This window comes from Hippopotamus amphibius, chromosome 2, assembly GCF_030028045.1.
Source record: "Hippopotamus amphibius kiboko isolate mHipAmp2 chromosome 2, mHipAmp2.hap2, whole genome shotgun sequence".
NCBI classification, from domain to species: Eukaryota; Metazoa; Chordata; class Mammalia; order Artiodactyla; family Hippopotamidae; genus Hippopotamus; species Hippopotamus amphibius.
Genome location: NC_080187.1, coordinates 229,819,504 through 229,891,592, shown reverse-complemented (window position 1 = coordinate 229,891,592; position 72,089 = coordinate 229,819,504). Strand labels below are relative to the sequence as shown.

The 72,089-nt window shown below is 44.6% G+C and overlaps 2 protein-coding genes across 4 annotated transcripts in view; both read right to left on the bottom strand.

Annotated features, from left to right (window-relative positions):
• The window catches only part of PTGER2 (prostaglandin E receptor 2), a 13,145-nt gene extending 4,011 nt beyond the window's left edge, over positions 1–9,134 (bottom strand). Inside the window, exons 1-2 of one of the 2 annotated variants that reach the window (XM_057724208.1) lie at positions 8,238–9,134; positions 6,488–7,843 (exon numbers count right to left, since the gene is read on the bottom strand). In XM_057724208.1, coding sequence (XP_057580191.1) covers positions 7,709–7,843; positions 8,238–9,062 — 960 coding nt within the window. In that variant the 5' untranslated portion in view covers positions 9,063–9,134 and the 3' untranslated portion in view covers positions 6,488–7,708. Of the gene's footprint in view, positions 1–6,487; positions 7,844–8,237 lie in introns of those variants that run through there. The other variant, XM_057724207.1, reaches the window with a different exon arrangement.
• A 35,323-nt stretch (positions 9,135–44,457) lies between these two features.
• Positions 44,458–53,828, bottom strand: PTGDR (prostaglandin D2 receptor). 2 transcript variants are annotated; one of them, XM_057724288.1, is made up of 3 exons: positions 52,721–53,828; positions 50,157–50,224; positions 46,379–46,509 (listed from the first exon to the last, which is right to left on the bottom strand). In XM_057724288.1, the coding sequence occupies exons 1-2, from the start codon at positions 53,549–53,551 to the stop codon at positions 50,183–50,185; spliced, it is 873 nt and encodes a 290-aa protein (XP_057580271.1). In that variant the 5' UTR covers positions 53,552–53,828; the 3' UTR covers positions 46,379–46,509; positions 50,157–50,182. The 2 variants fall into 2 exon arrangements, with proteins under 2 accessions (XP_057580270.1, XP_057580271.1); XM_057724287.1 differs by lacking the exon at positions 50,157–50,224 and having other exon boundaries at positions 44,458–46,509.
• Positions 53,829–72,089: the final 18,261 nt, after the last annotated feature.

Sequence of the window (72,089 nt, the reverse complement as noted above, 5' to 3'; positions counted from 1 at the left end):
TGCGGTCACTGGGAGGATGACGGGAAGTCATCTGGGTTGGCTACCGAAAGCGGTGCTCACATAGTAAGTAAGTGCCCCACAGCATCACTCCTTATTATCCTCATGTTACCAGTGACAAAACCGCGGTGCAGAGAAGGTAAGGGACTTGCTCAAGTTCCCGGGGCTGGTGAGTGGCCGACTCAGGACACAAATTCCAAGTCTCTGGACACCAGAACAGCAGCATTCCCTGTGTGCCACGTCCAGGTTGCCTGTGTTAGACCAAAGGTCTTCAGAGCAAAGTCTGAAACGCTGGAAAAATGACACATCTTTACATGCTGGCCCGTGTTCTCAAAGTGGTTCACCAGCTCTCATCTGATTTCTTAGATATTTAGGGCGCAACACAACTTTTTGGTCCGATTGCAGAGAATGGACAAGTACACGCTTGATAGAGACCAAACATTTCCACATAGCTTATAGCCAAGACAGAAATGTGTAAATCTCACCCAGGCATTTGAAGCCAGTTCTTCATAGAGCTCCTGGGACTTTCTTACCAATGGCAGCTGGTGAATTAGAGAGCCATTCCTTCTTTCCTCCACTCCCCCTTGCCAGAAGGAGGAATGGTTTGTATCCTTTCCCCCTGGTACTTACCCTGCAGGCATCTGGCCACTGGATATACAAAGCAAACTGCAGGGAGGGAGAAGTGCAGTCATCTTCGGGTTGCTTATATTAGGACGATATCGGGAAGGTTTGGCAGCCATAGGTGTTTATGCCAGAGAGTCTTGGCTTAAGGGAATGGAGAAGAGTCTTGGCAGATGAGTGAAGGAAAAAAAAGAGAACTGCTGGATGTCCCTGAGCACACAGAGCAGAGGAAAGCTAGGTGCGGATATGCAACGGAACAACACTTTTCTTAGCTAAACTATCTTGGATGCGAAATTTACAGTACTTATATGGTGTATTTAAGGAGCGACTTTGGAGTTTAGGAATTCAGGGTAACAATGTACGTCAACCCAACTGGTTAAAATATGTTAGTCACTACACATACGCAACTGAGCGTTCTGCTGTAGAAAAAGTCTGTAGCTGAGTTTAGATCTAATTTTGCCAAAGAATGTAATACTGGATTGTCCAGTGGGCCGTGTAGAGAGGGTTCAGCAAAAATGAGTCAGGTTTTCAGTGGAGAATGACCCAAACCATAGTTCCTGATCTCTTTAGAGTGTGACACACCAGTGAGAAGTGAAAAATGATTTTAGAGGATGAAGCAATTCTGTACTGTTTCCTTTCCTGTTCATTCACTATGCTGAGTAATTTTTAGAAATGCTTAAAATTTGCATTTTAGGAGGCAGGCAGTATGTTGTAGAAGAGAATTTCCTCTTTTACTCTTGGAAAACAGACATGCTTCAGAGACCCCTGAATTTCCTAGTGTACGTTTTGTCTTCTCCTACCTCTCCATTTTTTTTTCCCCTTTGGTTCTTGGCTCTTGCCTAGGATTCACCATTTTTGGTCTTGTGGACCCCGGGTTTTTTTCTTTTTAATGTAAATGATACATAGCATAAAATTTACCATTTTAACCATTTTCAAATGTCATCACATTGTTGTGCAACTATATTGTTTGTATTTTTATTTTCTATCTATTATGATGTTTTGACATCATAAAAACTTTCTGGCTGGGCAGAGATCTCCCATTCCAGGGCTGGCCAATCCTTAGAGGTAGCCAAGGGCTCACCCAGGAGCAACTGTTTGATATGCAAACTAACCAATCCAGGGCTCCTCTCTCGGGCTCTGCACCCCAGGAGGCAGTATTCCTCTGCTTCAATCATTCCAGGGCCTGGTACCAGGCAACGAGGGGCTACTTATATAGCTTAGAGCCTGCTGAAATGCTTCCGAATAGCCAGTCCTAAACCGGTTACCCCACCCTGCCTCAGAAACTCTGGCAAAGGCCACGGCCCAGGCTCTCCCAAGCTCCGGCCCCTTCTGCCTCCTGACTTGCCCTGGTACTTCCCCATGTGGCCCTGCATGACACGCTGTGCTTCCTGTTTCTCAGACCCGTGAATGTGATAAACTGTGCTTCCCAGAGCATCTCCTGTCTCCTCCTGTGGCCTCACGAGACTGACCATCACATAAAAGAACAGGGAAAGGCAACCATCCCCACCACCCATCTCCAGAGCTTTTCTCATCCTCCTAAACTGAAACTTTGTGTTCATTAAACACTAACTCCTCATTCCCCTCTCCCGCCCGTGGATCCTGGATTTTAATTAAAGGTGGACACAATGAGTGGAAGTCAATTAATAAAGTTTCACTGATATTCCGGACTTCAGCTTCAGAGGCTGGGAGAATTTATACACGTTTTTGCACCTACTACTAATAAATTTGCTATTAGAAAAATACCAAGGACCAATGTAATTAGTGAATTACAGCCTAGTGAATTTTAATGCCTCAGGGCAGACTCTATAGGCTTTGCTAAGGGTCCAGCGCTTGTTGTGACGGCTGCAAAGTGGCACAGGTGAAAATTCGTATTCTTTTAATGAGTCTTCCATAGAATCCTCACAGCCTCCGTGGAAAACGTCACCTTTGCACCGACCTGGCACTGTTTCAGTTGCTTTTCCACCTTTACTGCAACTACATAGTGGTCACATTTAGAGAACATGAGAAATTTATTTGGCTGTGCGCTGAAATCACCTGAGGATCACTAAAAATACTCTGATGGGAAAAAATTAAAAAATAAATGAAAATACACTAATGGCTTGCCCCCTGAGACGGATTGGGTCTGAGCTGTAACACAGGTGTCAGAGCTTTTAAAGCCCCCCAGGTGATTCTAACATGAAGGCAAAGTTGAGAGCCACGGCTTTAGACCCTTACCCAACACCTGAAATAGTTTAAAATTATTCATTTATCATACTTAAAAGCAAAAGACCCACTCAGGCCAATTAAACAAATGACGCGGAGCTTCCAGAATTCAGTTCCTCGTCCTTAGTATACAATGATTTTCTTTGGAAACTGAATCCGATGGAAAGAGCAGCTAATCTGTCCTGAATACCTGTGTGCCAGGCGTGGTCCTAAGCAGTCTGTGTCTCGTTGTGTTTCATCTTTACACAAATCTGTAAAATGTTATCACTCCCATTTTAGTCAAGAGGAGAGCAAGGCGCAGACAATTAGTTACCTTGCCCCAAATCACACCGCAGGTAAGCAGGGAAGCCACGCAGTCACAGTGGTGGGACCCAGACTTCCCTCTCAGCCACTCCACACCCTGCCGTCATCTGCATAGAACGTCTGCGATGGAAAGTCGCACGTGAAATTCACCACGGGCCGATCACGGGTTCGTAGGAGACTTTTTTTCAAATGTGTCGCAAAGATTTATGGGCATTACGGCTCCTGTTTATAGATTTTAAAACCATGGCTATATCTAAGTAGCTACTGGGCTTTCTTCGGGGCTTTTCTTTTCTCTGCGCTTTCCACAGCTAAATGGCAGGCCGTGACGACCGCCGTGACCAAGGGTGTAGACACAACGCGCCACTTCTCTTTAGGGAAAAGGACAACAGTTCTTGCTGTCTACATTTTTAAAACTCAGTGTAATTATGTCATTATTCACAACCACCATTTCATAATATCAAATGGCAAAGGAAAAGGTGTCAAGTGAAAACACTCATATAGAACTCTCTCTTAAAAAGTAAGGTGTGTTAAAACGCTTTCAACAATCCCCAAACACATTACTGATGATACAGGAATGATCCAGGGCCTTCCAGGAGCACATGGATATTAATTCAAAATATCGCCAGGCAGAGTTCACAGTGCTTATGCACAGAGATTTCTGAATTTCTCTTTCATCACTACTAGAATTGTGATATTGTGCATGTATGTAATCGACAAATTTCAAATCAGTTTTACAACCCCCATTCATGTTACATTTTACATAAAGAGTACCAGGAATGAATGGGAAACTCTGGTACTGTTTACTTGAGTTTGTTGTGTATTCTGAAGATCAGATTTCCACTAATCAGATTTACCTAGAGATTATAGCCCTAAAGAATTTCTAAAGATGAAGACATTTTTAGCATGAGTCAATGGTTCACTCTTGAAATTTTAGAACTGAATAAAATGCGGAAGCACTTTATCCTAATGGCATGTGGAGAACAGTTTAAAATGACCAGAGGCTATTCACAATTATTAGTAAAGCAGTGAGAAAGTGGTTAGATATGGGTTGTAAATTAAGAGACAAACAGTATTTGAGTCAAGAATGGAGGTCTGATATATTTCTTGAGACCTATTTCATTTCAGGAAGAAAGTTTCTATTTGTCTCTGTGAAATGATAACAACATCTGATTAATATGAGGAATTTGTTAATTTATAGACCATTCCTTTAGTGAATAAACAGTTTGGAATATGTTGTTGGTCCCGTGGCATAATTTTATATTGGATAGCCAAAATAATGCTTTTTTAAAAAATCAGTTAAGATATGTTCTGTACCAACAGAAAATTTCATGTGAGGGGTAATTTCTTTTTTTTGTTGTTGTCAGTTTTTGGATTGCATTTTATTGCCATGATTATTTCTTAATTTAGACCAGCATTTACACTAGCCGATCTTCTAGACTCTCAGACTCAGCATTTTAATGCATAGGCCTGTGCAGGAGAAAAAAGAAACTGTACCTTTGGCCCCAGCTCAGGCCCCTTGATCTGATATGGAGAAAAAGGTCTTTGCCATTGTATTTTTAAAGCTAAAAGTTGAAATTCCGGATATTTATAACCTCTTCACAATTGTCTTATAAATCTTGGATTAATCTTCTCATATGCTACCTCTGAAATGAGTACTTTCTTTCCAAGACTATTGTGGTTAAAAGCATAGGCTCTGTGCTTAAACTGCCTGGCTTTGAATCCTGGCTCCAACACTCACTAGCTGTGGGACCCAGGATAAGTTATTTGCCCCATTTATAAAATGGGAATAAAAATGCTACCTATTTGACAGATGGTTGTGAAGATAATGGGTTAATGTATGTAGAAATTAGCACTCAAAAGTGTTAGCCGTTTTGATGTTGATAATAATAACATTTGAAGTTGAACCTGACTTCATTACAGTGTGCTGGGCATTTTACGTTTTGAATTTTACTTAAACTTTGGAAGTCCTAGGCTGGCATCTTTGGAGGAAGCAGTAATTGTAACTCGCCCACACCTTTGGACCATGACTGACGTTAATAGTTCAGGCTTCCTCAATTCCGCACTCCCCTCTTCTCATTCCGGGAGTGCTGAGTCGGCTGGCGTCCCACTGGGTACACAGCTGTCCCACTTTAAGGGCCACAGAAAGCAGCTCTGTTATCCCAAGGAAGAAAGAGGCAGAGACACGGAGGATCGCTAGTATTTTCTGGGACACAGGAAGAAAATTAGTTGGACTAGCTCATAAATAATTATTTTACATTGATTACATTTTGCATTGATAATATTTTGAATATACTGGGTTAAATAAAATATATAAATTAATAATGAGTTTTATCTGTTTCTTTTTACTTTTTGTTATGTGGCTACTAGAAAATTGGAAATTCCTATATGGGTCACGCATTTGTGGTCACACTGTATTTCTATTGGGCTATGTGTGCTCTCTTAGAAGAACAGGAGAATTCCTGAAGGCAACCAGAAGCCTTTGCCTTTTCTACCAGAGCCCTGGTTAGGATATGTGGAAACGATTCCTGCCTCGGGTGGGAGATTGGTGTAGGCCATTTCTCACGGCAATTTTAGTGTGGGCCAAGTAGAACAAAAGGACATGGGGGAAATCACACCCCAGGGACACATGCCAAACATTCTGAAAAGCAGAGTGTAATGCGCCATTCAGTAGCCTTGAGTTTTGAATTGTCAGATAAGCCTTCCAAGAAATAACTTAATTCTGGATAGTGTAGCATTTCATAACACAAAGTGCCATGTAAATGAAAGAGACTAAAAAGTACCAATACTCTATCGATAAAATTAGTCAATGGTCAATGTAAATTTCCTCATTAAGAGACGACCTGATACTTCCCATTTAAGGTACAGTTCAAATATCTGTGTTGCGCCTACTGGGTTATCTGCAGTTCACCCGGAAAACCTGTCATGTTGGCCCCCGAAGCAAGAAGTCAGCATGGCTAACTGTCTAGATTATAGTCACACTAGGCATTTGTCCTGCTCTTTGAGTATCTTTGCCATGCATACATGCAGAAGAGACCTTAGATAATACTTGCTGGTACTGTCGATGCCAAGGAATGGCTTGAAGGAGCTAAAGCCCCTCATAATCTTTATCTGCCCCCGCAAAGCCATGAACACAGCTCAAATGAAAACACAGATTCAAAGCAAACTTCCTACGCCCCCACCCCTTCGAAGCGGACTTGCAGCGCTTCCATTTGGCAACTCAGGAGGTGCCCCTGGCTTAACAGTAAATAAAAAGAGAGTGAGTGTGAGTGTTTGTGTATCTGAAAAGTCAACATATGGCAATGATGGAATTCTCATGATAAAAGGCAAATTGACTTGAAAACGGGAACTTGTTTGAAATCACGGCCTTTATTTAAAAAAATACACTTTATGCAGTGGCTCAGTCCTGATCAAAAAGGAGACCTTTTCCTCCTGCTCTCCTCCTCAAAGGGAAGAGACAGCAGTCCTTTTCACAAGCGTGTGGTCACCTCTGAGCCTGTTCCCAAGCTATTTAAGTAGCTGGGGTTGGAGGGCAGTTTTATATGTACACACTCACAAATGATACGGAAAACTCTAAGGACTGACATCCTCATTTCAGTCCAAACAGGTACCCCCGGTTCAGAAATAGTTTATGTCTCCCAAGTTAAATGCTAAGTTGTTTAGTGGAACTTGAAATGCTCTCTCTCACAGACAGATGTTCTGCATCCTAGTCCCGACCCCCAAAAGTTAACTTAGCCCCTACTGCAGTTCTACCAGTAAAACAAAACCAACTTGGGGGAGCCATGTTGGGTCCCACCTCGTCGCATTCCTGTTGCAAGCTCTCCGGCTCAGGGTGAACGGGAGACGCAGCCTCCCACCGTCCTACTCAATTTTATAAAAGGGCATCTTTTACATACTCCATCTCATTCCTCTCAAAGCGTAACTTTATTGATTCAGACCAGCTTCTACCCTGATAAGAGGATGGAGCAGAAGTGTGAGGACAGTGGAGACCAGGGAGGAGAAAACACAGGTAACAAAGGGAGTTCATGGCGGGGGGGGTCATATCCAGGCTTTTAGGGTCCTGTGTCCTTTCCCACCCCTAAGGATGAGTTTATGAAGATAATCAAAAGCAGTGATGGAGGAGGGAAGCAGGATAAAGTTACTTCTTCAGCGTCTACAGGTCACACCTGCCAATGACAGGCATCGTCTGTCTCTTTCTTTTCTCCAGGACTGTGGCAGGTGAGAATCACTGCCAACTGTCTATTCCCCGCAGGGTCAGTCTTGTGCTCCTGAAGGTTAGGAAGCAGAGCTGCTAAAGCTCTAAGTTCTCATTTCTCTGTAAGAGGCCAGCATATGCTGGGATACACCCCAGGCGCTGCTACCCACGTTACACTTCAGGCGGCTCAGACTCACAGCATCGGGGAACGAACGGCTCAGGTCGCCCCCAACCAGGCAGCATCCAGCCCAGAACCTAGGCAGGGGGTTTCTCCAAGCAGCCAGCCTTCCCTCTAACTATCATTAGAAAAATATTATGAATCTTCATGGCAACAAAGACTTATACTCCCAGTATGTCATTTGGGTAACCTATAAACTAGGCTTTGTTGAACTTTTAAGACAGCGACCGCTCTGGACTTCTGCCACACGGACCCTTCTCGCTTGGGACGGTTCTCAATGGCAGCGGCAATGCTACGGGTTGGGCATCCCATTTTGCTCTGGGAGACACAGAGGGCAGAGCCTGGCGCGCCTGGGGGAAGACGGGAGGGAAAGGACAGCTCGGGGAACGCAGGCTGTAACTGCCCGCCATCCAAAGGCGGAAGGGGCCGCTTCTTCCTCAGGTACGAAGCCAGACCGGCCTTGCCCAGAGGCTGCGGGTTCCCGGGGGCTGGGCGGAGGGCCGAGGCTGGCTCTCAGGGCGCTGCGCTGCTGTGTGAGCCACGCCAGCACAGAGACGCCCGTCTGATGGGGTCAGGGAAGGAGGAGGCGCGGCAAAGGTAAGCAAAGGAGCGGGCAAGTCTACAGACCTTTTTTTACAAGTTGCAGAAATCTGCGTGGTGATGGAAAGTGCGGGAGGAAGAGTGCGGGAGGGGGAGGGGGCTGCCCGGAGCTCGGCTGCGGAGGCGAAGAAGCCAGGGACTCACCGTGAAAGGCAAGGAGCAGACGGCGAAGGTGATGGTCATGATGGCCAGGAGAATGAGGTGGTCCGTCTCCTCCGCCATGGACACCCTCTCGCCTCTCCGGGGGCCGCCGCCCAGGGAGGGTCCACAGCGGCTCCTGCGGGCCCGGCGCTGCATGCGGGCCAGGCTGAGGATGACGCTGAAGTTGCAGGCGAGCACGGCCACGATCAGCAGCAGCAGCAGGGAGGCGTAGAGCCGCAGGTAGGCGGTCTGCTCGTGCCCGATGAAGCACCACGTGCCCGGGCAGTACTGCGCGTAGCGCTGGCGGCCCAGCAGCGGCACGGAGCAGAGCAGCAGGGAGGCCGCGTAGACGGCGGGCAGCACGGCCAGGCCCCCGCGGCGCGTGAGCCGGCGCTGGTAGAAGTAGGGGTGCCCGAGCGCCAGGCAGCGCTCCAGGGCCATGGCGAAGAGCATCAGCATGGTGGCCAGGCTGAAGAAGGTCATGGAGAAGGCGAAGTAGGTGCACGCGCGCCTCTGCGGCGCCAGGGCCACCAGCGTCTGGTTCCGCGCGTAGGACGCCAGCACCACGGGGCTGATGAGGCAGGTCCCGAGCAGGTCGGTGAACACCAGCTCCGTCACCAGCACGTGGAACAGCGAGATGGGGCTCCCGCGGCGCGCGCCGCGCCCCGGCTCCCCGCGCCAGCGGCGCGCCAGCAGCGCCAGCGCCGCCAGGTTCCCCAGCACCCCGGCCGAGAACATCGCGGCGCTGATGGCCGGGCTCTCGCCCGCCGACAGCCGCTGCTGCGCGTCGCAGGCCTCCAGCCGCGAGTCGCTGGAGGTGTTGCCCATGGCGCGGCGCCGGCGGGAGCGGCCGCCCTGCTCTCCGCGGGCCGCCACCTGGCGCGAGCGGGGTCTGCGCGCGGCGGGGCGCCGGGCGCCGCGGGCAAAGGGGAGGGACCCAAGGCCGGGGCCCGCGGCCGGCCCCCAGCGCGCGGGGGGCGGGCTCGGCGCCCGGCCGAGCGGCCCGGCATCCGTGCGGCGCTGCGGGCTCCGCGGCGGACCCGCGCCCCGGGGGCCGCCGTCCGCGGGGTCGGGGGGTGCGGGGAGGGGGCCCGGGGGGAGGGGGGTGGGGCCGGGAGGGGCCGGCCGTCCCAGGGTGGCGGCCCGCGCGCTGCCGGGAGGCGGACGCGTCACCGGGGCGGAGAGGGGCCGGCCGAGCCTCGAGGGGGCGGCGGCCCGTGCTGCACGCCCGCGGGCCGGGGAGCGCTCGGCCCCGGCGGGGGCCTGGGGGCGCGCACGGGACTCCGGGGGGCGCGCACGGGACTCCGGGGCGCGCACGGGACTCCGGGGGGGCGCGCACGGGACTCCGGGGCGCGGGCCGCGCCGCGAGCCCCGAGCAGCGGCGGAGTTAGCAGCCCGCGCGTCCCGGGGGACGTGAAAAGGAAGGCGAGCGCGGACCCCAGAGGCGGCGTCCAGGAAGGCCAGTAGGCCCTTTCCCTTCTCTTTCTTACAGCCTTCCCGGGGAGACACACCAAGAAGGCGGGACCAAAAGGAGGAGGAAGTGAGCAGCAAGCCGGTGCCTTCAAGGAACCAAACCACGCGCGCCCCAAGCTGCCCGCGGCGCTGTCGTTGAGATTCGGTTCCCAGCATTTCGCCTTTTCCTATGTCAACACCATAGCGGGTAACCGCTTGTGTAAGCAACCATTAAAAAAAAAATTTCCTTGTGATCGTGTAGAACTGTGTTTGCGGGCACAGCTGGAAACCACCACCCATTGTTCTCCACTTCAGCTCAGCCGGGAAGGAAAATGCTCAGCCAGACCTTTTTTTTCATGTCCAGTGAACCGTTCAGGACCCAACGGGAAAGACCCCTTCTTGGTAAAGCTTAATTGGTAAGTGGCCAGTTTCAGAGACTGGAGCTGACAAACACGATGTCTCACTACCCACTGTCATATACGCAGAGTCATGAAAAAGGGCTGATGTTTAAAACAAAAAACTCGGTTTGACACAACATGGGTAACCATATGCTGTAAGGCAGGCCGTGCGCACTGGGGGAAGGATCTGCAGAGGGAACTGGAGAGGCGGTGTGGGAAGGCATCCCCTGAGAGCACAGGGAAGATTGCCTGCTGAAGAGCACCCCTCCCTGCAGCCTGCTTGCATTCTGTGACTGAGCTCACGGTGATGAATTTGGCTTGGGAATTGGACTGGGGGTGGGGTTCCAACAGGGCAAGCTCACAGGGGTCTGTTTTTCTCAGGTAGGAATGTCAGTGGTGGCCGGCTGGTGTGCCTCTAGGACTCTCTCCTCCAGGCCTGTCACCCCTAGCGTGCTGGCTCTCTGTCTCCATGCTCTTCCCCACTGGTCACCAGGATCCAGCCAGAGAAACAGAACCACATCATCACAGGAGTTCTGTTGGACGGGGCTGCTTTAGATGTTACATGTGTGTTTGTTTTTTCTTTTCTTTTTTTTTAAGAACTTTTATTGAGATACAGTTAACAGACAATAAACTGCATATATTTAGAGTGTACTATTTGGTATCCCAATCTCCCAGTTCATTCCCCCCCAACCCTCCCCATTTTCTCCACTTGGTGTCCATAGGTTTGTTCTGTACATCTGTGTCTCTATTTTTGCCTTGCAAACCAGTTGATTTGTACCATTTTTCTATAGTCCGCATATATGTGTTAATATATGGTATTTGTTTTTCTCTTTCTGACTCACTTCACTCTGTATGACAGTCTCGCAGGCCATCCATGTCTCTACAAATGTCCCAGTTTCATTGCTTTTTACAGCTGAGTAATATTCCATTGTATGTATGTACCACATCTTCTTTATCCATTCATCTGTTGATGGACATTTAGGTTGCTTCCATGACCTGGCTATTGTAAATAGTGCTGCAATGAACATTGGAGTGCATGTGTCTTTTTGAATGATGGTGTTCTCTGGGTATATGCCCAGCAGTGGGATTGCTGGGTCACATGGTAACTCTATTTTTAGTTTTTCAAGGAACCTGCACTGTTCTCCATAGTGGCTGTATCAACTTACATTCCCACCAACAGTGCAAGAGCGTTCCCTTTTCTCGGAGACATTACACGTTGCTGGGAGACGGTGGGGGAGTCTATGCAAGGCTAACTTGCTGTCTCTGGTTCTAGTGTTGAACCTGAAATCACCAGAGATCAGCCAGAGGCAGTCATGATAGAGCCGGACGTGGATAAGAGCAAGGACAGACCTAGAACTTGTGGGGACACACTGGAATTCATGAACAACTGTAATCTTCAAAGACAGACTGGATCTGTGTGTGTCTCTCACTACGTCCAACTTTGATGATGCAGACGTAACGCAGGAGAAGCTGCACCCTTCATGGAGCTGTGCGTGCACCTGGCTTAAGACTCGGAGAAGCTGAAGACCTGGCCGGAGAGCTGGAGCCTGGGTGCTGCCTCAGGCCAGCAAGGGGAGCCAGCAGATCAGCTACAGTGTGCTGGAGTTCCCACCACGCCTGGAGCCCGGCACTGTCCAGAGCGTGAAAACCACGGCCGCTGCTTCACTGTTGCCTTCCAGAGCTCATGCAGCACTGAAACCATGGAGGATTCTGGAAGGTAGATCCTGCTTGGCTGAGTTGACACAGTACAGAGTCACTGCCCCATCGGTCCAGGCATCAAGTTGGCTGAATATGCTTCAGCCCAGAAATAACGTTAGAGAAATGTACTGCCTCAAGGAGACATAATCTGACGAGAACACAAAGATGTCACACACACACAGAGAAAGCAGAAGCAATGTTCATCATTGTGAGAATCTAGAACTAAATGTCCCAGCATTGAGGACTGATTTAATAAATTTTGGTACACCTATACAACACAATATACAGTCATTATAAAGGATGATGTGTGTCTGTATTTACTGATAATTGTCTCTACCGCTTGAGTTAAAACACGTATGTTATTCCATTCACATAAAATTATATGCATAAGTATTTGCACAGAGCAGCATCTAGAAGGATGTTGAGCAAAATATTAATGGTAATGTCTCTGGGTAGTACTTTATTCTGTATGCCTTTGTGTCTTGGTGGATTTTTCTACAAGTGTGTATTACCTTTATATCGGGAAATGCGACAAAGCTGCTTTTTACCTAGAAAAAAATTAATCACCGGAGGACTCTTTGCTACTTGGTGGAAGGCAGGGAGTTAAATGCTAATGTTTTCAGTTCTCTTCCAGTTCTATTCCTTGATGAGTGGGAAGGTCTTGTCTGGTTTCTGGAGACTAGAGACTGATCAAGAAGATTGGGGATGCTGTCCTTAGCGTTTTCACAGTCTTTTGTAACTGTCCTTATTTGAAGATTGGAAATCATCACACATTAGGCACCATTTCTGATAAGATGGTGCTCTGCCCCTCTTGAGGTGGTTGCTTTGGCAACAGACTCTTGGTATGTACTGGGTAGTCAGTCCTGACACTACCATCACCTGAAAGTCATAAAAGTGGTAGCAAAAAAGTCAAAGCAAAGGGTCAAAAACAAACAAACAAAAAAAGCAGTCACTAGAAACTAACTTCAAGATTTGTTCACAATATTAAGGGAAATTGTAAGTGGGCAGGTAGAGAACTTAGTAGAGAAATGGAAACTATGAAAAAGAACTAAATGGAAATTCTAGAACTAAAACTTACAGCAGCTTGCAGTTGGCAGAATAAAGATGGAACCTGAACACTAAAACCACATCTGGTCACTTTTCCTCTCACGTCATCATGACTTTTGTGCTCCCGGGAAATATGCTCACTCTTTCCACGCCACATAAGGCTTAGAGAACGCTCACTTCCTGCTGCTTGCCCTGTTTCTACCCAAGAAGTGAAGCACTGGTTTCCTATGCGCTCAGATCCCTCAAACCTCTCTGATACGTGGCGGTACAGAGCAACTTTATCTAGGAAATCCCTGTGTTCACATCTAAGCTCTCCCAGTTCTCTTGAACTTCACCCTCCCTCCTTCACAGCCGGTGGAACTACTCGGGGAGAAGTGGTGAAACGTTGCTCTTCCTTCTCTCCCCTCTGATCTGGTTTTGTCTTTTAAAAGTCGTAAGCTAAGAATTGATGCCTGTGTTCTGCTATATTGTCCCTTCTCTGAGGTAGTCAGCATAGAACACCCTAGCTACTGCTAAGACCAGGGAAAGGTCTGGAGTATCAGGAAGTACTGGGGGAAAAAAAAAACAAAAAAACAAAGAACATAAGTTAATATGTCAAATTAGTGCCTGGCTATATTTGCATTCATGAAGGCATGTGTGTGTAACTAGGGCTTGGTGGGACTTATTATATCCTCACAGGATTGTTTGAGAAACAACTTGATAAAGTCTTTGCAAAACCCTGAGTCAATAAAAAGTGCTTTACACATGGATGTGAGAGTACAACAGTTCTCTTGTCCTCAGACAGGAAATAACAGAAAGGTAAATCCACAACACTGCTTATTAGTACAACAGGTTAGATCAAATGAGTCACTCTGATAATGTGAGGAAGGCAGATTACCTGTGATTCCAATTTCCTTTTTAAGATTGATAGATGACAGAGTCTAACAAAATCTTGACATTCTCTTTTACCAGAAAGCTTTGTGTCTGAGAACAGAACCAACTGTAAGGTGGAAAAGTACATACAACACAAAAGTAAGGCTACAGTTATTCAACTTTTTTGTATAAAGTAACAACTCGTTATAGAAAGTTTGGAAAAATAAAAGAAAAAAGTGTATCCATCAAAAATGGCCACTCAATATTCTGATGTGTTTCTTTCAATTTTTCTTCTAAGCACATCTCTCTTCCCCCATAGTTGTGATATTATATGTAAACTTTTCTATACTTCTTTTTAGGAAACTTAAAAGTATAATGAATACCTTACACTGAAATATGCATTAAAGGCCTTAAAAATGTGCATGTGAAATGGCATTTCTAGAAATCTATAACCCACTTATTCACTTAACGACAATTTATTAAGGCATATATTTTCTGAGGCAGCACAACAGAGTTTTAAGAGCATGGATTCGAGAGTCAGATTGCATTGAATTCAAATTTTAGTTCTGTCTTTAGGCAAGTTACTTTACCTCTATGTGCCTCGATTTTCTCATCTGTAATATGGGGATAATAAGAGTACTCAGATCTTTACAGGCTGCCATTGAACCAAGGGCCTGACCCACAGGAAGCACTCAGTGGGGATCAACTATTTTATCATTGAGCCAGGTCCTGAATAATGTGAATATGGTCCCTCTCATGAAGTTCATAATCAGATGATAACAATCACAATAGTACAATTTATGAAGGGCTTACTATATTCCCTAAACTGTTAAAGTCTTTGTACACATTCCCTCATTACTTTTTGTATCAATTCTACAGGAAGGGTCAGAGATATCCTCATTTTCCAGATGTGCACACTGAGGCTGAAAAGATAAATGCTCAGAGTTGTAAGTATAAGGAAGTTCCTTTCATTATTTGTATGTTTGCTTTAGAAACTAGCCTAAATATGAAGTAAAAGAGAGTTATATAAATACATTAAGTGTATCCGTTCAATGGAATATTATGCAACTAGAACAAACTAAGCACTCGCAAGTCCCCACTATCCTCCCCCTCAGTTTCTACTTTTTCTTCTCTCCAATATCATTTCAAATCCAGGAGAAGCAGGAGGGAGAAGAGTGTTGACTTAAGAAAGAGAACAGATGGTTCATTTTTATTATGTGGGGATATATAGACATGTAGATGTGTCCTACAATTTGATTTGATATTAAATATTGTTGTCACACAGGGTGTGTTTTGTTATGGTGAGAACTGTGTTGAAGGGAAAGTCCACAGGCCATGCCGAGTTCTGTGTTTTCTCGTTTCCACAGCCCTATGGCCTTCTAACACACGTGATTTTGTTAGTTTTTGTGTTTTGCTTGTCGACTGTCTCCCTCTGATAGAATTGCAGTTCCTAGAGGGAAGGGATCTTGGTCTCTGTAACTCACGGATGCATCATCACAGGGATTAGAACTGTGCCTGGCACACAGTATAAGCGCTCCGTGAACACGTGTTGAGTGAATAAAGGCGGGAGCAGCGGGCTGAGCCAGTGCTGCTGAGGGTCTAACACAGTGTGTGCGGAAAACTGGCCAGTGACTTTTGCAGGAGGTACTCCGCTGGCGACCCTCCTAAGAGCTCTTTTGGTGGCGCGGCAGCAACAAAACTTGATTAGAGAGGAACTAGGGCAGAGAATGAGGAGAGAACTGATGATGAGAAAACACAGAAAAGAAGACCACAATATGGATGAGTTCTGGAGAACGATGAGGGTGCTGAGAAATTCAGTGGTACCCAGAAGGGTCATGGGGTTCCCTGTGTAAAGTGGGGAGGGGACAGGAAGATGGTGGAGGAGTAAGACGTGGAGATCACCTTCCTCCCCACAAATACATCAAAAATACAACGACGTGCGGAAAAGCTCCTACAGAACACCTTCCAAATGCTGGTAGGGGACCTCAGACCTCCAAAAAGGCAAGAAAATCCCCTCGTACTGGGGTAGCACAAAAGAAAAAAGGGAAAATAAGAGACAAAGGAATCCTGAGGAGACGTGCCCCTCTTGGAGGGAGCTGTGAAGGGGCAAACGCTTCCACACACTAGGAAGGCCCCTCACTGGGGCGGATGGACTGGGGGGTGGGGAGCTTCGGAGCCCCGGGAGGAGAGAGCAACAACAGGTGTGCGGAGGGCAGAGCAGAAAGACCCCCACACGGAGGGGAGGATCCATGCCAAACAGCACTCCCCCGCCGGAGCCGCTGGTCTGCTCACCTGCAGCGGTGGGTGGGGGCTGGGCGCCCAGGCTGGAGCTCTGGAGAACAGACCCCAGGGAGAGAACTGGGGCTGGCTGCGGGAAAACAGCCTGGGGGGCAGGTGCGCCACAGCTAGCTGGGAGGGCGTCTGGGGAAAAGCCTGGGCCTGATGGAGGGGCAGGAGACCTTTGTTTCAGGTGCTCAAGAGGAGCTTGCTGCTCTGCAAACTCACAGGCTGCAGAGCCGTGCCTGCTTGAGCACCACCCGCGACCTGCAGCTGCTAAATCGAAACACAGAGCCTGCCACCAACGTGGCTGCCACCACTGCTGCCAAGGGTCCTGTGTGTAAGGCAGGTCATTGGCCACACCCTCCTGGCAGCAGGTGCAGGCTGCAAATGCCAAGGGTCCCGCATGCAGGACCAACTGCCCTGGGAGAATGCACGGCACACCTCAGGCTCACGCCAACCTCTGCTGCTGCAAGCACTCCTGCAGATTCCAGTTAGACTTCCATACCCATCCTCCCGCCGACCTGAAGTTGCAAGTGAGCGCCAATCACCCTCTTTCGGCCCCTCTTGCCTGGGCGAGGAACCAAGGCAGCCCACACGCAGAAAAGGGACCAAAACTGAAACTGATCCCCAGGGACTGTAGGACCAAAGAAGATAAAGGGAAACAGCCGCAGGAGGAGCAGATTTAATACCCACAATAGGCTTGACAGACCCTGTATCTGTGGATCACCTGAATAGACAAGTGTTTCTACAAAAGAGGCTGTAGACTTGGGGGACAACTGTGGACTATGGGGGCAATTACACGCAGGAGTAATACCAGATCACAGTCTGAGCTCTCCACAGTCCTCCCTAGAAGTATTGGAGGACTTCCTGGTATGTTTGACTTGTTGCTGATTTTATGTATTTGTTAGTTTAATCCTTACTGTATATATTTGTATATGGGTTTGTTTATTGGTTTGATTACTCCCTTGTTTTCTTCTCTTTCTCTTTTCTTTGTTTTCTCTTCTTCTTCTCTTTTTGCAAGTGCAAGTGTGCACACCTCCTTGTGTGATTTTGACTGATTAGAGTTGCTTTCACCACCTGTCTTGGGGATGTGTCTGTCCTTTCCTTTTCTTCCTTTTTTTTTTCTTTTTTTCTTCTCTCTCTTTCTACCTCCTTTTTCTCCATGATGTGCAGCTTCCATGGTCTTAGTACCCCAGCCAGGGGTCAAACCTGGACCTCTGAGGCAGCAGAGCTGAGTCTAGGATCTTGGACCAGCAGAGAACTCTCGACCCCATGCAATATTAATCAGCAAGTGCTCTCCCAGAGGTCTCACTCTCAACACTAAGATTCAGCTCCAACCAAAGGCCAGCAAGCGCCAGTGCTGGATACCTCAAGTCAAACAACTAGCAAGACAAGAACATAACCCCACCCATTAGCAGACAGACTGCCTATAGTCATACTAAGCTCACAGACACACCCAAACACACCAACAGACGTGGCCCTGCACATCAGAAGGATAAGATCCAGCCCCACGCACAAGAACACAGGCACCAGTTCCCCCCCCCCTCAAAAAAAAAGCCTACACAACCCACTGGGCGAGCCTCCCAATGGAGACAGACAACAGAGTTAAGAACTACGACTCTGCAGCCTGAGAAAAGAAGACCCCAAACACAGTAAGTTAAACAAAATGAGAGAAAACAGAGAAAGATGCAGCAGATGAAGGAACATGATAAAGCCCCATAAGACCAGGCAAACAAAGACAAGATAGCCAGTCTACCTGAAAAAGAATTCAGACTAATGATAGTAAAGATGATCCAAGTTTCAGAAATAGTATGGAGGCACAGATGGAGCAAATGAAAGAAATGTTTAACAAGGAGCTGGAAGAACTAAAGAGCAAACAAATAGTGATGAACAACACAATAACCAAGCTTAAAAATACTCCAGAAGGAGTGCAGAGCAGAATAACTGAGGCAGAAGAACGGATAAGTGACCTGGAAGAGAGAATGGTGGAAATAACTGGCACAGAGCAGAATAAAGAAAAAAGAATGTAAAGAATTGAGGACAGTCTCAGAGACCTCTGGGACAACATTAAATGTACCAACATTCGAATTATTGGAGACCCAGAAGAAGAAGAGAAAAAGAAAGGATCTGAGAAAATATTTGAAGAGATTATAGTGGAAAACTTCCTTAAAATGGGAAATGAGATAGTCAATCAAGTCCAGGAAGCACAGAGAGTACCACATAGGATAAACCCAAGGAGAAACACACTGAGACATATATTAATCAAACTATCAAAAATAAAAAACAAAGAAAAAATACTAAAAGCAGCAAGGGAAAAGCAACGAACTAAGACTAACAGCTGATCTTTCAGCAGAAACTCTGCAGGCCAGAAGGGAGTGAGAGGATATATTTAAAGTGATGAAGGGGAGTAACCTACAACCAATGTTACTCTACCCAGCAAGGATCTCATTCAGATTTGAAGGAGAAATTAAAAGCTTTACAGACAAGCAAAAACTAAGAGAATTCAGCACCACCAAAACAGCTTTACAACAAACACTAAAGGAACTTCTCTAGGCAGGAAACACAAGAGAAGGAAAAGACTTACAAAAACAAACCCAAAACATTTAAGAAAATGATAGTAGGAACATACAAATCAATAATTACCTTAAATGTGAAAGGATTAAATGCTCCAACCAAGAGACACAGACTGGCTAATGGATACAAAAGCAAGACCCACATGTATGCTGTCTACAAGATCCCCACTTCAGACCTAGGGACACATACAGACTGAGAATGAGGCGATGGTAAAAGATATTCCATGCAAATGGAAATCAAAAGAAAGCTGGGGTACCAATACTCATATCAAAGAAAACAGGCTTTAAAATACAGACTATTACAAGAGACAAAGAAGGACACTACATAATGATAAAGGGCTTAATCCAAGAAGAAGATATAACAATTGTAAATATCTATGCACCCAACATAGGAGCACCCCAATACATAAGGCAAATGCTAACAGCCATAAACGGGGAAATCAACAGTAACACAATTATAGTGGGGGACTTTAACACCCCAATTAACACCAATGGACAGATCATCCAAACAGAAATTAAATAAAGAAACACAAGCTCTAAATAAGACATTAGGGCTTCCTAGGTGGCACAGTGGTTGAGAATCCTCCTGCGAATGCAGGAGACATGGGTTCGATCCCTGCTCCAGGAAGATCCCACATGCTGCGGAGCAACTAAGCCCGTGCGCCACAACTATTGAGCCTGTGCTTTAGAGCCCGTGAGCCACAACTATTGAGCCCATGTGTTGCAACTACTGAAGCCCATGTGCCTAGAGCCCGTGCTCTGCAACAAGAGACGCCATGGTAATGAGGAGCCCGCGCACCACAACGAAGAGTAGCCCCCACTCACCACAACTGAAGAAAGCCCACTCACAACAAAAAAGACCCAACACAGCCAATAAAATAAATAAATTAATTAAAATGTTAAAAAAAAAGACATTAGACCAGATGGATTTAATTGATATTTATAGGACTTTCCATCCAAAAAAAACAGAATACACTTTCTTCTCAAGTGCACATGGAACATTCTCCAGGATAGATCACATCTTGGGTCACAAATCAAGCCTTAATAAATTTAAGAAAATTGAAATCATACCAAGCATCTTTTCTGACCAAAATGCTATGAGATTAGATATCAATTACAGGAAAAAAACTGTAAAAAATACAAACACATGGAGGCTAAACAATACTCTACTAAATCACCAAGAGATCACTGAGGAAATCAAAGAGGAAATTAAAACAAATACCTAGAAACAAATAAGAATGAAAATATGACAACTCAAAACCTATGAGATGCAGCAAAAGCAGTTCTAAGAGGGAAGTTCATTGCAATACAATCCTACCTTAAGAAAGAAGAAAAATCTCAAATAAACAACATAACCCTAAATCTAAAGCAATTAGAGAAAGAGGAGCAAAAAACAAACAAACAAAAAACCCAAAGTTAGCAGAAGGAAAGAAATTATAAAGATCAGATCAGAAATAAATGAAAACGAAATCAAGGACACAATAGCAAAGATCAATAAAACTGAAAGCTGGTTCTTTGAGAAGATAAACAAAATTGATAAGCCATTAGCCAGACTCATCAGGACAAAAAGGGAGAAGACTCAAATCAACAGAATTAGAAATGAAAAAGGGGAAATAACAACTGACACTGTAGAAATACAAAGGACCATGAGAGACTACTACAAACAACTATATGCCAATAAAATGGACAACCTGGAAGAAATGGACAAATTCTCAGAAAAGTACAAACTTCCAAGACTGAACCAGGAAGAAATAGAAAATATGAACAGTCCAATCATAAGCACTGAAATTGAAACTGTGATTAAAAATATTACAACAAACAAAAGCCCAGGGCCATATGGCTTCACAGGTGAATTCTATAAAACATTTAGAGAAGAGCTAACACCTATCCTTCTCAAACTCTTCCAAAATATAGCAGAAGGAGGAACACTCCCAAACTCATTCTATGAGGCCACCATCACCCTGATACCAAAACCAGACAAAGATATCACAAAAAAAGAAAATTACAGACCAATATCACTGATGAACACAGATGCAAAAACCCTCAACAAAATACTCGCAAACAGAATCCAACAACACATTTAAAGGATCATACACCACGATCAAGTGGGGTTTATCCCTGGAATGCAAGGATTCTTCAATATATGCAAATCAATCAAAGTGATACATCATATTAACAAATTAAGGAATAAAAACCATTTCATCATCTCAATAAAGGCAAAAAAACCTTTTGACAAAATTCAACACCCATTTATGATTTAGAAAACTCTCCAGAAAATGGGCATAGAGGGAATCTACCTCGAGGGAATCTACCTCAAGGTAATAAAGGCCAGATATGACAAACCCACAGCAAACATTATTCTCAATGGTGGAAAACTGAAAGCATTTCCACTAAGATCAGGAACAAGACAAGGATGTCCACTCTGGCCACTCTTATTTAACATAGTTTTCAAAGTCCTAGCCATGGCAATCAGAAAAGAAAAAGAAATAAAAGTAATACAAATTGGAAAAGAAGTCAGACTGTCACTGTTTGCAGATGACATGATAATATACATAGAAAATCCTAAGCATACCACCAGAAAACTACTAGAGCTCATCAATGAATTTGGTAAAGTTGCAGGATAGAAAATTAATGCACAGAAATCTCTTGCATTTCTATACACTAACAATGAAAAAATCAGAAAGAGAAATTAAGGAAACAACGCCATTTACCATCACAACAAAAAGAATAAAATACCTAGGAATAAACCTACCTAATGAGGCAAAAGACCTGTATGCAGAAAACTATAAGACACTGATGAAAGAAATCAAAGATGACACAAACAGATGGAGAGATATACAATTAACAAGAACCAATATTGTGAAAATGACTTTATTACCCAAAGCAATCTACAGATTCAATAGAATCCCTATCAAATTACCAATAGCATTTTTCATAGAACTAGAACAAAAAATTATACAATTTATATGGAAACACAAAAGACCCCGAATAGCCATAGCAATCTTGAGAAGAAAAAATGGAGCTGGAGGAATCAAGCTCCCTGACTTCAGACTATACTGCTAAAGCTATAGGAATCAAGACAGTATGTTACTGGCACAAAAACAGAAATATAGATCAATGGAACAGGATAGAAAGACCAGAGATAAACCCACGTACATATGGGCACCTTATCTTTGACAAAGGAGGCAGGATATACAATGCAGAAAAGACAGCCTCTTCAATAAGTGGTGCTGGGAAAACTGAACAGCAACTTCTAAAAGAATGAATTTAGAACACTCCCTAACACCATACACAAAAATAAACTCACAATGGATCAAAGACCTAAATGTAAGGTCTGACACTATAAAACTCTTAGAGAAAACATAGGCAGAACACTCTATGACATAAATGACAGTAAGATCTTTCTTGACCCACCTCCTAGAGTAAAGGAAATTAAAACAAAAATAAACAAATGGGACCTAATGAAACTTAAAAGTTTTTGCATAGCAAAGGAAACCATAAATATGTTGACAAGACAACCCTTGGAGTGGGAGAAAATATTTGCCAATGAAGCAACAGACAAAAGATTAATCTCCAAAATGTATAAGCAGATCATGCAGCTCAATATCAGAAAAACAAACAACCCAATCCAAAAATGGGTGGAAGACCTAAACAGACATTTCTCCAAAGAAGACGTTCAGATGGCCAACAAACACATGAAAAGATGCTCAACATCACTAATCATTAGAGAAATGCAAGTCAAAGCCACAATGAGGTATCACCTCACACCAGTCAGGATGGCCATCATAAAAATATCTAGGAACAATAAATGTTGGAGAGGGTGTGGAGAAAAGGGAACCCTCCTGCACTGTTGGTGGGAATGTAAATTGATACAGCCACTATGGAAAACAGTATGGCGGGTCCTTAAAAAACTAAAAGTAGAACTACCATATGACCCAGCAATCCCACTCCTGGGCATATACCCGGAGCACACCATAATTCAAAAAGTCATATGTACCACAGTGTTCACTGCAGCACTATTTACAATAGCCAGGACATGGAAGCAACCTAAACACCCATCAACAGATGAATGGATAAAGAAGATGTGGCACATGTATACAACGGAATACTACTCAGCCATAAAAACGAATGAAATTGAGTTATTTGTAGTGAGGTGGATGGACCAAGAGTCTGTCATACAGAGCGAAGTAAGTCAGAAAGAGAAGAACAAATACCGTATGCTAACTCATATATATGGAATTAAAAAAAATGGTACTGATGAACCCAGTGACAGGGGAAGAATAAAGATGCAGATGTAGAGAACGGACTTGAGGACATGGGGTGGGGGTGGGAGTGAAGGGGAAGCTGGGACGAAGTGAGAGAGTAGCACTGACATACACACACGACCAAATGGAAAATAGATAGCTAGTGGGAAGCAGCTGCCTGACAAGGGAGATCAACCCGACGATGGGTGATACCTTAGAGGGATGGGATAGGGACGGTGGGAAGGGAGTCGCGGGAGGGAGGGGATATGGGGATATGTGTATAAATACAGCAGATTCGCTTTGTTGTACAGCAGAAACTGGCACCACAGTATAAAGCTATTATACTCCAATAAAGATCAAAGAAAAAAAATGAGCAACAGCATATAGTTGGAAATCGTCCTATAGAGAAGGAGAAAAAGATGATACAGAAGAGATAATAAGTAATTGCCAGTGCAAACACCTTGAGAGTTTTGAGAAGAGGAGGATGTCGGGCACCAGTAGGGGGTGCCACAGAGGGGAGCAGGCCTCTTTCTTCCTGGATGAGTCGGTGTATGTGGGCACAGATGCAGGTAGGTCGGCGGGATTGGTGGGGAGGATGAGCAGGCTGTCTGAGAGGGAAGGAAGAAGGGATGCCGGCGATTTCAAATAGAAATTGTGTAATCACTTCCAGGAGTGCGAGAATATGCGTTAGCTGGGAGATTGTGGCCTTTTAAATCCAAATTAAAATCAGCTGCTGTGGAAGCTGGCGTTTTTAAAGGCAGCATGCTACATGGGCATGCATAAGTAAAACCCTCATTTTATGGTGCTTTGCTTTTATTGAGCTTCACAGATACTGTGTTTTTTACAAATTGAAGGTTTGTGGCAACCCTGCATCAAGGAAGTCTACCGGCACAGTTCTTCCAGGAGCATTTGCTCTGTATGGCATTTAGGTGATGCTTTTCCATCGCTCTATGTGCTATGGTGATCTGTGATCAGGGATCTTCGCTGTTACTGTTGTAACTGTTTGGGCTTGGTCCGAACTGCTCCCATATAAGACGGTGAACTAAATGGATTAAACGTGTGCATTTGGACTGCTCCACTGACAGGCTGATACCCTCTCTCTCTCCTACTCAGGCCTCCCTATTTCCTGAGACACAGCAATATTGAGGTTAGGCCAATTAACAACAACGGCCTACAATAGCCTGTACGTGTTCAGGTGAAAGGAAGAACTGCAATTCTCTCACTTTAAATCAAAAGCTTAGGGACTTCCTAGGTGGTGCAATGGTTAAGAATCTGCCTGCTAATGCAGGGGACACGGGTTCAATCCCTGTCCCAGGAAGATCCCACATGATGCAGAGCAACTAAGTCCGTGCGCCACAACTATTGAGCCTGTGCTCTAGAGGCCAGGAGCCACAACTGCTGAGCCCACGTGCCGCAACTACTAAAGCCCATGTGCCTAGAGTCTGTGCTCTGTAACAAGAGAGGCCATGGCAATGAGGAGCCCGTGCTCGCTGCAACTAGAGAAAGCCCATGTGCAGCAATGAAGACCCAACACAGCCAATAAAATAAATAAATTAATTTAAAAAAAAAAGCTTGGTGAGAAAGACATCTTGAAAGTTGAGATAGGTTGAAAGCTCGGCCTCTTGTGCCAAATAGCCAAATTGTGAAGGAAAAGGAAAACTTGTCGAAGGAAATTAAAAGTGCTACTTCAGTGAACACATGAACAATAAGAAAGCCAAACAGCCTTATTGCTGATATGGAGAAAATTTTAGTGGTCTGAATAGAAAATCAGAACAGCCACAACATTCCCTGAAGCCAGCGCCTCACCCAGAGCAAGGCCCTGACTCTATTCCGTTCTGTGAAGGCTGAGAGAGGTGAGGAAGCTGCAGGAGAACAGTCTGAAGCTAACAGAGGTTGGTTCATGAGGTTTAAGGAAAGAAGCCGTCTCTATAACACAGAAGTGCAAGGTGAAGTGGATTTAGCTATGATCTCCTAGAAGATATAGCTAAGAGCATTAATGAAGGTGGCTACGCTAAACAGGGACTTTCAGTGTCGACAAAATAGCCTTCTGTTGAAAGAAGATGCCACCTAGGACTTTTATAGCTGGAGAGAAGTCAATGTCTGGTTTCAAAGCTTCAAATGACAGGCTGCCTCTTGTTAGGGGCTCATGCAACTGGGGACTTTAGGTTGAATTCAGTGCTCATTTACCATTCTGAAAATCCTAGGGATTTTCCTGAAGAATTTCCTTAAGAATTCTTAAGAATCTGTAAGAATTATGTACTCTGCCTGTGCTCTGTAAATGGAAAAAGGAAGCACAGATGACAGCACATCTATTTACAAGATGGTTTACTGAGTATTTTAACCCCATTGTTGAGACCAGCTGCTCACAAAAAAAAGAGACTCACTTCAAAACATGACTGCTCATTGACAATGCACCCGGTCACCTAGGAGCTCTGACGGAGGTGTTTGGAAGACGAAGGTTGTTTCCATGCCTGCTAACACATCTGTTGTGCCGCCCACAGACCAAGAGTAGTTTCGACTTTCAAGTCTTGTTATTTAAGAAATAACAACCTGTAAGACTATAGCTGCCATAGGGAGTGATTTCTCTGATGGATCTAGGCAAAGTAAATGGAAAAGTTTCTGGAAAAGGATTCACCATCTAAATGCCATTAAGAACATTCATGATTTGTGGGAAGAGGTCAAAAGATCAACATTAACAGAAGCTTGGAGGAAGTGGATTCCAACCCTCACGGATGATTTCGAGGAAGACTTCAGTGGAGGAAGTGACTGCAGGTGTGGTGGAAACAGCACAAGAACTAGAATTAGAAGTGGAGCCTGATTGTGTGACTGAACTGCTGCCGTCTCATGGTGACAGCCAAAGAGGACCTCCTGTAGAGCACAGGGACCCTGCTCAACATCACGGGACAACCTAAATGGGAGAAGAATTTGAAAAAGAATAGATACATGTATATGTATAACCGAGTCACTTTGCTCTACACCTGAAAGTAGCACATTGTTAACCAACTATACCCCAATATAAAATAAAATGTTTAAAAAAAAACTTGAATGGATCAGGATGGATGGGTAAGCAAAGAAAGTCGTTTCTTGAGACGGAATCTACTCCTGGTGAAGATGCTGTGAAGATTGTTGAAATGACAACAAAGGATTTAGAATATGACACAATCTTAGTTGGTAAAGCAGCAGCAGAGTTTGAGACAATTGACTCCAATTTTGAAAGAAGTTCTATGGTGGATAAAATGCTATCGGCATTGCAGGCTACAGAGAAATCATTTGTGAAAAGAAGCGTCAATCAATGTGGCAAGCTTTACTGTTGTCTTGCTTTAAGAAGATGCCACAGCTGCCCCTTCTCCGCAGCCACCACCCTGATCCGTCAGCAGCCTCAGCACCGAGGCGACACCCTCCACCAGCAGTTGTGTGACACGCTGAAGGCTCGCGCGATGGTTAGCATTTCTGTTAGCAATAAAGTATTTTTAAATAAAGGTATGTGCACTTTTTTAAAAGACATAACACTATTTCACACTTAACAGAGTGTAGTATAGTTTAAACATAACTTTTACATGCACCGGGACACCAAAAACATGGTGTGACTCGCTTGAATGACAGCAGGTTAGGAGGCTTTCTAACTGGTTTTCCAGCCTCTAGTCCTGTTCACCTCTATTCAGTTATTCATTTAATGGCCCGAGTGATCATTCCAAAAAGGAGATGTGATCACAATACTCCCCTGTTTATAACTGGTCAATGTTCTCCCACGGCCTTTAGATTAACGTCTAAATTCTTCAGCTTGGCATCTAAGACCCATCAGGCCCTGGCACCTGCCTATCTTCCATGAAGACAGAGACAATGGGAGAGAGAAAAGCCATAACCATTTAAAAATTGGAAAGAAAATGGACCACAACCTACTGATTGGGTAGGCCAGAGATACATACGTTTTATGGTCATGAATGATTACGTTGAAAATTAAAAGGCAGAACGTTGTTTATATTAGACAAAAACACACAGCGGTGTATATAATAAAGAGTATTGCCTACCTTAATGACCGAAAAGAACAGTAGCAAAAAAATGTTCAGCATGACTTGAGGACGGGGACAGTGCGCAGGGAGGGAGCGCTATCTGTCAATCTAAGTTCAAAACAACAGGGCGCCCAGGCACTGCCCGAAGCTGCAACAATTTGAACATAAAAAAAAAAAAAAGATTTAGTAGATTTGAATCAAACCAAATTATAAAAATTCATGTGTCTGTATAAGGAGAGAGAGAGAGAAAGCCAAAAGAGAACAAAAACAGAGATATAGATCAATGGAACAGGATAGAAAGCCCAGAGATAAACTCTGGTCAACTCATCTACGACCAAGGAGGCAAGGATATACAGCGGAGAAAAGACAGCCTCTTCAATAAGTGGTGCTGGGAAAACTGGACAGCTACATGGAAAAGAATGAAATGAGAACACTCCTTAACACCACACACAAAAATAAACTCAAAATGGATTAATGACCTAAACGTAAGACTAAATTCTTAGAGGAAAACATAGGCAGAACACTCTTTGATATAAATCACAGCACAATCTTTTTTGACCCACCTCCTAGAATAATGAAAATAAAAACAAAAATAAACAAGTGGGACCCAATTAAACTTAAAAGCTTTTGCACAGCAAAGGAAACCATCAATAAGACAAAAAGACGGCCCTCAGAAGGGGAGAAAATACTTGCAAATGAAGCAAATGACAAGGGATTAATCCCCAAAATATACAAACAGCTCATGAAGCTCAATATCAAAAAAACCCAAACAACCCAATAAAAAAAAATGGGCGGAAGACCTAAATAGATATTTCTCCAAAGAAGACATACCGATGGCCAAGAGGCACATTAAAAGATGCTCAACATCACTAATTATTAGAGAAATGCAAATCAAAACTACAATGAGGTATCACCTCACACCAGTCAGATTGGCCATCATCAAAAAATCTACAAACAATAAATGCTGGAGAGGGTGTGGAGAAAAGGGAACCCTCCTGCACTGCTGGTGGGAATGTAAATTGATACAGCTACTATGGAGGACAGTATGGAGGTTCCTTAAAAAACTAAAAATAGAACTACCATATGACCCAGCAATCCCACTACTGGGCATAGACCCTGAGAAAACCAAAATGCAAAAAGACACATGCACCCCAATGTTCATTGTAGCACTATTTACAATAGCCAGGACATGGAAGCAACCTAAATGTCCATCAACAGATGAATGGATAAAGAAGATGTAGCACATATATACAATGGAATATTACTCAGCCATGAAAATGATAGAAATTGTGCTATTTGCAGAGACATGGATGGACCTAGAGACTGTGATACAGAATGAAGTAAATCAGAAAGAGAAAAGCAAATAATGAATATTAACGCATACACGTGGAATCTAGAAAAATGGTATAGATGAACCCGTTTGCAAAGCAGAAACAGAAACACAGACATGTAGAACAAATGTATGGACACCAAGGGGGCAAAGGAAGGGTGGGATGAATTGGGAGATTGGGATTGACACATAACACTATTATGTATAAAATAGATAAATAATGAGAACCTGCTGTAGAGCACAGGGAACTCTACTCCATGCTCTGTGGTGACCTAAATGAGAAGAAAAGCCAAAAAAGAGGCGATGTATGTATACATATAGCTGATTCACTTTGCTGTACAGTAGTAACTAACAGAAGATTGTAAAGCAATTATACTCCAATAAAAATTAATTAAAAAGACTATATACTCTATAATTCAAGAAAGTCTGTATCATTTAAAAGCAGTTCTAATAATAGAAAATGAATGACATAGCTAGGGAGTATCTTCTTTATACACCTGAGGCTAAAGAAAGCACACTGGATTATCTTTGAAGCCGCTTGCAATTCTAAGATTCTTGACTATGGTGAGTTAGATGGGGTTGGTGAGGTTGTATTTTAAGTACTTCTGCTCCCTCTAGAGGAGCAATGTAAAAAAATCAGGTGTGTCAGCTTTTAAGAGTTTTGAAGTTAAATTTTGGTGTCATTTAAAAGAGAAAGAACACACTTGGAAATAGTCAGGAAAACCTAGTTTTAATTAACTATAATTTTTAAATTTAAAAGTAATAATTCTCCATCATCACCTCACTTTCATTAGATTACTGTTTGTAATTTGAAATATGTCCTTGCAGTTTAGTCTGCTGTACACTACTACACAGAAAATGTTGCATCCTGCTTTTTCTCTCTTATTGTATTTTCTATGTATTATCATCATCTGCAAAGTAAATCCAATAATTATGTCCAATTGATGGCCAGCTAGGTTGTTTCCATTTATTCAGTAACAACTACATTTAACATTTTTATTCATGTAGTAGTTCCACATTGGAGGGGTCTGTTCTTAGGACTGAATCTCAGGTGTGAAATTATTGAATCAAAGAATATGATCTTTTTTGAAATGACAGTATATGTTTCCACACCACTTCCTAAGAGGGTTGTACCAATTTACGTATTATCAGTAATGTACGAAAATACCACTTTCAGCACACCCTCTCAGCACTGGATGCTACTGTTCTGAAAAATATTTTAATAATTTAGTAGACCAAAGAATTACATCTCATTGTTTTGATTTGTACTTCTTTGGTTTTTGGTGAGGCTTAACCTTCTTCCAAGCTTATGAATTTTATTTCCTTTTTTGAGAATTCTCTGTTCATGTTCTTTCTCAATTTTTTTTTTTTTTTGGCTGTGCCTTGAGGCTTGTGGGATCTTAGTTCCCTGACCAGCAATTGAACCCGTGTCCCCTGCATTGGCAGGCCGATTCTTTACCACTGCACCACCAGGGAAGTCCCTTTTGCATGTATACTAAATCCTCACCACAATCCTCCAAGGAGGAAGGAGATTGAGTCTCAGAGAAGCTAAACAACTTACCCAAGCGCACACTGCCTTGGATGGTTAGTTTCAGCTACAACCTCAGCCTCATGTAAAGATATACTGTATCTTTATTTACATAAGATATTAACCCTTTGCAATTTTCCCCCAGACCTGTCTGCCATTTTATTTTAGTTTTTTTTTTTTTTTTTTGGACATAGAAAAGCAGCATATAAACTGTAACTGCAAATCCTTTTCAAAGCCAAACATATCTTGACTTTAATTAGGTGTCACATAATGGACACTGGAAATAATAAAAAGATAAGACATGCTTGGTTTTCTCTAAAAACAAATTAGGGCCTAGATTAATGTTTCAAATTGTTAAACAGTTTGAGAGTGATGGAAAACCATCCCGGAAGTCCAAGTTCCTAGGAGCCAGCCAAGGGTCCACCATGCAAGCAGGCCTGTCTAATGAGAGCAGTCTCAGGTCTATGTTAGCAGTTATTCCTATGTCGTATATTGACTCATCTTTCTTTCTTCCTCATCGATTTGAGATGCATTCTTTGTCCTTCATATCGTAAGATCTATATTTCGACTTGTCTTCGTTGATTTAGCTTTTTCTTTCTACATACATCACATTGTGTTAATCACCATATCTTTGTACAATTAAAACAGAATAGGGCTAATCGTCTCACAACTAATTTTTTTCAGAATTTTCTTCCCTTTTTAATTCTCCAAGTGAACTTTAGGATCCTTTTGTCAATGTATGCAAAAATTGTTCTTTTAAAGCAGGAACTCAAAGGAGTAGACATTTTGATTGGGGTTACATTAAACCTATAAATTAATTTGGACATAGTTATTTTCATATGCAGGCTTTCTAACTAGGAATGTAACTCGGAATAAACACCTGGTTATTTTTCCAAGTCTCACTTTATATTTTTAATATAATTTGCATTTTTTTGTTCATGACATCATATACCTTGTTAAGATTATTCCCAGGCATTATCTATGTTTTCTTAGCTATTGCAAACAGATTCTTTTTGGTTTGTTTTTGTATAGGTTGCTACTAGTATATAAAGCTGCAATTGATTTTTATACATTTTATATTAAGCCATATCTATAAACTTTTATTCATTTTAACAGCTTATCAGATGATTCCTTTATATTTTCTAGATACATATCAGTGTAGAATGATGCTTTTCTTTCTTCTTAGAAAATTCTGCGTGTAGAAAAGAGCTAACATAGCAGGCCTGAGCCTGCTCTCATTAGACAGGCCTGCTTGCATGGTTGGCCCTTGGCTGGCTCCTGGGAACTTGGACTTCGGGAGGGCTTTCCATTACTCTCTAAGTGATAAGGGCGGTTTAATATTTTTAGACTGTTTGTGCAAAAACATGGTTCAGAAGGAAAACAGATGAGTTTTGTTGTATACCAGGCAGAGGCTGCCTGTGTGAGCAACTCCAATGGAAGCTTCGGACACAGCGTCCCTAATGAGCGCTGCTGGTGGACACGGCTTCACAGGTGTCACCACAATTCACTGCTGGAGGAATTGAGCACCTGTGTGACTCCACTGGCAAGGACTCAAGGCAGCTTGTGCCTGGTTTTCTCTGCACTTCGCCCCATGTGCTTTCCCCACTGCTGACTGTGCTTTGTAGCCTCTCACTACATGTGAGTCTTGTGAGTCCTTCCAGAGAATCCTCAGAAATTGGTACAGTTTGTATCTCTTCTGCGAGGTATTTTTTGTCAAGCCTAGGCATCAATATAAATGGACCTGCTCTGGACCGCTCAGATGGAGAAAGGTTGGACCCCCTACCGATGTGGTTTCCTGCCATCTCCTCTCCTGTGCCCTACCCTCTGGGGCTCTGGAAAGTAGGCTAGGAAAATTACTGGTACCTAGTATCTTCCTGCAACTGTAAATATTTATCACTGGCATATCTCTGTGATCTTTAACTTTATTTGGTGTTTTTCTCCCAGTTAATTAGTTACATTTGTCTTTCCTATCTCTTCCCCTCCCCCAAAGAACCAGGTTTTGGTTTTACTTGTACTTTTTCTCATCCTTTCATTTATTTTTTTTTATCACTTTAAATCCCATTTAGCTTAGGAACTGTGTTCTTAAGTTGCAGATAATGTAATCTTTCTCCCTTTTCATATTAAAAATACTGGTTGCTATAGCTTTCCCTCTAAAATACAGGATCCTATACTTTTTTTTACATTAAACGGTTTATTTTAGTTACTTACTAAAACAATTTTAGTCATTTCATTTAAGAGATTCCCTCCCTGTTCCCATGGTTGTTTGATAGTCTGAAAACTTAAAAGAAGTCATGTTTTGAGTAATGCAGCAGACTAAACTATTTAGACTAATCCTCCAGATGAAAACAACTGAAAAATGTTGTGCAAAGATTTCAAAATCCGAAAAGCATTAAAAAAAAAAAATAGTAAGGATTTATCAGGCCAAAATCTAAATGAAAATGGGAATCTGGAGGGACAAGTAGAGCACTGATGATGCTGTTGCCTCTGAGGACGTCTGCCAGCTAAGGGGACCTGGTTGTTGTAAGTCTTCTGAGGGTACACGCATTTGGAAATTAAAGGCTTAGTTGTGGCAAAGGTGGAGACTGCAAGAGGAAACCGCCCCCCATAAGGCTAGGATCCCAAAGGGTTGTTTCCTTAGGTTAAGAATGAACCAGAAGTAAACCTGCTCTCACTCTCTAATCCTCTTCCCCAGGAGACCCATGAAAAATAAAATCCTTTGATGCTGAGCTGTGCAGAGGGAGTAGAGAAAAGAAAAACCCTATCTCCGGGAAGTTATAACCACATGCTCGAAGACACTGTGAGTCTGTAACCCCCATTTACCTTTCCTGGTTGGTCCAAAAAAGCTTTATGCTGTGAATCGGTTTCAAGTCATCCTGCACTGACTCTAGGTGCCCGGCAGATACAAAACCTCTCTGGAGGAAAGCACCGTCGTCTTAGGCATCAGAGAATCTCAGAAATATCAGCGGTTCACATACTATCAAGCTCATCAGGAAATGAGACACCAGAAGCCAGATTCAGCAGAAACACACCTACAGTGGCTTCAGGTATCCTTCATTATCTAAATTCGTATTATGAATTCCAGGAACCAAATAGATTGAATTTAACAGAATTCTCACTCTGTACAAAATTTTGCACATATCGCCCCAATTCATGAACCTAACAGACTGAGACAACAAGATGGTATAAATCAATCAGCAAATGGCAGACAACCTCATAAATGGGGAAACAACTTTAACAGACCCTTCACAGACAGAGATATCCAAAGGCCAATAAACACATGAAAACGTGCATACCGGAATATGCAAATTCACACCACAAGATGATACCACCTCCCCGTCTCAGAACCGCTGAACTGAAACAGAAAGACAGTAGGAGTGTGTGGATGGACTGGGAGTTTCCCACACGGCCGCGTAGATATAAACCAACACGCTGCATCTCAGGAGACTGCTTGCAGTTTCTACCAAAGACAAAACTCATGACCTAGCAATTACATTCACAGTTATTGCCGTAGCAGAAATGCAGGCTTATGTTCCCAAAAGATGCGTACAAGAATGCCTATTACTATCTGTAAGCGCACCAGTTAGAAATAACTCAACTGCCTCTCTACAACAGAACGGATTAATGGATTGTGATAAATCCACACTGTGGAAGACTACACACCACAACAACGAGAATAAACAAAATATAGCTCTCTGGAAAAAGCCAAGTCCATACTGTGTGATTTTTTCCTATTTAAATAAAGTTCAAAAGCAGACAAGGTTAACACGTGATATTAGTACCTTTTGTGGGTGAGGTTGGGAGCTAAAAGGGGATTTTCAGAGGCCTGAGATTCTGGTGGTATTCTGTCTCTTGATGTGGGTGCTGGTTACTTAGTGTGTTTAATTTATCTACTTATAATTTCTATATTTTTCTCTATGTATATTATAATTTAATAAAAACCAAAACCTTTATAAGGAGACATTGAAGAAGACAAAAGTAAACTGGGAGATATAACAAATTGATCAATAGATCAAGTGCAAATCCCAGTAAAAATCCTGGCAGGTGTTTTGTTTGTTTCTGGCAAGCTTATTTTAAAGTTTATTCAGAAACACAAAGCATTAAGATTAGCAGGGCTCACTTGAAAAAGAATTAAGTAGATGGATTTAGTATACCAGGTACGGGTAAAACTACAGTAACTAATACAACAGGCCAATGGAATAGTATAGAGAGACTAGAAACAGACACACAAGTTTGGAAACCTGATGTATGATGGAGAGAATATTTAATACCAATGAGGAAAGGATGAATTTTTCAATTAAAAGTTCAATTGCAGAAAATTGGTTATTTATATGGTAAAAATAAAAAATTGAATATCTACATCGCACTATACACAAAATTATAGGCAGATTAAAACTCAATAGTGAAGGCAAAACTATAAGGCTTTCATAAAATAATGTGGAAAAGTATTTCACAATTCCAGTTTAGGAAAAAATTTCTCAAACAGGACATAAAAAGCTTAACCATAAAAGAAAAGCTTAATAAATTAGATTCCAACAAATAAAAACTTCTATTCATTAAAAGTCACCATAACCTTCCTCCACAAGAGAGCAGACAGCAGTATCAAGCAGTATCAGCAGTATTTCATCTTGTGGAACTGAAAACTACAGCCACAGAAATATAGAGAAAATGAAAAAGCAGAGGACTTTGTACCAGATGAAGGGACAGGATAAAACCCCAGAAAAACAGCTAAATGAGGAGGAGATAGGCACCCTTCCAGAAAAAGAATTCAGAATAATGATGGTGAAGATGATCCAGGACTTTGAAAAAAGACTGGATGCAAAGATCGAAAAGCTTACCAAAGACCTAGAAGAATTAAAGAGCAAACAAACAGGGATATGAAACACAATAACTGAAATGAAAAATACACTAGAAGGAACCAACAGGAGATTAACTGAGGCAGAAGGGCGAATAAGTGACCTGGAAGACAGAATGGTGATAATCACTGATGCAGAAAAGAATAAAGAAAAAAGAATGAAAAGCACTGAAGACAACCTAAGAGACCTCTGGGACAATGTTAAACGCACCAACATTCGCATTATAGGGGTCCCAGAAGGAGACGAGAGAAAGGACCCAAGAAAATATTGGAAGAGATTATAGTTGAAAACTTCCCTAACATGGGAAAGGAAACAGCTACCCAAGTCCAGGAAGTGCAGAGAGTCCCAGGCAAGATAAACACAAGGAGAAACACGCCAAGACATATAGTAGTCAAACTGACAAAAATTAAAGACAGAGAAAAGTTATTAAAAGCAACAAGGGAAAAATGACAAATAACATACAAGGGAACCCCCATAAGGGTAACAGCTGATTTCTCAGCAGAAACTCTGCAAGCCAGAAGGGAGTGGCATGATATATTTAAAGTGATGACAGGGAAGAACCTACAACCAAGAATACTCTACCCAGCAAGGATCTCATTCAGATTCGACAGAGAAATCAAAAGCTTTACAGACAAGCAACAGCTAAGAGAACTCAGCACCACCAAACCAGCCTTACAACAAATGCTAAAGGAACTTCTCTAAGTGGGAAACATAAGAGAAGAAAAGGACCTACAGAAACAAAAACAAAACAATTAAGAAAATAATGGTAATAGGAACATAGCGATAATTACCTTGAATGTAAATGGACTAAATGCACCAACCAGAAGACACAGACTGACTGAATGGATACAAACACAAGACCCATATATATGCTGTCTCCAAGAGGCCCACTTCAGACCTAGGGACACATACAGACGGAAAGTGAGGGGATGGAAAAAGATATTCCACGCAAATGGAAATAAAAAGAAAGCTGGAGTAGCAATAGTCATATCAGATAAAATAGACTTTAAAATAAAAAACGTTACAAGAGACAAGAAATGACACTACATAAAGATCAAGGGATCAATCAAAAAAGAAGAGATAACAATTATAAATATATATGCACCCAATATAGGAGCACCTCAATACATAAGGCAAATGCTAACAACTATGAAAGAAGAAATGCAAGGCAGAAATAGAGACACAGATGTAGAGAACAAACACAAGGACACCAAGTGGGGAAAGCAGGGAGGGTTGGGGGGAATGAATTGGGAGATTGGGACACCGAATTGTACACTCTAAATATATGCTGTTTATTGTCTGTTAACTGTATCTCGATAAAAGTTCAAAAAAAAAAAAGTCACCATAAAGAGACTGAAAAGACAGATTACAGAATGAGAAAGTGTTTTTGCAACACACATAACTAACAAAGTAACAGAAGATGGGACAATACAAATCAATGAGGAAAGACAGACATATGCCAAACCCAGGCAAAGACTTGATGAAAGCTTCATAAAAAGAGAATTTCCAAACCGCCAATAAACACATAAAAGGTGCACAACATCATTAATAACAAGGAAAACACAGTAAAACCTCAATGAGATACCATTAAAAAGTTACCACAATGGCTAAAATAAGAAGCCCCAAAATACAAGGGGAGCAATGGGAGCTACCCCAAACAATGCTGCTGGTAGTGTAAACTGGAAAACAAGTTTTGTAATATAATAAAGTAGAAGATGCACATGCCCTACAATCCCCAAACTCCCCTCCCAGGTACATGCCTTAGATACACGCTTTTACGTGTCTGACACGATCCAGTGCATGATAAAATAGCCAAAACAGCAGATTTGTAGTAAACAAATCTGGAAACAACCTAAATGTTCATTGGCAGCACATGGTATATTCATACAATAGAATATTATTCGGCAATGGTATCACATGAACTGCAGCTACACAGACAGTGAGGTGGATCTCAAGTATAATATGTAGGGGATGCTGCCCAGATCCTCTTTTCCAGGCCAGGGCACCCAGCCCTCAGCTCCTGGGAGTATTTGCTGCTCATGGTTCACAGGTGGCCTCTGCTCTGGAACACTGCCCTTGACCTGAAGGCCACCCCCCGTACCCCTGGCCAAAGATTGCTCATGACACGAGGGACCAACTCTGCGGTGCTTTCCAGGCTCCAGGGTCCCTTGGGCATCAGGTTGAAGCTGAGACCTCATCCTCGCTTAGCTCTTGTCCCTGCCCTGTCCCTGCGTCCTTCACCACCTTTCTCCTGAGAGCAGGAGCTCCACAAATCACACACACCTGAACCCCTGTCTCTCCTCTGCATGGGGGGAATCTGATCTGAGACACGGTGCTAAGCTACGGAGACAGACACAAAAGAGTACCTGTTGTGATACATATGTAGGTGGTAAAATAAAGTGAAGATGTGGTTCTCCTAACGCCAGGAAAGTGTTCACCTCTGCTTCTGTTTCTTGACCTGCATAGCATACACGTGAATGGTCACTTTATCACTATTATCTAAACAGTATATGCACATTTTATGCACCATTTAATATGAATGATACGCACAAAAAGGTTAACATTTCCAAGTAATTGGAGAGTTTTTTTGGCTTGCACTTAAATCAAAATGTGTTTCCTAATCAGAGAAGATGAACTGCTCGATTTCTGCCTTCTTACATTAATTTCCTTTGTAGCCTAATATACCATCAAGGCTTATAACTATTTCAGGTACCATAGTTATCAACAAAGTATAGTATGGATTTGTGCATAATTTGTATGTTCATTAATTTAATAGTCATGATTGCATTAGTTACCTATGACTGCAGAAAAAACTATCCCCAAATGTAGTGACTTAAAACAACATTTTTCTCCCGGTTTCTGGGTGAGTCTGGGCACTGCTTGGCTGGGTCCTCCGGGTCTGTCTTGAGGTTGCAGCCTAGGTGCTGGGTGGGGCTGCAGCCATCTCACGGCTGGACTCGGGAGGCTCCACTGCCGAGAAGGCTCACGTGGCTGTAAGAGGATTCAGTTCCTTGCGGGCTGCACCAGGGCCTCCAGCTCTGGACGAGCTGTTGCCTCGGGCCTCCCTCAGTCTTTTTTGCCCATGTGAGCCTCTCCCAGCATGGCAGCTGGCTTCCATCACAGCCAGGAAGCAAGGCAGAAGCCACCGTCTTTCTTGTTCCCTAAGCTGGCGTGCAACATCCCAGATGTTTTTGCTGCATTCCACTCCTTAGGAGCAAGTCTCCAGGTCCAGCTCACCCTTGAGGGGAAGAGATTTCACAGGGGCATGAATCCCTGGAGACAGGACTCCCTGGCCACTTGGTTAGAAACTGCCTGTTACCATGATGTACCTCACCGGCTGGCTCCTCCTTTGCTGCGTTGGAGAACTGCTATTATCAGATAAATAAAATCCTGACTGGTACTCATCCTGGGTCGCAGTACACAGAGTTCGAACGCACAAAGCAGCTGATCACAAGCTAACATCTAACAGCCAGAGACCCTGTCTTGATCGTCCCTGGCAAAGCCCACTGGGGTCTCCAGGAAACGTAAGATGGAATCCAGGTGGTAAGGCCTAACCTCTTCTTTTGTGCTTAGTCTAGTTTCACCAGCCTGTGGGGCGCCAGCCCCAGAACTCCGCCCCCTCCCCACGGAGCCATCCCTGGAAAGAACCCCCACCACGGACCGTGCAGGAGAGCACAGCTCTCTAGAGCCGGAGCTCACACGGCTCCGTTCTTCAGTCAAAGATTAAAGCTTGCCTGTGCTTCTGAACCAAGTTCGGTCTGGTTCCGTTGGCTCCCGTGACACCAGGCAGGAGGAACCCTGTTGGGGCCTGACTTTGAGTTTGGGGCTCATGTGTGAAACACCGTTCTTTTTCTCTGCCCACACATACATAAGGCATGTCGCTTTGGAAGTCACTCAAGCCTCTTGCTGAGCTGGGTTTGAGCTGCTCTGGAGGCCCAGGGCATGTCCTTCTGGAGGTGCTTCTAAGACCCCCAGCGTAAATTACAGGACTATGTGAGAGCCTATGCTTTAAATCAGACCACCCTACGGGCTTCCTAGGTGGCGCAGTGGTTAAGAATCCGCCTGCCAATGCAGGGGACATGGGTTCCATCCCTGCTCCAGGAAGATCCCACATGCCGCAGAGCAACGAAGCCTGTGCGCCACAACTATTGAACCTGTGCTTTAGAGCCCATGAGCCACAACGATTGAGCCCATGTGCTGCAACTACTGAAGCCCATGCACCTAGAGCCCATGCTCCACAACAAGAGAAGCCACGGCAATGAGGAGCCTGCTCACCACAACGAAGAGTAGCCCCCCCTTCACCGTGACTAAAGAAAGCCCGCGCACAGCAAAAAAGACCCAACACAGCCAATAAAATAAATTAATTAATTAAAAAAAAAAAAACCAGACCACCCTAAATACACTCTGCCTATTGAATAAAAATCCATCTGAGTTTTGAATGATATGACAACAGAAATAGAAACATACAAAACAAATGTCTTTTTGTCACTTAATCCACTCTGGATTGGTGGTGGGGTGTGAAATCAAGCATGACTAGTGATTTTTCAGCTTCTGCTCCTAATGTTTTCTCCTTTGTGCTTTTATTGACATGTTGTTTGGTACAAATGAGTCAAGGCTGTAAGGTGTTCACTACTGATTGTATCTTGGAGCCACAGATGAACTTTTTAACCATTTAACCATTTAAAACTTGCCTTGAATTCTACTTTGCTTGATATTGCTGTTTGTTCCCATTTGAAGGAGAGATCTTTGGTCCCATTTTAGTTTTGGGGGGGAGGTCATTTTATTTTGGATGTGTCCATCATAACCAGTAGATCACTGCACTCTTTTTAACCTAATCGAGAAGTCTGAGTGATTTTTAAATGTGGGGGAATTAAAGAAGCCTTCCCACTTCATGATGAATTGTGTTGCGTGACACTTGCTGTTTCCATGTCCTGTTTTGTACCAACGAGAAGCTGATGTTGGCAAACTATCACCTTCATTGCTTGCCCGGGCCCGTGTCTACATACTGCATTGCCAGGCTAATCCTGAACATCAATTACCCTTGACTTGGGGCTTTGTTTTTAGATCTTTGCCCCATACTGCAGCACTTGGTAACATTTGCCCTACACTGTATCATTTTTATATTCTAATTTGTCCTGTGTTTCTGATTAGATCCTAAGAGATTTCTATGAATTAAGAATCATTATAAGGCCCTATAGGCTTGACTAAAAATATACTTTCTTGTAAGATTTGACTTGACTATGCTTTATTATTCTCACTGGTTTTCGGATTTAAGTGGCAAAAAGTAAAAAAACAAACAACAACAAAACACCAGGTTCATTTCTTCTTCTCTTCACACTTGATTTCATTTACTCTGTAACCAGAGCATGGATGGATTCATTGCAAATATTTTTCAGACCAGACTGACTCCTGAATACATGTAGTTTTTTTTTTTTAATTGGCAGATTGAAATTTTTACCTTGCTGATACCAGGTGAGATCTGATTTGTTTCAACAAGTCAGGCAATTGCGGAGAGGCAGGGAAACCTGCCCTAATCACATACCACCCTTCACCTGTAAACTCAGCTTTCCTCCACCCAGAGGCTGCACTGGGGACTCCAGGCCAGCAGTCCCAGCCTCTCTCCTGAGAAGAATTACAAGAGAAGGCGCCAGTCTCTGTGCCAATAAGACAAAGTTGTCTTTACAACTTTTAAATTGCCTAATAAAATTTTCATATTGTTAATTATGAATTTCTAGTTCCTGGATAAAACTGAAACATGTTAATTTCCACAATGTCTCTGAAAGTACGAAACATATGGAGCATGCAAATTTTCTCCTGCATTTTATTATTTTTACCTTCAGATAGCCTAAGAAAAAGTTCTTATACGCTGAAGTAAGAACATTCCTCTCAGATACAGAGGAATCTCTGACCAAGTTATAGCAGCCTCTTATTGAGTATACTTATGGTTTTGGGAAACCATGGGAGAGAGAAACTTTTATTCAATATATATTTATAATCTATTTTTGCCCTTCCACAGTTCACGCTATTATGGGAAAAGAGAAAAAAGGAAAAAAAAAAAAAAACCCAGACCCCAAATGGTGAATATCTAGTCCTCAAATATCTTGATGCCTGAAAAGGAAGATGAAACATAGAATGTATTTCTAAACATATGTAAAAAGCTCAAATTACAGAAGTTTAAAAATAGCTTTACATATTTCCATGGAGATTTTTATTCTATAGAGACCTAAAAATACATAATTCCCTCATGAAAGCTCACCTTTAGACATCATCTCTGGTAATGGCATTCTGTGATGAATGCCCTTCGGTTGGTTTTCTTTTACAAGAAACAACTGTCAGGCTGAGGCCAGTAAGCACCCGCGAGAGGATGCAGAAGCAGCACGCCTGGGGGGCATCTTTCTCTCCACAGGCCAAAGGCTCCTCACGGCCGCTAGTGCTACGAGCATGCGAACGAATGATCCCCGATGGCTGCCCGTGTGGGAACACTGCACCTGCCTTGAGAACATTACAGACAAAACGCTTTCAGGAGCAGGTGTCCGTGATTACCTACAACTGAAGAGAATCAGAGGTCAGAGGAACACTGTGCATGGAGTCTTTTGCATATTTTTTGGTCTTTTGGACAGTATTTTGTGTGTGTGTGTGTGTGTGTGTGGAGCAGCAGATCTCAGACTTGAACATGCACGAGAATCACCTTAAAGCCCAGAGATGCTGATTCAGCAGGTGTGGGGTGGGGCTGCATGTTTCTACCAAGTTCCCGGTGACGCTGACGCTGCTGGGCCAGGATCAGGCTTTGAGAGGCGCGGGCCCAGAGCACGGACGTCTTCCGTTCAATGAGCAAGAAGGCTGTGTGGCTAGTGAGTGTCCAGGATCATCCTTGCGCTTTTATTTGTGGCATCCCTCTCTCCCCTAGAGCTTCAGGAGTGCCTGGGCCAGTCAGCCTCTGCCAGACTCCTGGAGCTAAATTAACAGTCCTAATCATTGGGCCTCTGTTAACGTGGCTGGGTTCCACAGAGGACCCAGAAACTTCATTAGAATCCTAACTGCAATCTCCTGTCCAGGTATACTGGGAATGTCAGGGAAAAAAGACAAAGAATAAAGAGACTTTTTTCAAAAGTTTTCCTTTTCCTAACTTGTTGCTGAGTATATTGAAAGAGGAATAAAGGCACACCTGAGTAGTCGTATGTTGGAATCCTCTCAGCTCTACCTGCTAAAAAGCTGTGCACCTGGGACTCCCCTAGTGGTGCAGTGGTTGAGAGCCCACCTGCCAACACAGGGAACACGGGTTCGATCCCTGGTCTGGGAAGATCCCACATGCCACAGAGCAGCTGGGCCCATGCGCCACAACTACTGAGCCCTCGTGCTGCAGCCACGGAAGCCTGCACGTGTAGAGCCCGTGCTCCGTAAGAGAAGCCACCGCAGTGAGAAGCCCGCGCACTGCAATGAAGAGCAGACCCCGCTCGCCACAGCTAGAGAAAGCCCGTGTGCAGCAACGAAGACCCAACACAGCCCAAAATTAAATAAATAAATAAATAAATAAATCTCAAAAAAAAAAAAAAAAAGAAAAGAAAAGAAAAAAAGGGCTGTGCCACTTACCTCTCCCTGGCACTGCTTAAACTCAGCTCGTCCTCACCTCTTTCCCTCCCGAGCGGCAGGGCACACCTGGGCCTGCGGATTTAGCTTCTGTGCCCCCTCCCCGTAGAAAGAGCATCCCTTGGTCCGCGCGGATGCGAGCAGCCAGGCCAGGGAGCGCCCCTCTCTTCCTGAGCCGGCGCCCCGGTCCAGCGCACGGCCTGCACGACCGCACGCGGCCTCCGCCTGCCCATCCCCAGCGCACGCCACCCGCACGTCCCTCCCCAGACTCCACGCTGACGGCACCCTGGCTCCGGTCTCCGGCGAGGACCCGGGACACAGGCGCTCCACCCTCCGCCCGCACCTCACACCCCGGATGACGTGAAACGCGCCTCTTTTCCGCTGTTCCTGCCACCTCTGCTCATAATGGCCAAGCCGCTGCCACACGGAGCCACTAAGCCTGCACGCGCCACACGCCTTCACTCCCGCAGGGCTTTGCCCGTGCTGGGCCTCCAGACCCAAACGCTCTCCCTTCACGCCTTTCCTCCTTGTTTTCTCGGCCCGTGTCCATCCATTCTTTTAAAAAAGAACTTCACCTAAGAGAAATTTTGACTTATTATGTTGAAACTTGGAAAACATGAAGAATTATGGGGCGATGTCCATAAAATAGATAACGGTGGTTCACACGTTGATTCTTTGGTTTTTTTCCCCAGGTATTTTATGTGCATATTTAATTAGGCGTCATACCTTAACATAGTTTGTAGCATGCTTTTTGCACCTGGTATGACACGGTGACTTTCTTCTCAACTTTCGTAAGTTGTTTGAAAACATCTTTTTTTAATGGCTGCATACTTTTCATATGTTTGGGTCCCTGTGTGTATATTATACCTGAAGAGTGCGTTTCCCCCTTGTGTCAGTCATTTAGATGGTTTCCTTTTCACCTTTTTGCTGTTGTAAGTAACGCTAGAAAGAAGAGCTTTGCACCTAACCGTGGCAGCCCCTCTGAATGTTTTCTGGAAGGGAATTCTAGAGTGGAGCCACTGGAATGGCAGAAAAGCGCACGTGTGGGCTCCTGCCGTGCACCGCCAGGTTGCTGTCAAGGGAAGGTGGGCAATTGCAGCTCACCAGGGGAGCACGCCTGCTCCTTTCATTGAATAACAGCCTTCTTGTTATTGACAGTCCTAAGTATTTCTGCGTGTGGTCCTTGATAATTTGATTTTAATTTAGCATTTCTTTGATTAGACAGGAATTTTTCTACATTTATTAACCATACATATTTCCTTTTATGAGGTGAGTCAAAAATTAACTGCACTCCAGTTATATGAAAACGTCTGTTGGCCGCACTGTCGTATCAGCGCATTCCGTTCAAGGCGACTGTCTCCCCAGTCACTGCGGTGCAGGTGTGAACGTGTTACATCTGTTCAGTTGTAACTGCGGTGCGAGCAACCATGGATGCCCCGCGTGTGATTTGCACGAAAGAAGAGCAGCGTGCAGGGGTTCGATTTTTGTGGTCTGAGGGTGCACCTGGTGCCGTTATTTACCAAAGACTTTGTGTGCAGTATGGAGAAAGTGTTTTGTCATGAAGAAGTGTGTATGAGTGGACAGAGGTTCAAGGAAGGTCACACACGTGTCAGCCATCAAGAAGGAGCCGGATTCACTTCTGATGAAGATGTGAAGACAGTGGTGCAGGCGTGGCTTGCAGCTCAGCCTAAAACATTTTTTAATGAGGGAATATGAAAGCTTGTTGACAGATGGACAAAGTGTATTGAAAAGCAAGGAGATCGTGTTGAAAAGTGGTGTATCTGTCTTTTCTAAAAGTTAATTAAAATAAATTCTACAGCAGAGTGGGGATAATTTTTGACCCTCCCTCGTATACAGACTATTTTAGTCCTTTCTTTAGTTTTTAACTGGAGTCAAAATTCCTACTCATCTTCAATACTTGACATAAGCATCTTCTCACTGTGAAGGTCTGATAACCCCACACATCACCTCTGGTTCCGGTTTCCTCTTCTAATGGGACTGCACGTGCACATCTATCCCTGGGATTCCTGTACTCTATTGTGACCGTGTACGTACTTCTCTCCTCCACTGGACAATGGGCAACTCGTGGGCCAGAACTAAGTCTCACGTATTTTCTTCCTCAGCACCTGGCTGCCTGGCACAAGGTATGTGTCAATCAAAACTTATTTAATGATCTAATGAATACATCAATGAAAATCACTGAAGAGTTGACTTTTAATGTAACAAGGATTTCATCCAGATGATATATCTACATTCTGTGTTAAACAGAAATGAGCACTAATTCCTTGGATAAACCTACACAAACTTGTTTAAAGTCACAGCTCCGCTAATAGAACAGCCTGTAAAACCCACATCGCTAAACTGCTAGAGGATGAAAGATTGGTCGTAGCCCTTTACTCAAAACAACCAAACCAAACCAAACCAAAAAACTAAACCCTTCTATTTCATCTGAAGAAAAGTAATTTTCTTTGCAAAATATTATAAAGTTATGTTTATTGATTCATCTGGGAACTTTTCAAATGACCTTGACAATGATCATAACACTCCTTCCAAAAGAAGAGCACGAGAAAGATGCACTTCCTCTGACAGCAAAACGCACAGGCACTTCACACTAAATACACAAATGAGAGTTAAACTTGAAAACAAGGGCATTTTGCCTCACATCATACTCTGAGATTATAATTCTCGCATTCCTAATTTGGCCGTTTCACAGTGTTGCTACACACACAAAAAATACACATATATTTCCAGGTTAATACTACCTCTGAGATACACCAGGGGTGGAAACGAGGGCTGCCGCTGAGCTGGAGACACGGCAGATCCTCTGGTCTCTGATGGCTGAACGGGGGTCTCAGGCTATTCCAATGTAGCTGGCACTCCAGCTCAGAGTCCCAGTGTGTCGGGTACAAAGGGACCCCACAGATGCCAAAACCCCTCTGACGCCCCCGTGTGTTCTTTCAGCCAAGGAGAAAGTTCTTCCCTGCAAGCTGGGTCTAGTCTCTGGTTTCACAGCTGCAGCTGTATCTCCCCCACTTTCCCCTTTGGGTCATAGTGTTGCGAACCTTTGTAAACATTGTGTACAATTAAAGTGCTTGGCTGAACTCCATCTGAGCCGCACGCTGCCCCGGCTTGAAAGCATCTCTCTCAGGATCCTGAATAAAGTCCTCCCGTCTCCACCAAGGGCAGAGTGTGGCTCTAACAGGTAGATATTAAGGTCGCTGCCACGCTCTCAGCTGAGGCTGATTGAGTCCCGGGGAGCGTGTCACTGTGCTGAATGCCCGCTGTGTCACAGCCATGCGTGGTAAACATGCTCCGGGAAGTCATACATCACTGTCTTTCAAAGAACCATAAATCTCTCCCCACCAAAGAATCCATCAACATGATAGGCCTGCAACATGGAGTTCCAAAAACTGAAACAACATTCTGCAGGCCACTCCCAAACTTTCATGCCTACTGACACCCCTACCTCAACACACAAGAAACTGGATTTCAAAGGATAAAAATAATTTTTTCTTCTCTAGGTTGTAGACCATAGTTGCATCTTGCCTTGTGTTTACTTATTTATAGCTTTGCCTCTTCACACAAACCAGTGAGCGTTCTCCCAGAGGGTGGCTGGGGAAGGAACCGCCAAATGCCTGACCTAGCTATATTTTCCACCTTTCTTCTCTGAGGAGCATCTATAAGTCAGGCTATACTTGCATCAGTTGGCAAAGAAAAGAATTAAACAGGGGCAATTGTGACACAAAATAAACAAATCAGGTTTCGCTAGAAATACAGAGGCTAAGGAAATTTAAGAACACCTATCACATAATAGTAAACAGTGGTGTTTCTGCTGGATTTAAATAAAGACCCAGAGGTCTCAAGACCTCCTTAAAAAATTAGGGACACCAAGTGCAAACATTGCAACAATTACTACCATTGCATTAAGACTTTTAACATTGTTCACAATATTTGAAATTGTAGCTGCTATTACAACTCAAAATGAAAAACTCCACTGAACTGGGTCATGAATACAGAGTGACAACACATGATTCAGATCGATCAAATAGTTTTGAAAATACATTTATGTGCTTTGTTACGGGACATAGCTTTTAAGGATATAAATTGTAAGTTTTTTTTGATTATGGTTCTTTGCCAGAAAATGTGATCTATTCCTGAGCTTACCAGAGAGGTTAACACACGGTCACAAACTGGATTCCGTGTTAGCCTGGCAAGAATTGCTGTGCCAGTTTCTATACATAAGAGGCCTTATGACAATCTTGCGAAAAAACATCCGAACTACCGATGTTCTGAAAATAATGAAAAGCCAGGGGTCCACAATTGAGATCACAGAGAGAAAGCGCAAGGCTTGGAGGTCTTCAGTCTCTTCAGCAGTTCCATTCTTCTCGTAAACAGCTTGAAACGCTCCATAGTAAGCACGATACTGTTTTTAAAGAAAAACATTCAGTTAGGATAAAGAACGGTTGATGGCCGCAATAATGTCACCTGCTGCACTTAGGAAACGTTACTTTTCCGTAAGAGTAGGGCAGCTTGGCTTGGAGTAGCCATTCTGGGTAAATTTATAAGCAGCTAAGGCCACCACAGCGGATGGGTGCAAGTGACAAGCCAGGGAGGGGCAGGGCCGACCGGGAGGCTCCGTGGAGCCCCGGCTACGTCCCCGGAGCTGGTGCACCCGCGGCGAACGCGGCGGTGTAGAGGAGGAGCCCAAGTGGGACAAATCCAGTCCACCGCGTCGTCTACAAACAGGGTCCCCTCACTCGCACAGATGTTGATTCTCTGCCCTTCTTCCTCCTGCCTCCTTCCTATCCTGGATTCTGGCGTAGCCCAGAAACATCACACGTGTGAAATGTCACATGTGTGGAGACATCAATGAAACAGAACCTTTTTTTCTCTGAATTTTTTTTATTGACGTACAGCTGATTTACAATGTTTTAGGTATACAGCATATACATATACATGTATATACATGTATATGTATATATATTCTTTTTCAGATTCTTTTCCATTATAGGTTATTACAACATATTGAATACCGTTCCCTGTGCTATACAGTAGGTCCTTGCCTATCTATTTTATATATACTAGTGTGTATCTGTTCATCCTAGATCCCTTACTTATCCCCCGCTCTCCGATGTCTCCTTTGATAGCCATAAGTTTGTTTTCTGTCTGTGAGTCCATTTGAAACAGAAACTTTTAATTAATGTGAAGAGACAGGAAAGATTCCATGAAAAGACAGGAGACAACGCATGTACATTAGATGCTTATTATTCTGTGCTTGGCTTCCTCTCTTCAGACTAGGAAGAAAAAAACAAAAACATACACAGAACGATAAGCCTGCTTACCTGTGCCGTGCCACTGCTATGTTATCTTTCTCTTCCCTGAGGTCTCTGGCCTCCTGGGAGCCCTGCAAACTGCCTCATCCCTTTCCTGCCATTCAGCCGACATTGCTGTCTAGACCAGTGCTATAACTGTCTCCCACTCCGCTGGAGGCCAGCCACTTTTTCTTGATGCCCTTACCTCCCCCATGTCCACTGAGATTCTAAATCCATAATGGCACCAAATGGACCCCAGTGGACCAGAAAATATGCAAACTCAACATGAATGGGAGGGGACATGAGTAAGTGCAATCTAGGATGTGAGAAGACGTACAGCCCCACAATTGTTTCCTTACCTTTTCATTCTCTTTTCTGTAGGCTCAGATACTCCTATCTCGTGCACTTAGGAGGACAGACTGTATCTGGAAGCCCTCTCCCATCATTGCTGCTTAATAATACTAAGAGTAATAATAATGGCTGATGTCCACACAGAGTTTCATATTCTGAGGCCCCGTTCTAAGCGTTTTTACTTTAAAAAGTTCATTTTATCCTCACATAAGTCCTGTAAAGTCAGGATATTCATTATCTCCATTTTACAGATGTGGAAACTGATTCCATGCCCAAATCCTACCTTCTTTCCAGGTCGACCTAAAATATCACCCCCATCACGAAGCCTCTTTGTGGTGATGGTTAAGCTCACCAGCTTTAGGGTCCGACCATCGGGTCAGACAGAATCGCCTCGCTGGCTGTGTCACTTCAGGCAAGTTACTCTGTCTCCTCATCAATACTTGGGGATAATTGCACCTATCTCCCAGGATCGTTATGAAATGTGAACGAGACAGTAGGAGTAAAACCTTGAGAACAGGCCCTGGCATATAATAATAATTCAGTGATTAGCTACTATTATTATTTTATCAATTAGGAGTTACTCCTTTCCTTTTCTGAACTCCCTTCTGGCCCTAGTCATTCCCTCTCATCCCCGGTATTACAGCTCTGTAGGCAGGTGTGATATTTTTCTCATTTTACATCCCCACAACGCATCACAGGGCCTGGAATGTTGTAGGGTCCAGACCTGAGGTGAATGAATGAGTGGATGACAAGAGGCTACACACTTGAGCTGATTGAGAAAGCAAACACTTTATCTGACTTTATATTTGCTCCTTTCTCCTCAGAGTGGAGTGCAGCAAGATATAATTCTCGCGATGTGAGAATGCTTGATTTGTTGGGATCTGGGTAACTGAGAGACATTTATAAGATTAAGACAAATCATTTTATTTCTGTGCAGTATTTATCCATATCAATTCCGTTGGATATTATTAGGTTATCTGTATTTTCAGGTCACTTGGTTTGTATTAGAAATGGTTTCTATAAATGGGCTTCCGCTGTTATTTATTTTTAGAGTTTACTAAAAATATGACAGATTTATTCACTGGTGACAGTGATGGAAGCACAGATTCTATCAATTCTCATCTGTTTGAACACAATCTAGACTTTTGAAAAATCTCTGATGATCAACAGTATTCCCTAGAAGATACTTTAGAAACTGCTTCTATAAGAGAGGGCTTGTGTGAGGAATACCCTCAGAATACACAACTGGCTTGTTTAAAGCCTGCAGGTCACTACAAAGAGAATCAGTGTGAGAAGAGTGCCCTCTGTTGAAATTAGGGGTCCATACACACAAAAATGCTGTTGCCAGCTCTCTGGCGACTCAGCTTGGCTGGATACCACTGCTTAGGAGAACAACCTTGGTTCCAATGTCCTCTCCCATTCAGTTCATCCATCACCGTACCCTAGACCCCACCCTCTGCTCTAGCTCTTTAAATCCACCTCTGACCCTTTTTCCTGGGCCAATCTCTTGCTACCATCCCTCACACAACTTGAACAGCCTCCTTTGGATGGAACATCCCACCCATTCTTTCTTCTCACCAAAATGAAGTGCACCCAGGAGTTATCTCAATGCATGCAGGATGTGCTCTTCCACTCCTCTGACTCCATGGATTCTGACATGTGCGATCACACAAGCTTGTGTGCACCTTTACCTGGCTTCTAAACCTCTCAACTACTGCGTTGAATCTATACATGAAAACCCTCTCTCAGCCATTCCTGCTGCCCTGCCAACCTCCGAAATACTGTGGTTTTCTAAGGTAAAAATAATTTTGATGAAGATACATTACATACGTTAGAGAACATGCTGCAAACTGCCTCTAACGCTCCTCCCATATTCTCTATACTTTCTTTTTACCGTATCAAATTGGAAATTTGAGAATTCAATCTAAGTATCTTGCTCTAACCCAGAATTACAACAAAGTTAATTAAAAAATCATATTGGGCTAACTCACTTTTCACTGGCTTAATGAAATACAATATTTATGCTATGAGCAAGATTTTTTTTTTAAGTTTACCCACCTTCATATACAGCCTTATTTTTTCCAATCACTAAATCCATTCCTTAGAAAAGTGATTTTCAGTGAGTGGGGGTCTTCAGCACTCTTTCAGTGCGTCTGTGCAGTCAAAACTGTTTTCATAAAAAGATGTTACTTGTCTTTTCTCACCTTCATCCCCTCATAAGTGTCCAGTGAGTTTCACAGAGGCTGCCTGATGTGCAACGGGTGACATCATCACTGCCATGGCTAATGGAACATGTGCTGTATACTCTTACCTTTTCTAGACCTTTCTAAGGTAATAAGGAATACATGCATTTTCAGAGACTGTTCTCGGTACTTCTGTGCTCTTAACATGCCTTTTCCCATCTTACCTGCTAATATTAGCACAACTTTATTATCATTCATTAAGCAATTTTGAAATCCCAAACTTTTCCTTCACCTATGCAAAAACACAAGAAATAAGTACATTGTAACTTGTTTTACAATACCATCTAAAGTTTTTCTTATTTTTAACTTCTAATATTGTAAATACTAATAGATACAGTCCACATAAATAAAAGATCTTTGGGTCCTTAATAATTTTTGAGTGAAAAGGGGGTCCTTAGACTAGAACAAGTTTGAGAACCACTGCCTTAAAATATTATACCATCTTCAGAGATCATATCTCTTAATCAATTGTCTATGTCTAGCAGGCAATTATAATAAATGGACATTATAATTAGTAATAATAATCAATGACACTAATTTTTGAGGCCACCAGGCACTTCAAATCTTCATAACCATCTTACGGAGCAAGCACAGGTATCCTTATCGCAGGTGAGGAAACAGGTTAGAAAGGGTAAGCAAGCACTCACAGTTAGGAAGTGATGGGACCTGATTCAAACCCATGTCTGACGCTAAAGCCCTTCTCCTGTCTAGAAAATGATACTTCCTGTGAAGAACGCAGCCTGTGTTGCACGTCTTTGAAACTACAAGTTTTTTAGAAAACCATTTTCAAATCCATTATTTCCTTGGATACTCAAGCACCTATGAGTTTATTCGCATCCCTTTAGAGACTTCAGTGCAGTGTTCTCTCCAGTGTATTCTGCTTTCTGCGTTATTTTTACTAAAACATGCAAACTCAGGACATACTATCCATGCATCTGGCTATTCTCTGCTTTTATCACAGCACAGCTAAGTAAGGCTCTTATTTTAGAGCAGGGGTCTGAAAACATATTCTGTAAAGGGCCGAAGAGCAAATATTTTAAGTTTTATGAGCCTAGAGGCAAATAGTGAATGTTTAGTAGGTACTTATTAACAGGAGAGAAAACACATTTCTATAGTTTCAATTGATGAAATTAAAAATGTAATAATAATTGGGTACAGTTTTTGGTAATACATGTCTACTAAGGAGAAGAGTGAGCCTTTTTCTTGCAATGGTATTTGATGTAGTTGGGGTTCAGAGTTCATGTGCCCTATCATCAAATTTATGGCAAATGTACATTTATAAAAATTATTCTTAACTCCAGGGCTGCCCCCAAACAGTGGGCAGGATGTATTTGTCCTGTGGGCTCTGGTTTGCTAAGTCCTGCTTTAGGGTGCGGTTCTCCAAATGGGATCGCACATCAGCAAGTGAGGTAGAGGCTGCTGAATGCTTCAAAAATGTCTGCATCAGAAACTCTGGAGAAGGGGGCCCAGCCAGCTCTGTTTTTAAAAGCACTGCTGAGGAGTCTGAGGTTGCTAGAGTTTGAAAACCACTGCTAAATATCTGTGCCTATATCCATCTCTCTGTTTGTATAGATATAGATTTATTTATTTATCTTGGGGAGTTCTGATCCTAACCCAGAAAGCTCTTCGCCCAACACGTTAAGGCCTTCATTTAAGGGAAAAATCACCTTATATGTCACTTTCACCCACCCTTGAAAGTAATGTCCAAAACTGCTACACTGCCCTGAGAAACTTAACTTTCCTATTCCCACAAGTCTCAGGTCTCTCCAATGACACGGACTTGGCAATGAATTTATTTAAATGTTGTTCATGTTGAACAAGTACACCGTGGGGTCTGGAGAGGGAGAGGAGCAGTGCTGAAAAAGCTTTCTCAAGCCTCAGCCACTCCTCGGTGTCTCGGCCGGGCTCACAGGAGGAAATAACCTTCAAAGCCACGAAGTAATTCCCTCCGCACCACCACTCCCATTAGTAAATTGAAATCCAAGATTATGGCTTTCATGTCACCTCTCTTGCCAAGACAGAAGTAAAGCCTGTGGAGACAGGTTATCAGAACGACAGCACCAGCTGAAACGTTCCTACACAGCTACTAGTTCAAACCACCTCTCTGCCTCTGCCGCCGTCATCCCTGCAAGGGCAGCCCCAGAAACTGGCATCCGCGCTCCTCAAAGTTTACGCACGGGTTAAACAAACAAAGAAACAAACACACACACACTAAACCTGTGCTTTTAGTCACCCACGTCTGCAAATCACTTTGGCAGGACTACGCCTTCCCTTATCCCCTTTCCACGACAGCACCGGGGAGAACTCCCAGATGCCGTGTGCCCGTTTCTGATGCCACTGAAACCCTGGGCAGGTGTAAGGACATAAAACCTCGCTCACACACACACACAGACACAAAACCCCACACCTCGCTCAGCCACTGAGACGTGGTAAAGGACTCCTACGCTAAGGAGGAACCAAGTTCTGCTCCTCAAAGTCCTGAGGCGCAAAAATAACCCTGAGCTCTTCCCGGAGGAAAGCAGAGAGGAGGGGATTCTGCCCGCAGCATCCGGCTGCGGCTCTCCCTAACTCTCGGGGCTTTGCCTCCACACCTTGGGCTCTACGTCCCGGGGGCTGCGGGGGGAACCCGATCCCGCCAGGCTCGGGGCGCAGCGGCTCCTGCAGCGCGTCCAGCGAGCTCCCCTCCCCTTCCCTCCCGGCCCCGCAGCCTCAGCGCCGAGCGACTCACGATCAAAGGCAGGGAGCACGTGGTGAAGAGCACGGTCATGAGGCCGAGCAGCAGCAGGTGGTCCAGCTCCTCCAGGGGCCGCGGGGCCGCCTCCCTCCTCCCGCCCGCGCCCGGCCCGGCGCGCTCCCCGGGGCCCGGGCGCGGGCGCCGCGGCAGCCGCCGGCGCATGGCGCAGAGGCTGCGCATGGCGCTCAGGTTGCACAGCACGATGGCGAGGACCAGCAGCAGCAGCAGGCTGGCGTACAGCACCGAGTAGCTCAGCACCGGCAGCGAGCGCTCCTCGTGCGCCATCTGGATGAAGCACCAGGTGCCGGGGCAGTACTGCACGAACCTGCCGAAGCCCGCGAAGGGCAGCGAGCAGAAGGCGAGGCAGAAGGCGCCCACGACGGGCGCCACCAGCGCGCCCCGGCGCGGGGTGAGGTACCGGCGGTGGAGGAAGGGATGCCCCAGGGAGAGCCAGCACTCCAGGGCCACGGCCAGCAGCTGCAGCGTCGAGGCGAGCCCGAAGAAGGACATGAAGAAGGCGAAGGCCTGGCACAGCGAGCCCCCGGACGCGGGCAGCAGCGCCGCGAGGCTCCGGTTCTGCGCGTAGGCGGACAGCACGAAGGGGCTCACGAGGGACTTGCCCAGCAGGTCGGTGACCGTCAGGCCGCACACCAGCGCGTGGAAGGCCGAGCGCGGCGGGCGCGGGCGCAGCGCCGAGCGCGCCAGCAGCCCCAGCGCCAGCAGGTTGCCCAGCAGCCCGGCGCCGAAGAGCAGCCCGCCGGTGGCCGCCGAGCTGCCCTTCTCCACCGACGTGCCGTTGCGGCAGCGGTAGGGCGGCGGCCGCATGGCGGGGGGCCGGGGGGCCGGGGCGCCGGGCGCGGGCTCGGCTCGGGCTGCGGAGGGGCCCCCGGCCGCCCCGCGCGCGTCTCCGCCGCCGCGGCTCCCTCCTCCCCGAGCGCCCGCCTCGGGGCAGGACGCGCGGCCGGGGCGCACCGCGCGCTCGCTTCCCGGGGCCCCGGGCGGCCCAGCCGGGGGCTCGGCCCCGGCGCGCGGCGGCCCCGGGAGGGACGGGCCCTGGCGCCCGGCGTCGGGAAGAAAGGCGCGCGGCGGGCGGACGCGCGGCGCCCGAGACCAGCGCTCCCCGCGAGGCAGGGGGCAGGCGGACTTGGAGAGGAAACGGGGCGGCGGCCACGGGGCAGGGAGGGGCGCGGGGCGGGGCGGGGGCGGCGGCGGCGGCCGGGGCCCGCGGAGCCGGGAGCGCGCCGGGGAGGCTGCGAGGGCGCGGCCGCCGGCTCTCGCGTCCGTGGCTTCAGCCGCGGCGAGGTAACCGGCCTCGCGGAACGCCGAAGCCCTGGCGCCGCCCTCGTCTAGATCCTGAAACAGGCGCAGGGAGCGTCACTGCCTCCACGGGGAAACTGAGATCTTGGAAGCGGAGTCATCTCCCGAGGTGCCAGCGCTACTGCTCGGTTGAGCCGGACCTGGAACCCGGATCTTCTGTTTACAGAGCCCACCTGCCTTGCTCCCCTGGCTTCTCTCCAGATTCCTGGGAAGCGGCTCCAGGGAAAACCAAGAGGAGTTAGTGGGTAGCGTGAATCGCGGTGGTCGCGTGGACGTGGTGGGAGGAGGATGCTTAAGAGCGCTGATGATGTCGGGCCCGTGTGAGCCTCAGAGACTTGCCTAAGCTCGCAAGCAGTGACATCTGAGCAGCCTGTCTGGCTCTTCGCAAGGATAGGGATAACACGCGTGAAGGGCAAACACAGAGGAAGTGCTAGGTACAGTACATGTGTCAGGATTCTCCTGTGTTTTAGGAAGGCTGTTTTAGTGGAAAATGTTTAACTGCAGTTTTGAGTGTGGATTTTGAAACCAGAAAATAGGAAGCTTAACTGGGAGCTTTTTCACTCTGGTTAGTGATGACTAGAAAACATGTCTGCCCTTCTGGCCTCTGACTTGGCTGTGTCATAGAGAAGAGGGAGTTAATTGTGATAAGCGTGACATTTCTTTAATGAGCACTTGGTACCCTTGGAGAGAAACTGGCTTGAATGTGGAATTTGAGTGGGATGACCAGGGCTCTATTACATAAGCAACTAAATTATGCCTTGGCTTGAAGAAGCTCATTTTATGCTCGGTGTCTGTTCTGATGGACAGACTCAGGGAGAGAGGAAGACCTTTGGGCTTTAAACGTCAAAGCCTAAGGGAGGTAGCCAGAGAGGCTGCTTTCAGATTGAAAAGCCTGGCCAGTAATTCAGGCCATGGAGTCAAGACAGAGAGTCCAAGCTTTGGAATTAGATAGTTCTGAATTCCACAGCTAGCAGTGTGACCCAGGGGTTAGTTTACTCAATTTCTCTGAGTTCATTTCCTCTTAAATAGGATCGGGAACTCACGCTGAGCTTGTAGGGTTATTGTGAAGCTGAGAAAGCAGTAAGGCGTTGGGCGTAGAGTAAGACAGATAGTGAAAGCTAACATTTATAGGCTCATTTATACATGCTGAACACACTCTAATCCTTTCACCTCTGTTGACTCAGTCAATAGAAGGTCTTCCAAGGGCTTTGTTTCCTTCTCCCTCTCCTTCCCACCACCTCTCATCCCCACTTCCAGCCCCTAGTGAGTGATGATGGATTTAGAAAAGCTCCATTTGAGTTGATGAAGAGGAAGAAGTAGCAGGCCCGATAACCAAAGGGCCAGAATCCGGTGACTCTGAGGTCTCCTCTCTAGACAGACAGCCACACGTATGCACAGTTTATACCCGCTGCAGCCTGTTCACAGGTTCCTGAAGTCTCTCTGTGCTGCCCAGAGGAGGCCCAACGGACTCACGCTTGAGAATCTTCCTCTGATGGTGTTGTCGAGGGATGTTCTCTGAAGCATACCTGCTCCCATCTTTTGCATTCTTATTGTTCTGTTTCCGGTGCCTTGACCTCCATACCCCTTCCAAGAATGTACACGGCTTTTTAGAAACAGCGCTCAAGTGGGACTGAAGGGGCAGCTGCGGATCCTCGACACGGTCTATATATGTCAGGCTTCAGAGGCTGATGGCTTTGAACGGACACAGTTCAGGAAACCACATGCTTCCTCCTGGCCAACGTAGCCGGCCTGTACCATGGGGTTTCCGGCTGCTTTCCTGCCTGTTTGCTCTGGTTCACCCTGCTCTGTTCTCAGGCTTAACTCTGGGGTCGCCTGTCCCTCCCCCTAAGAGGTCTTATTTTACAGCGTCACTGTTCAGCCTAGAAGAGTATCATTTGTTCATACCTCAAGTATTTTTTGAGCTCTTACTTTGTGCCAGGCATGGAGGTGAGATGTGTGGGCCTTGAGGAACATGACCAGCGAGGAAGGGAGGGCGTGTCATCTCATGTGACTTTTACATGGTTATACGTTTTTATATCAGTTTTCAGAGTGACAGGCTAAGTTTTGTTTTCTCCCCCCCTCTAAGAGGGAAACTTCTGATGAAAATATCTTGGCCCCAGTTACATAGTAAAGTTACCTTCATTATCTGCAGAGCTGTACTAGGCTGCTTCGTTGGGTTGTAAGACAAATCTTCTGGAAATATATATATGGTATACTGTGAACAGACACCTAAATATACAATTATATTATGATTTTGCAAATATAAAAACCATATCTGCTCATGGACAAGAACTAGAAGTTGACACAGGCAAATAAAACAGTCACTTAAAACTTGAGAAGGGATGGTAGAAAAATTTCTCCTTGGATTTGTGATATTTTCAGTAGGGTATCTGTAATAATTGTCTAAAAAGACTTTAAACAGAAAACAAGTATATGCTCACGGCCCGATTTTAGGAAGGGGAGAGTGGGAAAAAGAAGAGGATTCCCCGAATCCATGCGGACGGTCCTTATCCAGCTCTCACTCCTGCTGAGCTCTGAGCGGTGTGTTGGGCGGGGATTGTGACGAGCAGAGCACAGAGGAGGAAAGCTATAGAGTAAAGAACAAACTTAGCTACCAGTTTTGGAGCACTGACTGTGTGCTACCGTCCGCGCTAAGAGCCTCTAGCATCTTCACATGCAGGAGGTGAGGCAGTAGCACAGCGCTGTGGCAGTGACGGGTGGGGTCTTTGCGGTCGCACTGCATGAAGTCAGCTCTCAGCTCTGCCCCCTTGCCAGCGCTGTACCCTTGAGCAACCTTCGCACCTTCCTAAACCCATTTCCTTGTCTGTGAAAATAGAGGGAGGAGGGATTGTGCTGAACTCACATGGTAGCTGTGTGACTTAAATAGAAATTAATCTTCATGGAGCAGTCATTCTCAACCTTGGCTGTACTTTATCTATTTATATTTATTCAGTTATTTATTTATTTACTATTTGTTAACTGAAGTATAGTTGATTTACAATGTTTCAGGTATACAGCAAAGTGATTCAGCATATAGTTTTATATATATATATATATATATATATGGTTCAGATTCTTTTCCATTATAGGTTGTTACAAGATATTGAATATAGTTGCCTGTGCTATGCAGTAGATCCTTGTTGTTTATCTGTTTTATACATAGTGGTGTGTATCTGTTAATCCCAAATTCCTAATGTATCCCTCCCCCACTTCCCCTTTGCTAACTGTAAGTCTGTTTTCTGTTTGTGAGTCTATTTCTGTTTTGTAAATAAGTTCGTTTGTATCATTTTTTTAAATATTCCACATCTAAGTGATATCATGTAATGTTTGTCTTTGTCTGACTGACTTCACTTAGTTTGATAACCTCTAGGTCCATCCATGTTGCTGCAAATGGCATTATTTCATTCTTTTTCATGGCTGAGTAATATCGCATTGTGTGTGTGTGTGTATATGTACCACATCCTCTTTATCCACTTGTCTGTCAGTGGGCACTTAGGTTGCTTATGTGTCTTGGCTGTTGTATATAGTGCTGCTGTGAACATTGGGGTGCATGTATCTTTTCGAATTAGAGTTTTCATCGTTTCCAGATATATGCTCAGGAGTGGGACTGCTGGGTCATATTTATTTTTAGTTTTTTAAGGAACCTCCATACTGTTTTCGATAGTGGCTGCGACCCTTGGCTGCACTTTAGAATCACTTAGAAAGCTTTAAACATTTCTGATGATTCAGCAGCTTCAACCAATTATATCAGACTCTCTGGGAGTTTCCTCCAGGCTTCACTCCACTGTGCATTAAAGTGAGAACCACTGAGCTAGAATGCAGCCTCGTGCTTTGCGTGGCTCTGTGGATGGTGTCAGTGTTTTTATTCCTGTCACTAGTGCCCGAGAAGTCTGCTTTCTTTTTCTCCCATTTTTCGGATGAGGAAAATGAGACTCAGGTTAATAACTTCTCCACGTTCACATAACTTGAAAGTGATGAGGCTAGAATGGCATCCAGATCTTTTGGATTCCCCAGGCCTCTGCTTTGGAGGAAGGAAAGAGCAGAGAAGACAAGAGGGTGGGAGAGAAGGGAGGGACCCTGTGATTTCCTTCGTTTGCTCAGAGGTGGGGAGGCAGGGCTCCCCCAGGGTCAGAGAGCATGCCAGTTGCCTACATTTCTGCTGGTTGCATGTGTCATGTGGCCAATGTCATAGCGTCTGTTGGCTAAAATTTGCAGGTGGTTTAGTAAACTCTTTGTCCCATTCTGATTTCTGCTTTTTGGGGTCCCCTACCTTTTGTCCAGCAAGAAGTTTCATTTTGATATATTTTGCTGCCAAAGCGAGCGATGAAATCCTCCGGAGAGTCTAGGGAGTGGGTGTGTCTTGGCCGACCTCAGTTGACCCTCTGTGTCCACGAGTAAATCAGGATCAGGCTCCCTGTATGTTTGGGTCTTGGAGAAAACATATTCTCAATTATAGCTTGGCTCTAGTTTAAAAAACCTAAAGATCAGAAAGAATTTTTGAAAATGCCTTTGGGTCATGACCTGGGAATAAATGAATGATGGAGCAATACATTTGTTAACCCAATTATACGTTTGACGGTTCACTGATTCCTGAGATTTTTCTAGCGGTGTGCTGTGGTTCCAAGGGACGTGGTTGACAGGTGCGGCTGGTTTGTTCCCTGTGAAGCAGACTCTGAGGTGGAGGCTACTGTGTAGGATTTTATTAGGGGCTGCTTTGGGGAGTAACACCTGGGAAAGGAAACAGACGCAGGATTGGGCGAGGGAGAGGTCCGGCTATGATACAGTTTCAATAAAAGGCCTGAGCCAACCTGACTGGAAGCTCAGAAGCTGAAAGGGGTCCTCAGATTTGCCCCGAGCTGGGGGTGGGGGCCTTATCGCTGTGGGTGGGCCGGGCACTGGGGGCCCCGGGAAGGGCCATGGCTTTGGGTGCCGCAGCTCTTTTGAGACAAGGCAACACCTGGAGGGGCGGACAGTAAGGACTGCGTGCCGGGAGCCGGAGGAGTAAGCCCTTTAGTCTGGAACGGGGTCTGGGTGGGGTGTCCAGCACCCACTACCAGGGTGACGCTGGCGGGCTTCTCAGCGGAGACCGGTGGGCCCGTCTCAGTGGCCCTCACGCTCCACCTACACTTACCTCCGCTTTAAAGACGCCTCCCTAAACCCCTTTCTGGGGACCCCAGGCAAATTTAGGCCAGGGCCTAGGTCCCAGCATTCCACTGGTATTTTTTTTTATTCGTACCTTTTTTTATCTAGCTTTCCTCAGCATGATCTTGGATTTCTATGTCAACCGTTTTCTTCAGATTCTTCCCAGAAGTTCCTCACCCTCCCCTAAGAAACCCACTCTCTTGGGCTCCCTGAAAGCCCTGTCGCATTTACTGTATTATGTTATGGTGTGTGTTTGCACGTTGGGGTGGGAGTCTCTCAAGGATGGGGGCTGTGTCTTATTTAACTTTCTCCCCCAGGTCCCAACACATGCTGCTAGGCACGTGATAGGCTCTCCATAAACATCTACTAAATGAACAAATAACCAGGATACCTTCTCTTATTTTTCCTTGTCCTGAAAGACTCTATCCTGAATCAGAAACAATTTTGATCTCTCATTCTAAGAAGCTCAGGTAGTCTTCTGTATTCAACTGCCAGACAGAAAGCCCAGGTCAAACAAATTTAAGTTGTATACATATGCAAGTCTGGGTCTCAAAATTATTTCATATACCTGTATGTGGCTCTGGAAATAATGGAGACTGGCTTTTGAAATCACTTGTTTTTCTGTGTCTGTGCTAATTTATATGAACGATGAGTTATTCGAAATAACACATTCTTAGCAGGAGAGCATTGAAAACAAACAATTGGGAAAGTTGGAAACTTCCAACTGTAAGAATGAGTGGCTATTATTACTGTTAATAAGGTTGGAGAGAGACGAGGAAAATTTATCTGTTCAGATGTTTCTGCGATCACCTGGAATTTAAATACAGATAAATGTCTTCCCATTAGAGGATCATCTGAGCTGAACGAAGGATAATTTATAGGCAGGCCATTTTTAACTGGTGGGTCAAGAGTGACAGTGCACGTCATCGGTCAGTAACTGTGGTGAGGAAATGCTGGGGATGACTTTGATTTACAGTCCACAGAGAGAATTAAACTAACAGGGAGTCGTTGATCTGGGCAGTAAGACACTGTGATCCTGGTGTGTCCTGTAAACCTCGAGGGTACTTTTTTTGGACTTGGCCAAAAGCATTATTGTTGACAACGAGAAACACGACTCCCATTTTGCAGTTTTGGCTTTCTCGGGGGATTTAAAGTACAAGCACAGTACATCTTATCTATTTCTTTATCTCAGTGTTTTTCAGACTTCACTTTTCACAGCTGAAAAGGCGAACAGGTCTAATTGCAATTAGAGACAGTTCTTATTATGGCAGAAGGCAAGTTAATTCATGCTTTATGACGCGAACAATGAGAGAAAAAGTGTTAAGGGTAATAAACTTGTCATGGCAGAGAGTAAAGAAGAAATGCTCATCTTTGGCTTAAAGGATTGAACGAGTCCGATTCTCTGCCCTAGAAGGTACCCAGTCAGGGTGCAGTGACTATTACCTGTTCCAGTCATGCCTGATGGTTGGGCTGGGCCTGCATCTCTTACTGAATGGCTTAACAGTAGGCTGGAGACTGGCTAGTTGCCCACTAAGTCCATTTCCTCCTCTTGAGCAGTCACATGTGCTGCATTTTCCTGCCTCCCCTGCAGTTATGTCTCATCACACAGCTGAGTTCTGGCCTCCTACGTGCTGTCCTTCATCCCCTGTCTCCATATACTAGCTGAATGTAGAGGACTTTGAGGTCCTAGAAAAAGATGAACCAATACCTGGAAGGGACCTGGGTGCCACAGTGACCACGTAGGAGGTTCCCTGCTGGCTAGGAACATGCATTCTGAGTATTATGTGAGCAGGGAAGTACTGTTGTCTAAGCTGATGAGAAGTTAGAGTTTATCTTTTATTGCAGCTGGCATTGACCTAATGAATTCAAGCATGTAAGTGTATATTTCTTAAGGCCATCTCTACTGCAAGAAAGGCTGGGAAATTTTGTCCTTTAGTTGGTCGTGTTACCACTTCGAATAAAATTGGAGTTGTGTTGGTAAGGAAAAGGGGAGAAAGGGATATTTGGTGGTCAACCAGCAGTCTCCGCCGCAGTATGTAATAGTTCAGATATTGCAGAGTGAGTGAGGAAAATGAAGATCAAGAAAAGATCATTGAATTTGGCAAGTAGGAAGTCACTGATGACCTTCAAGAGCCCAGAGTAGAGCCATTATCAGATCGTAGAGGATGAAGGGGTGCACGGGCCATGAGTCATTGGAGGCAGCAATTTGGGCTGTGAAAAGAAAAATTAAAAGCTTGAGAAGCAGAGCGGAGAACAAAGCCTTTTTCAGACTGGGGGGAAATTGTTCCTATTTTGAGAGCTGACAAAGGAGAGAGTAAAGATACTGGAGAAGAGGAGGTGATTGAGGGAGGAAGACTCAAAGATACTGGGATGGGAAATAGTGGTGAAGAAGTAAGCCATGGAGAGATAAGATCTTCTCCCGTGACGGGAGTTAAGAATCTGAAGGTGGTTTATATGGAGACAGAGATATTTTGAGATGCAAAGTAGGGTACACGATAGAGCTGACCCCGGATAGCCTGATTCACTCATTCACCAAATACCCCTGGAAATAAAGCTGTGGACGTGAAAGAGATGGTCCCTGCTTCCGTGGAATGAGGAGGGATGGTCCCTGAGCGGGAACTCACAAGTAAACAAGAAGAGGGAAGTGAGGCGTTTGTCTGGAAAGTAAGGAACGCCAGGGGTGTGGAGAATTTGGAGAAGGATGGAGGAGCCCATGTGGGCAAGGCCCTGAATCCCCACGAGGAAGTGACGGGGTGGTGGTGATGGAGGCGGACAGACAGCAGTGAGGGCACAGCTGAAATCAGCCCGCATTCGTAGAGGGTCCTTCAGCACAGTCCTTTACTTTCTCAGCGTCCGCACTCTGTGACCCCAAGGCAGGCGTGCAGAGGAGACGCGTGGGTCCGTCTGGGGAGTGTTCCGTCTCCAGTGTGAAGCGGACTGAAGTTTGGAACGATGGTCCAAATAAGTGAAAATTCTACACAACGACCTAGTTAAAAGCCGTTAGTTTTATTATTTTTGTATAAGTTAAAGAGAAAAAACGCTCATCAGGATAAATTACACGTTCAGATTTAGTGAACATTAACTTTTATCATACATGGGTTAATTTGAGCCCAAATTGAAAGTCCATTAAAGAATTCTTAGCGTCTTTAACTTGGTTTGGAAAAAGGTAACGATCTTAAATTGAATTCCCATTCCTTACTGTTGTAGAGATGAACTTCTCACTAAGCCAGTTTTCCCCGGGCGCACAGCTAAATGACATTTCCCAGCCTCCCTTAAATTTGGACGTGGCTGGTGGCTGAGTTCTGGCCCATGGGGTGGAGGTGGTGGAAGTGATGTATGCTACTAGCAGAGTCAGCCTATGAAAACCCAGCCACCCACGATCCTCTCGTTACTCTCTTCTTTCGCCTGCTGGCTGAATGCAGGGCCTGCAGCGGAGGAATCTGAGGCCCGGGGATTAAAGGAGCCGGGTTCCTGGATTCCACGTGGAAGGCTGCCCACTGAAAACCCAATTGAATTCTGCGTGAGTGCAAAGTAAACCATTGCGTCAGGCCTCTGAGATTCTGAGGCTTGTTGGTGATCGCACCTGGCTTCATGTAACTAATAAAATTATCAATCAGATGGGAAGTTGGATCACTTAATAATAATGCAGGTTTCTAGTCTGAAATACAGTCGTCCCTAGGTATCCACGGGCGACTGGTTCCAGGACCCCTGCCGATACCAAAATTCAAGCATGCTCAAGTCCCTCATATAAAATGGTGCAGTACTTGCATATAATTCACACCTCCTGTATACTTTAAATCATCTCTAGATATCTTAGAATACATGATACAATGTAAGTGCTATATAAATAGTTGTGAACACAATGTGATTGCTATCTAAATGGTTGTTTGTGCATGGCAAATTCAAATTTTGCTTTTGGAGCTTTCTGGAAAAATATTTGTTTTTTCCAAATACTTTCGATCACGCTTGGTTGAATGGCAGATGCGGAACCCGCAGATACGAAGGGCCAACTGTATAGCAAGTCCCTCCCAACTTCAAATTTCTTTACACAAAATTTTAGTACAATTTACTTAATACCTGTCCTAAAATTATGAAAATGTTGGATAATGTATATGTGGATTTCAGGTCACTAATATTGAAGATGAATGGAAAAATTGTGAAGAATAAAAGGAAGACACAGATGTAGAGAACAAACATATGGACACCAAGTGGGGAAAGCGGGGTGTGTGGGGGGAGTTGGGGTGGAATGAATTGGGAGATTGGGATTGCCATATATACATTACCAATAAGAAACAAAATATCAAATTGTACACTTTAAATATATGCAGTTTATTGTATGTCAACTGTATCTCAATAAAAGTTCTTAAAAAAAAAGAATAAAGGGAGGTGAAGTATCTGGCAGAGTCTGGGAAGAGGCCTTTGGAAGGCAGCCAAGGGAAAGTAAAAGAATCTCAAGCGAAGCCCTCCTGGGTCTGGCACCTGCATTCCTGTCACCACAGCGGGGACTGCGGAGCTGCCTGAGCAGCTGTGTGCTGGTGCAGGCTGGAGGGGCGTCTGCAGGGGAGTGCCAAGTTTTTTAAACCCTAGGAGCGGGGAAAGGAGTTTGAAAAATACTCCTGGGTGCCAACCTGCAATTCTATACCCGGTGAAAATATTCCCGAAATCAGAGACAAAACAAAGACATTTCTCAACAAAGAAAATCTAAGAGAATTCATTGCCAGAGGACTCAGTCTAAGAGAAGTAATAAAGAGAATTCTTGAGGCATACGGAAAGTGATCACAGACAGAAAGACAGAAATGCAGGAGAGAAAGAGTAAACACATGGGTAAATTTAAATAAATACAAACTATAGAAAACAACAATCATGATGCCTTGTGTAGTTTAAATATATATAGAACTAACTGCGTGACAACAACAGCACAAAAGGCATGGAGATAAATGGAGTGAAAATGTTTTAAGGTTTTAGGATTATCCAGGAAGTGGTAAAAGTATTAATATATACTATACAATAATAAGTCGATAATGCACGTCATACTCTCTAGAGTAACAGCTAAATAATAGTAAAAAATATATAATTAATAAAGAAGAAAATGCAATGACAAAAGATTCATCTATTTCAAAAGAAGGGAAGAAGAAAAATAATATAAGATAAAAAATAAATAGTGAGATGGCATATACAAACTCAAATATACCATCAATAATATTAAACGTAAGTGAACTAAAGTCATTATAGACTTTTAATTTCGAAAAAAATTAAGCTGCCTCTCACTGGATAGAAGCACCTAGCACATAGTAGGTGGAGGAAACTAAGAAAATTAGGAATTTGTGCATCATTTTACAATGAAAAGTAAAATATTTTTACAAACTACAGATAAATCAGTCATCTCTTCTGCCTCTTGTTTTTCCAAATGAGGGCTTCCATGTTTTGAAATATCAGTTGGCAGTGAGGAGACAGAGTGAATGAGAGAAAACTAACCCAAAAAGGGAAAGGACTTACATACAACTCTTTTAAAAATTGACTTCTATAGCTTTTGTGAAAGGCTGGTGCTTAAATATTGAATAAAAACCAGGTAACTAATATTTTCAAGATATAGAAAAAAAAATTAGAAGTTAACACATGAATTCACATCAATTAAATGAACATTAATAAGGCTTTTGTTTTTGTTTGTTTTTCATTAATTTATTGGCTGTGTTGGGTCTTTTTTTTTTTTTAGCTCTTTATTGGAATATAATTGCTTTACACTCTTGTACCAGTTTTTGAGGTACACCAAAGTCAATCAGCTGTATTTATATACATATCCTCATATTCCCCCCCTCCTGCGACTACCACCCACCCTCTCCATTCCAGTCCTCTAAGGCATCACCCATCATCGAGTTGATCTCCCTTTGTTACACAGCAACTTCCCACTAGCTATCTATTTTACAATCAGTAGTGTAAATAAGTCTATGCTACTCTCTCACTTCGTCCCAGCTTCCCCTTTGCCCCCTGCCCCTCCAACCCTGTGTCCTCCAGTCCATTCTCTGCATCTGCATCCTTATTCTTGTCCTGTCACTGGGTTTATCAGTACCATTCTTTTATTTTTAGATTCTGTATATATGAGTTAGCATATAATATTTGTTTTTCTCTTTCTGGCTTACTTCACTCTGTATGACAGACTCTAGGTCTATCCACCTCATTACATATAACTCCATTTCATTCCCTTTTATAGCTGAGTAATATTCCATTGTACATATATGCCGCATCTTCTTTAACCATTCATCTGTTGATGGGCGTTTAGGTTGCTTCCATGTCCTGGCTATTGTAAATACTGCTGCAGTGAACATTGGGGTACATGTGTCTTTTTGGATTGTGGTTTGTGTTGGGTCTTCATTGCTGCACACCGGCTTTCTCTAGTTGCAGTGAGCGGGGGCTTCTCTTGTTGCGGAGCACGGGCTCTAGGCTCACGGGCTTCAGTAGTTGCAGCACACAGGCTCAGTAGTTGTGGCACGCTGGCTCTAGAGCGCAGGCTCAGTAGTTGTGGCGCACGGGCTTAGTTGCTCTGCGGCATGTGGGATCTTCTGGGATCAGGGCTCAAACCCATATCCCCTGCATTGGCCGGTGGATTCTTAACCACTGCGCAACCAGGGAAGCCCTAATAAGGCTTTTGAATGTAAGTTCTGGTACTCATGGCTAGATAGAGACCATTTAGGAGCAATACTTACTGCAAGTTTCTCAAACTTGGACTCCTATCCATATGCCCAAGGATTAACAAATTCGTGAGAACTTTAAAGTTTACACTTCTATTTAAGTAACTTAAAACATTTATATAAATGTGTTCTTGCTAGTCAGTGTGACCTAGTACTGTTCGCATGTATATCTGTTCATAATCGCATGGTGCCAAGGCCTTAGGTCATAGCCCAGCATGAGAAGAAATGTTTCACACCTGTTCCAATAAAGAAAAGCTGTGGAAGAGTTGTTTTACCACGTGGCACGTAGTAATATAGGCCCGCAGAACCCAACAGAACCTTCAAGGCAATAGTCAATTCCATATTCATATTTTGAGTAGATGTTGTTTGTGCAGTGGATCTTGCATACCAGCTTTGCAAATTCCATCAGCAGTAAATGTAGTACTAAAAACCCGACGAAGACTTCCCTGGGATATGTGTATTTTAGGGTACGCACAAAAACGAGCCATCGAAATAATAGATCTGTGGCTTAAAATGAGTTCCTTGTAAACAGGAAAAATAACAAAACATAATGATGATAGTGATTCGTCACCTTGCAAACCAAGTTGTAGAGAGTGGTTGTTGGGTTCCCTTCTCTATGGTCCAAACGAGAGCTAGGCAACAACCGTAGGGACATCCCAAGCAAGAAACCACAAGCGTTCATGCCGAGGGTATCTTGACTCAAAGGAATCCTTGATGCTCTAGGGAAGATCGAGATCAGCTGATGGGAGCATGTCCAGACTCTTTGGGTCCTTAGGAGATGAAGAAGCGTGAAATCTTGCTAACCCCGAGAGGTGAAGAAAATCAAGAAACAAAAATGTTTGCTCCTGGGAGCTGCCTGCTATAAAACAGCAGCAAACCATTTAAGGCATGTAGGTAAACTGAGTCTCTGTGACCAACTCCAAGGAAAGGAACAATGAACCTAAAGAGACAAGCTTTAGGGGACAGGAAGAACAAGTAAAACAGGCTCTAACACACCAGAGGCACGGAAGGGGAATGGTGATCACTGGAACAGCAACGACACCAAAAATAATAACAGCACTTAAGGAGATTTGGGTGTAGCTTAAGAAAGATGTTCTGAAATTAAAAACATGAGTGTCAAACACACACAGTGTAGTAGATGAAGGGGAAGTTGATCGCTTTTGCAACAGAGATGCTTTCTTCGCCTGCCTGGTTGTTTATTCAAAAGTTCAGTTCCATGCCTTAGAGGACTGGGGCGGGGAGGGTGGGGGGGACTCGAGGGTGGGGGGAGTCAAGGAAGGGAGGGAATACGGGGATATGTGTATAAAAACAGATGATTGAACCTGGTGTACCCCCCCCCCCAAAAAAAAAAAGTTCAGTTCCTTTCGTGTGTTGTGGTTGGAATTGATCGTAGCCTCTTTCTGGATCCCACCATGGCCTGAGGGATTTGGTTTGGACTCTAACAATTCTCTGTGTCTACTTAGGTATATTTTACAAACTTCTTTTGCTGTTCCTAGGATTTTTAAAAACTTGGCACTCCCCTGCAAACGCCCCTCCAGCCTGCACCAGCTCACAGCTGCTCAGGCAGCTGGGCTGTCTCCCCGCTGTAGCGTCAGAAACGCAGGTGCCAGACCCAGGAGGGCTTTGCTTGAGACTCTTTTACTTTCCCATGGCTGCCTTCCAAAGGCCTCTTCCCAGACTCTGCCAGATACTTCCCCTCCCTTTTCTCTTCACAACTTTTCCATTAATATTCATAGTGCTGAATACTAGTAACCAGCAATCTACATATTTGCGACCCAAGATTTCAGAGTTCTAGAACTTATGTCTGTGTTCTTTATACACTGCAGTCCTTTTGTGAAGTTCTCTATCCTATCACGTATTTTACGGAACATTTTAATCACAGTTACTTTAAAGTCCGTGGCGGATCACTCTAACATCTGAGTCACCTGTAAGTACGTTTCTGTTGTCTGCTGTTTCTCTTGGTCCTGCCTGAAATTTTTTGATTCAATGCTGAGCATTGTGTAAAAATACTGTGGAAGCTTTAATGAAGCTATCTTCCTCCAGGGAGGGTTCACCTATCTTTTAAAGGATAACTAGAGTGGGGGCAAGTGACCTTAATCCATCAGGGACTGAGCTGCCGCGAGGCTGGGCTGAAGTCTTTTTGAAGCAACCGTGGCTGAGGGAGTGAGTGGTGGCTGAAATCTAGCCTGTAGCTCTGCTCCCTGAGTCATGGTTGCTATCTGCATCTGCCCAAAGAAGAGCGTGATCTTTTCAGTTCATACACAGGTATGCATATGGGCTAAGTAGTTGCCCATTTTCAGCTCTTCTCATTACTGTCGCTTTTAGGGAAAATGGGAATGGAAATGAGTACATCTCTTATGGTAACCTCCGTTCTGGCTTCGGTCTTCCACAATGTGTAGTCCTGAAATTCCAAGAAACTTATAAGGCAAATTAACTGAAAAGAGCAGCACCAGTCTGTTAAAAAAAAAAAAACATGAAAGTGGTATTGTGATGCATTGTCTACATTTTTGTAATAATTTTATAAAACAAAACAAACACTAAAACACTGTCCTGAGATGTTTAGATGTCAAATTAATTCAGAGCAGTACTCAGTGGCAAGTATCAAGACAAAGGGGCCAGGATACAGAGCAGATGCTCGCTGAAGAGAGACAGGCACATTTTCTCCAAAATCCCACAGGTGTGTTCAGTCGACATGTATAAACCTTCTTGGTTTCAAGATGATGGGAGCAAAGAGGGGAGAAGACCTAGTAAACAGAACTCTTGCCAAAGCTGGAAACCGGGCTGCCTCATCTAATATGGTCCTTTCAGCCTGGCCCACAGTAGACATCCACTCGTTCAAATTACTTCTTTACTTACTTAAATCACTGTATTTGTGGACATTTGGGCCCCCAAAACCAAAAATATTATTTAGAAGTAATTCTCGTGGTATGTTTTGACTAAATGAAGCACCACTTGATTTGACCCCAAACAACTTTGCAATGACATAAAATTTTCCAGGAGGAAGTAAATTCGGGTAAATGATATGAAACAGAAAGCGAAAGGTGCTGCAGCCTAAATTGCATTTTTCAGTTGTTTGTTTTCAGGAGATATTTATAGGTGGCTTCTAGCATGCACATTTTTTTTCCATTTTTCTTTTTTTTCCTTCAGATCTTTATTGGAGTATAATTGCTTTATAATATTGTGCTCGTTTCCACTGTACAACAAAGTGAATCCGCTGTATTTATGCATATATCCCCATATCCCCTCCCTCGTGAGCCTCTGTCCCACCCTCCCTATCTCACCTCTCTGTCATCACTCATCATCAAGCTGATCTCCCTGTGTTCTGCAGCAGCTTCCCACTAGCTCTCTATGTTACCTTTGGTTGTGTGTACATGTCAGTGCTACTCTCTCACTTTGTCCCAGCTTCTTGCCCCCGCCCCCCCCCCCCCCCCCACCCGGCCCTGTGTCCTCAAGTCTGTTCTCTACATCTGTGTCTTTATTCCTTCCCTGCCACTGGGTTCACTGTTTTGTTTTTTTTTTCTTTTAGATTCCATATATATGCATTAGCGTATGGTGTTTGTTTTTCTCTTTCTGGCTTACTTCACTCTGTATGACAGACTCTAGGTCCATCCACCTCACTACAAATAACTCAATTTCATTCCTTTTTTATGGCTGAGTAATATTCCATTGTATATGTGTGCCATATCTTCTTTATCCATTCCTCTGCTGATGGGCATGTAGGTTGCTTCCATGTCCTATTGTAAATGTAAGAAAGTTCACACTAGTTTAGAGTAATTTAGGAATTTCCGATTAGACATACCTAAGTGTGAAAGAAAGAGATCTGTGAAAAAAGTCTCTTTCACGATTTTTCTGTCTTCCTTAACGTACGTGGCTGAGTCCTGTCCGGAGGTCTTGCCCTTCCCCTGCTTCGTGTCTTCTGGATATTCCCCAGGTGACGAACGTCTCTGTAAGCAGAAAAGTATGTGCTCCTTCACATTAGGCCTCTTCTGTTCTTCTGTTCTTCCCTGTTCCCAAATGCGGCCTGCAGGTGTGGCATCTGGAAAGGGAAACGAAAAGCCCTAAGGGCGCCCGCACGACTCTCCAGCTGTTCTATCTGAAGTATAGTTTATGGTAAAAGCGACCCCCTTCATCCTTCAAGGCCCAAGATTTTAGAAATTCAGAGGCCTGTTTTCCTCAGAACTGTAAGCTCTAACATAATTTCAAAATCCTCAGTAGAAACTCAAAAGCCAGGCCTTACTTTCTTTGTTTCCTGGCTCTCTTCCTTTCATCCCTTCCGTAAGGCAAACCCAGAAAGGCCCGTCTGTTCTGGGGGACAGGCCAAAAGCACAAGACTTCACGAGAGTGACGACACCACATTAGGTGTCATGACCGTTACAGATATGTGTGCAGCTAATACCCTTCATAATCCGGCCAGGCCTGCTTTTTTTTCTGTTTTGAACCTTATGGCTTATGTGCCGCCTTCCCTTGCCGCCCGCCCCGCCCGCCGGCTCACCGTTTACCCTGTGGTCCAGCCGCGGAGCACTTTCTCATTTCCTGAGCTGGTCCAGCCGCGGAGCACTTTCTCATTTCCTGAGCTTGCCTGCAGTCCTTGCTCATGCTGACTCTGCCGAAGATGCGCTTTCACCCGCTTACTCTCTCCGCGGCGGAAAGCTCGCCTGTGCTTTAAGGTTCCGCTGATAAATGACTTCCTTGGAGAAGCCTTCTGGCCTGTGCCTTATCCCGGACTCTTTCTCTGTGCTTTGCCGGCGGGTAGTTCCTACTGTTTAAAGAAACGTGTGTATCATATCATTTAGGGCCAACCCAGCACGTGTGGGGTGGGTCTCCCCCACAGAAGTGAGACCCTAGAGAGATGGAACATTTTTCTGGGCATCTTTGAATCCCTAGTGCCTAGCACGTGGAAGGCATTCTACAAATAGAGAATACTTAATAAACTAAAGAATGAATGGGGGAAAAGTGGAGAAGTCTGGAGGAGGAACACATTTAGATTAGGGGATGGTAATAATGGATTTGATTTTGGATACATTACATGTGAGGATACCAGTGGGACATTCAGGTAAAAAATTATCATCTAAGTGATCCCTGATATCCCTCCTGGATTTATCGTGGCTCCTACGTGTGTCTTAAAATGATGCTAATTGGACCCATTCAAGGTTGGAACCGTATCAGTTAGGCTGTAGCAGGAGAAAGATACCATCCTCAAGTGGGAAGATTGAAGAGGGGTTAATGGACTGCTCACAAAGATGTTAGGGTAAATAACAGAGCTGTTGAAGCACCTCCTAGCGATACATTTCTTAGTCCTGAAAAGGCGAGGAGTGGTTACTGGAATTTACAAGAGTGGAGCTGGAGTTGTGGTTGGAGCCATAGCTGCAGGAGACGCTGCTGGAGAGAAGCTGTGGTCTTTGCTGGAGGGTCTTTGCGGCCGGCGCCAGCCTGCAGCCGCACAGGAGGGAGCTGAAGGGATAAACATCCTGCCCCCTCTTTCCTACTCACCCCCAGACTCTTGCCACTCCTTTCCACTGGCCTAACCCAACTGCACATCAGTGGGCAAGGGATCCCGTTTACGAGCCACAGAGTGGCCTCTGGGTAATAAACAGGACCCCTCCTGGGGGCTGGGGCAGGTAGAAAAGGGTGGAGAGTGGATCTGGAGGGCAACCTGAGATCGTCCAGCAGAGAGGCTCTCCACTTCAGGCCATCACCGCTGTTTGCAGCCCTTCTACGTGCTGGCCTTTCATGGAGCTTGCCGTTACAGGTTCCAGGGCTCCGGCTGCATGGGCAAGGGGATGAGCTACGAAGCAGGGAACTCGAAGGGAGGCGTTGCCGTGGAGTGCGGAGATTGGAAGTCCGAGCTGCCTAGAGAGCAACACCAAGCCTGTCTGTGGAGTGAGGCCGTTAGAGGCGTGAGCGAAGGAGTCAGAATGACGGCAGGAATAAGGACGCAGAGCAAGAGTGGCGGGAGTGTCTTGTGCAGAACAGAGGAGCTGAGTGGTTACAGGTGCGCTCCCACCTGAGCGAGCATCACAGCAGGGTGGAAAGAGGTGCCAGCCTGCTCAGTGAGTTATGCCAGGCCGGCCCCAGCACAACTTTTGTTGACATTCCACTGATCATTTCCCATCGTGACCGCAATCCTTACGTCTCTACCTCCAGCCCAACCTAGCTGTGTCAGCACTGGACTTCACCAGGGTGACCCAGGCCGGCACAAGCAGCCTTGCTCCGCCTCT

Coding starts and splice junctions, on each gene's coding strand:
- PTGDR (XM_057724287.1), bottom strand. CDS start 53,551: ATGCGGCCGCCGCCCTACCGCTGCCGCAACGGCACGTCGGTGGAGAAG. Junction 46,510..52,720: donor CGTGCTCCCTGCCTTTGATC/GTGAGTCGCTCG, acceptor CTTTAAAAACAG/TATCGTGCTTACTATGGAGC.